The sequence below is a fragment of the Camelus dromedarius genome, chromosome 1 (assembly GCF_036321535.1).
Source record: "Camelus dromedarius isolate mCamDro1 chromosome 1, mCamDro1.pat, whole genome shotgun sequence".
Lineage (NCBI taxonomy): Eukaryota > Metazoa > Chordata > Mammalia > Artiodactyla > Camelidae > Camelus > Camelus dromedarius.
Genome location: NC_087436.1, coordinates 114,248,864 through 114,320,952, shown reverse-complemented (window position 1 = coordinate 114,320,952; position 72,089 = coordinate 114,248,864). Strand labels below are relative to the sequence as shown.

The window sequence follows — 72,089 nt, the reverse complement described above, 5'->3', positions numbered from 1 at the left end:
GATGCCTTTCTTCCATCTTCAAAGCCAGCAACTTTGCATCTCTGGGCATTCTTCTCTCAGGCCCTCCTCTTCTGCCCACCTCCTCCACTTTTAAGGACCCTTGATGACACAGGGCCCACCCAGAGATCCCAGGCTACTCTATGTTAAGGTCAGCTGATTAGAAACCTTAATTCCACCTTCAACCTTATATCTCCTTTGCCAGGTAACCTAACATATTCTCAAAACATAGCAGGTTTTGAGATTAGGATGTGGACATCTTTGAGAAGGAGAATTACTCTGTCTACCAGCTTCAGTCCTTCACCAGTACTTTCACAGTCTTCATCATCCTGCTGACTTAACTGTTTTTCATACACACTAGGATTTAAACTCATGGGAATCTTCAGCCTGTTGACACAGGCAAAATCTGGAGTGGATGAGAATGCGGAAGAGAATGGTTCTCAAGCACGTCTGTCCGTCAGAAGGTGTTCCTTTGTTCACATACTCAACAGTGTTTACTAAGCACCTCCTTAATACCAGACAGACACTGTTCCTGTGGGATGTATCAGTTCCTTTGGGATATAATCCAGTAAAGGTGTTACATCTCCCAGATCTTACATCTTTTGTAGAGCTTTAAATAACACAGATGCCTGGGCCCCCTCAGCCACTCTGGAAACCTAGCCATGTTGATGAAGATGGCTAATCACTAAATGGTAAGTTAGAATTATTTGAATCTATTTTTTTCCCTATATTTTGACCCTCATCCAGAGATAGAATCTTTTTGGAACAGTGCTTCTAAAACCATCTGTGGCGAAGGACAAATTGTTTTCTAATTTCCAATCCATTTGGGATACTTTTGGAAAAATACGAAAAATAAAAATTGATTGCTAGAAAAATGAAAGGTTGCTTGGTTGTCGTGATGTCGAATGTCTGTAAAAGTTTCTGAGTACTCTGGATTTCTACGCTAACGTTGTCATAGGCAGATGACAAACATTTCTCAGAGCATCCCCCACCCTGCGTCTCTGACTTAGTCTCAATCTTTCATCTGTAAAACGGGGAATAATTTTTCATATGGAGAGTTATTGAGGATATGATTGGATAATGTAAATCACCAAGGTCATTGCCTGGCTTAATAAGTGATAGTTTTTAATGCCATAGTTATTCTGCCTTAATATTTCTTAATAATACTATAATATTCAATTTTTGGTGTCATGAAAGCAAATTGGGGGCCTTTATTTCTCTGGCAGAAAGCAGTATCTTGCTAGCTCATTCTGAAAACAATGTAGATTCTGAGAATCTGTGCTTGGGATTTGTTTTTGCCTACAAACAACAATGCAGGGAAAACATGCCACTGAATACTGTTGATGAATAATAATCATTGAGAAACCCCACTTGTTTTTTAAACACCAGCCAGATGTTACCCTTCCCCATTGCAAACCATGCCCACCCTCGGGCCCATTAGACAAAATGCTGGCTGTCACCAGCTGACAAGGTCTGGGGATTGACTCTTTTTAAATAGCCACAAGGTTATGGGGATTAAACGTTCTCCAGGGAGTCACTGGAAAAGTAGAACGTCAGCATTGCCTTTTTCCCTTGAAGATGGCTCAGTGACATTTTCAGAAAGGAGGGACCACTGCAAGCTGTCAGCCTGGAATGGGGAACACAGGGTTAGATGCAAAGTGAGAAGGTTACTCACCACCTGGATATGCAGCTGTAATTTCATTCAGAGAAGCAGCCTTAATGTGAGATCACAGAGAACTCATTTGAAGGCTGGAAAACAGACACAAAGCCTGAAAGAAGAGAGTCAACTTGGCAGAAGACAGACAGCAAGAGCTTTGGCAGTACAGTGTCCTGGATTTGCATCTCAGCCCCAGTGTTTGCTGACTCTGTGCCCTCAGGCACGTGACATAGCCTCTCGGACAATGGAACTTCCCTTCTGGGGTCACCCTGGGTGTTAGTGATACTGCGTGTGGGTGTGGCACTTGGTGAGTGACCCGTGGAGTCTAGCTTTGCTGATCTTGTCTCAGCCACCCAGACAACAAAGTGGACCCAAAATTCCCATAGCCCCCTTTTCCCCTTTGTCACATCTTTTAAATCTTTGTCCACGGATGACTCGAGCTAAAGCTCGTGCATTGTGGATGCCAGTTGTTTCCACAATCACACACACTGACTGTTTCTTCTGAATGTCTATCTAGACACAAAACTTATGTCCTTAACAAGAAATGCACATATGCCAACCATCACGTGGGGGTGTGTGTGTGTATGTGTTTGTGTGTGTGTGTATTTGTGCGCGCGCGTGTGCATATTCTGTGCTTGGTTGTTTTCACTAAAGGTCTGTAGTGTCATTGAGGAAGAGTCTTGTGTTGGGCTCATCATTCTGTTAAAGATACTGTAGTGGAGTTTTGGTTTTCAGAGTCTCTACTAGGCTAAGGTAGATTTAAAAAGCTCAAGTTTCTTCTTTGAGAAGAAAAGTGTGGAATAAAAATCACATAAGTTTCCTTCACTGAATGGGAAGAATGAACAATGAGCCTTGCAGAGAAAGGACACAGCCTAAGTGGACTTAAAAATATTTGCTTATGGAGGTGCAGGGCTCTGAATTTCCTTTCTTTGTGGTGACAAGAAAGTGGAAAGATTCAAAATATTTATGATGCAGTGAGTTAATCAAAGCCCATTGTTAGCTGGCTAATCAGCTTGGGGCAAAGGTGTCAGGTGAAATTAAATTTGCCTCTGCTCTGTGCTTTATCTCCTGTTAGAGCTCAGATAAGAACTCTCCCAAATCCAAGAGGTGTCAACTGAAATGAAAAATTAAGAGAACTTGTTTTTGAGGGCTTAGGATCTGACCCTGTAAACCTGAGGACTGTGATAAAGCCAGTAGTTGTGAAACACAGTTTGGAGAGTTGAAGCTATCGGCACATCGATTGAAGCAACTGCCACATTTAAAAAAAATCTAAGATGCCACTGATGATAAGACTCCCCCATTCTTCTCCTTCCCTCTTAGAAAGAAAGAAAAAAAAAAGAGCAAAACATCGCCAATCAACATGAGCACATCATCAGTTGTAAGATGAATCCTGATCCCAGGGAAATTAAAGTGTGAAAAAATATGTGCATCTTAGAATGGATGCACTACTGTCGTTTATGGATCAACCACTGTAAATTGTTGTTGATCACGTAAACCGTGAAACAAACCTCACTAAACTTATTTTAATTTGGCCCCACTATACATCTTGCAGATCTCACCTCAGTCCCTTATGTCTGCTTTTTTTCATCCTGCCTCAAGCCGAGGGCAGATAGAAGCAGGGAGTCCCTCACTTCATATTTAAATTCCAGAAGAAGTCTCAGCCACTGAAGTCCCATCTCCTCTGGGATTCCCTCCTCTCTCTTCTCCAACCAACGTGAAAGCTTGATTCCTCCTAGGAATTTTCCTCCTAGTTTTTCTCTTGGGAGATCTCCAACTTCTTCATCTCTTTATATTAAGCAGAGCATGTTCTTCCTTCCCAGATCATGTCCCTAGATTTATGGAGCAAAGACAACTAGCAGTTTAACAAAACAACGTTCCCTCAGCCGGAAAAAAATCTATCTTCTTTTAGAAAACAGCAGAATAAGCGTCTATTGCTGGTTGTGCGTGTTCCCTGGGGCCTCACCCCTTAGCTGAAATACCTCGTCTACTATTCATTCTCAAACAAAAATTCAGGGTCTTTCACAAAGGAGAGTCTTGCATTAGCTGCGAAGATAATCTTTCTCCAGTGTCATTGTCTGTGTATCTAACGCTCTGGGTATATGTGTGTAAGATCGGGATTAATGAGAAGCAGTTTATGATCCACCTGGGGCTGGTGAAGCAGGGCTACTTTCCTGTGTGTAGCGGGGACCATTCTGGGGAGTAACATGGTGGTTTGTTTCAGTCTCCTCTCCTAAACTGCAACGCGAGGCTTGTCTGAGAGACAGAAACCACACGCTAGTGGGGGGTCCTTTGCTCAGGCAGTAGATTTGAATTTGGGTAATTTTTGGCTTGATGTCTTACTGTGATTAGTATCGCTAGCAGCAAATAGGACTTGAGTACTTTCTGGGTGTGAGGCCCTGTAATATGGAGGAAGAAGCTATTTTGACTCATATGTTACATACTGGAAAATGGAGGCTCAAGGTTCTAAGTGACTTACTTGTTCAAGGTCACAAAGCATTTTGGAGAAAAATAATGATGATGATGGTGATAATTTTGGTCTTTGAAGACCGTTCTTTTCGTAATAGAGTTTGAGTAACTAAGATGACCTGGGATTCTAGGTAAGTGGTTGTGAAACAAATGTGAACCAATCCTGGAATTTCAAACTGTTCCAGGAGGCTTGGGCCACAAACTGAAGCCTGGTCATGATGAGGGCAGAGTGAAATGGGGGTCTGGACTTTCTCCTTTGTTGAGGATCTCTTGTCTGAGGAGCCGGGGGACCTGAGTGAGGGAGGCTAACATTGACTTCCTCATGAACTCTTTTAACACTTTAAATTTCACTTTCAGATGCACAGCCTAGCACAGAACATGCATAAATCCATCCGTTCCTCTCACAACTATATAGCATATCTCATAATTTAGCCACTGTAAAAATGAGTAAGAACAATTACCAATGCAGAGCAAAAGACAGTGAACTTATAACTGGTTATAAGTCAATGAAATCTCATTATTAAGAAACGTAATGACCCTAATGAATATCCTGGTTTTCTGGTCTCCCCATAAATCAGGAGGCCAGCTCCTGTGCATTCCCGGTTTTAGTGTCAGGGCTGATGCAGGGCTGTTCGGAACCCACTTTTTTCCTTCTTGATCTTTGTTTTCATGCTGAAGTTAGTCAAGGGATTCTGTGGTGTGGCAGATAAAGAGAAGTGGGCTGTGAGGCGTCAGGTCCCCTCCATCCTGGCTGAGTCCCTGTTGTAGACATCCATGTGGACTTGGGGCCGACTTGGGACCTGACAGGGCCTGAAGACCAGGTAGGCTTTGGGAGTAAGAACAAAGAGGAGTGAATGCTGACTCTTACCTTGGAAAGTGGGTTTCAGTGGGTTTTTTGGAGAGGCGACCAAAGGAGGGAGGAGGAAGTTTGGGACCAAAAATCATGGTTTGGGGCATTTGGAACTTGACAGATATCATTTCTTTATGATATTTCTGTGCAAATGGATCGTCAGCACTGGACCTTGGGAAAGAGGTTTGCTAGGGGTCTTGGGGCAGATGAGGGAGAAAAGATGAATGGAAGGCAAGTGGAGAACTCCATGGAGACTCCTGCTTCAGGCTCCTTAAGGTCTTACGATGAAGCCAAATACATCATTTAAATGTCTGAGCAATGTCATCTCCTACTTACACCTTTGTCTGCCAGAAATAATGAAATACACTTCCAGTGTAATGGCCCAAGTCTTGTCCCCAGGGATCTACACTTTGTATTGTCTCCTTTTCTCCTGCCAGGAAAGATAGCCCATTTGCTTAATAAGGAAATTTGTACTATTTTCTCACTTGCCTACAGACATTAGCCTTCAGGTAAGATGTAGGTCTTTCCTTTACTTTCTAAATATGCCCAGCGGTTGGAATGTGTGTGCCTAATGGGAAAAATATGTGTGCTGAGATACGTGAGGGCTATAAAAGGCTAGCTTAGTGTCCAAAATTAGTAAGACAAAGCTGGGGCAGTTGATTCAGGATTTGTCTGAGCGGTGTGTTAGGGGACTTAAGAAAAGCTTCAGATGGCTTAGAGGTGATAGTGCTTCAGAAACGGTCAAGACCGGCCTGCCCCCCTCCAGCGCTGCTGGTCCCGCAGTGGTCTCTGACTGCTTTCCCTTCAGCAGGCAGAGGCTTTATCGTCATCACTAATGTTAACAACTCTTTATACTTGGAAAGCCCTGTATGTGATTTCTGTCATCACGTTCCCCGTGATAGTCCCGAGAAGGAGACCTAGCAGGTAATTATTAATCTCCTCTTCCAGGGGTAGAGGGTGGGGGGTACTGAGACCCCGAGAGGTTAATGGCTTTGCCCAATGACATGCACTGAGTAAGCAGCAAAGCTGAGATTACAGTTGTCATCCCCACGCATTCCCGCATTCAGTGCTGCTCTCCCAGTGTGAGCCTCATCGTTCCTCATTTGGACCATTGTAACAGCCGGCAGTGTGATGGCCCCATGTCTCACCGTCTGCTTCTTTAATTTTTGATTTATGCTGTAGTAGAGTCATGTTCCCCTAACAGGGCTTAAATCATGTCTGTTTTCATCTTTTAAAAAATCTTTAATGTCTCCCCACAGCCTACCAGCAAAGGTCCAACATCCTTGCAAGGTGCTCAAGGCCTTTGACAATCTGGTCCCAGATGACGTACCCTAGATATTCTAACAACACTGGAGTACTCCTTATTTGCCAAATATGCCTTCTACTTACCTCGCTAAGCATTTGTTTGTACTAGTCCTTCAGCCTGGAACACTTTTTTTTCTTTCACCTGTAATTTAAATCCCGCTCATCCTTTAAGGTTCAGTTCAAGTGCCACCTCTTTTATGGAGTACTGTCTGATCACCTCAGTCAAAACCAATATCCCCTTCTTCTCTGTTGTTATAGCACTCACTCTGTGCTATGGTTCATGGTGCCCAAACCTGAACTTCTCTGCACTTTGAGTTATCTGAGGGAGGATAGGAACTACCTTCTTCTTCACTCATGCCATGGTAGATACTTAGTAAACACTCAATGAATACATTTGTTAATAGGACATGCCAGTATCCCAGGAAAGTCAAAAAGCAAGGAGACATACTTTGTGTTGGACTTAGAGAGAATGTTCCTACTAACTGGTCTTTGTTGCAAAAGCTCCTAGATATCCTGGCTCCTCCCTTGCCTCTTCAGAGCAGTCTCAGAGCGATCTGAGAGGCTGCCTCCCGGGTTCGAGTCCTCAGAGTGTCTGCTGAGTAAAACATAACTCTCAGCTTGCAGGTTGTGCACTTTTTTAGTTGATAGATTCATTATTTCTTTCTCCCAAGAGGATGCTGAAACTCTGAGAGGTTGGGTAATTGGCTCAAGGACACTGAGCAGATAAGTAGCAGAAGCTACATGTGATTCTCTGCTGCAAAAACCAGGTCATGCTCTTTTCTCCCTCTTGTGGGAGCCCTTTGAGTGTGAAATGCCTTACCCAGAGCACAGGGTGAGCTGGTGACAGCCCTGTACCTGATCCCAGTGTGGTGACTCCTGATGCTCTGAGCTCTGCGCCTCACACGCCACCCTCCATCCCTCTTCTCTCCCTTCTCTAGGTCTGAAGATGTGAACCAGTCCTTGGAAGATGGTCTGCCAGCTACTGAGTGGAAAAATACCGTTAGAGAAACAAGGAAGGGAAAAAAAAAGCGAAGAGGAGAGGCAAACACCTTATTTACCACTCTTGACTTCATTACAAAAGATCTGCAAAGCTCACAAAAAGAATCAACCTGCAAATCATGTTACGGCTAATAAAACAGTAATTTAAACACCCCTGGCTCTACCTGCAGTGTCCCGAGGTTCTCACAATGCCCTTTCTGTGTTTTATTTTAGGGCCCAGTACAAAAGGTGTTCACCTTAACGTAATTAACTTTTTATCATTAAGATTCTGAAAAATTGAATTGTGTTGGACACAGGTCACTGTAATGAGAATTTAATGGCGACGTATTACAATGTGAGCTAAGCTTTGAATACCTGCTAGAGGCGTCACATTGCTACTGACCTATGCAAATTTCCATCTCAGTGGCCCCCATTCTTCCCACTGTGGCTTTCGGCCCCCTCCCCGCTTTCCTCTCATCTCCTTAAACAATGATTCCCTCATTTTCATATTAATTGCATCACTTAACTGAGATAATGCTCCCTCTGAAATGAGCAAAGGGATGAATCACTGAAACGGGCCATTATTCTTTTTGCTTAACCAATTTCACAGGCCCGCACAAAGCACTGCCTTCATTTGGTTTCCTATAATTGCTTATCATTAGGCCCAGCCGCCCCACGAAGCACCTTTTTATTTATTTAAGTCTCATCTCTGATGGATGCAAAATGAGTCACTTGCGTATCTGAGGAGCCCAGACGGTTCCAGGCAAGGGGGTGGTGGGTTACCCAGGAGAACTCGGAAGGCAGAAATCAAGAAGAAGCACCCCCAGGTGAATGTCCCTGCCCCTTCCCCTTTCCCCATGGGTTTCCCAGGGGGAGGCACAGCTATCAGGTGACCACAGGGCATCCTGCAGCAGTGCCCCCGGCTCCCTATAATCGAGAGAAGAGAGGAGAGAGAGCTTGACCTGCGTGATGGTGGCATCTCGGTACCCGCAGCAGGTGTGTGAGGCTGTCCAAGTGCCCAGTTCCCTGGGAAACACAGTCCCACCTCCATGTCTGAGGCAGGTAAGAGGCTGCAGGCTGGCCTTGATTTTCATATTCTGGTCCCATCAGCACGAGGTGGCTAAAGGAACACTGTGAAAGATTTCTAAGCATTCATTCTCCCTCCCTTCTCTTCCTCTCCTTCAGGAGGTGTGGAATGGTGAAGAAGAGGGGGAGAAGGAAAGGACATTTTCTGGGGAAAATTAGTCTGTTATCAGCCACAGACATATTCAGAACATCACCAGGAGAGAATGGCTGCCTCGCTAGGAAAAGGAAAAACTCCCATTAGCCTGTCAGGAGATCTGGGCCAAAGCGTTCCCTGGAGGGTCCCTGGGAGCACACTGAGCACACCATGTACTTTTGTTGGTGTGGATGAGAGGGCCTGTCTCAGAGCTAGCTGCCAAGGGCCTTGGGATCCCCTGGGTCACAATATTGTTTCTTAGAGATCACTGCCCTGACTCATGTCACCTGTCTGCTTGGTGGCTGCTGTAACTCTGCCTGTAAGTCCCACCCACCTTTGTGCTCAGCCCTCACCAGGGCTTCTCAGTTTGGCAGCCCGCCCTCACATTAACCCATCAGGAGGGTGACAGGGGACAAAGAGCTTCTCTGAGAACGAAACTCATTTCCTTTTGTTTCTTTGTTTGTGATGTTCCTAGGGAGGCTGATAGGGACAGAAATCCATCCCACAGTGTTGTCCTCCTTGTCACACCAGGGAGATGACCGTGTGAGGAGACCTGGGGCCCTTGGTTTAGGGTAGGGGTTTCAGAGACAGTAGTTCCCAAAACGTGGTCCTTGAAACAGCAGCATCAGCTCTCCTGGGGAACTTGCCAGAGCCATTAATTCTCAGTCCCTCTGAGATCACTGAGTCAGAAGATTGGAGGGAGGGCCCCCGTGATCTGGGTTTCACAAGCCCTCTGGGTCACACTGATGGTCACTAGACAGAGGGAGTCATGTTTTGCTTTGGCTGTTTTTTTTTAAATGCTCTCCTATGGAATGCCTCCTGGATTCTCACCACAATTCTGAAAAACTGGCAGGAAAAAGCAAAGCTCACACAGTTACCCCCATTTTGCAGATGAAACAATAAAAATCATAGAGGTTCTATGACTTGCTGAGGGTTCCCCAAACTGTTGGAGTTAGAAAATTGTCTTCCCATTTCTAGGCCACTCCAACACAGTGTGCAAAGACAAAGATGAGTGTTCAAGGGGGAACAAAAGCCCAGAATCAATGGCAGAACATGAAAGGGGAGGGTTTCCATAATCCTCTGGGAATGAATAAAACCATATTAGGAAGCCCATCATCACCTCAGAAAGGGGAGGACCCAAGGGTAGTACTCAGTGTTGCCGTTGGCCCTGAAGACTACGGGCTAGGGTCTAAAGTCAGAGAAACGTGGGGTAAATTTCGGCTCCACTACCTCCTACCACTGCAGGGGCTTGGCCAAGGTCCCAGCCTCTCAGAGCACTGGCTTTCTGATTACGAAATGGGTTAAATAATAGAAGTAGTTATCTTAGAGGTTGTTTTGAGAGTCAGTAAACATGATGCATGAATTCATTAGCTTGTGCTTCTATCATAGCCAGCAATTAATAAATAATTACATTATTATTATGAATTGAAATAAGAGAGGAGTAAAGACTGACATTTATCTCAACTCTTAGCTATTTGAAATGATGAGATTGGTGGACATTTACTGAACTCCTCCTACACATCCTGGTTTGTTTCGTAGGGTCCTCTCACAGGTATAGGACTGGGTAGTGGGCAAAATTTATCAAAGCTGAGAGGGCTGGGACTGGGAGAGGAGCATCATCTGGGATGAATGGGGATGGCAGAGCTGGAGGGAAGAGGCCTTTGCCTGGAGTTAGGGCCACAGAACCCAGCAGGTAAGATCACATGTTGGATAATAACAGAATTGAGCAAGTGGGGGCATAGTTTGCAGAGGTGATTTCTTTAAGTCATTTGGGGCCAGATCAGAGCCATGGGTGATAATGGAGCACCATTTACATGTGGGACTGGTATTTTGGCATGAGGATGGTTTGATGGTTTAAAAAGCTCAGGAGAGCTCTCTGCTGTGCTAGGTGTTACAGCAGGTGAAATCTTAATATTGACTTTTGAAAGGATATTGAGAACAATGGCAAGTGAACTCTTTTCCTTCTCCTGCAATTGTGGGGGAGTAGGGACACAGGAACATCTGAGGTGTCCCTTCACCTTTCCTAGGAGAGAAGACTTGTTCACAGGATTGGAGTTACCTCCTGTGGGCCATGCTTGGGGTCCACCCCATGGAAAGCTCTCTGTCTATCTGGTGGAAAATAAGGTTGAAGGCAAAATAGGGCCAGATTCTGGAGGAGAGTCCTGTAAGCCAGGGTGAAGGACAATTAGGGAGTCTTTAAAAGTCCATGAGTTTGGGAACAAAAGAGTAAGGTGGTGCTTTACAATAACTCAAAGCATAATTGAAAGTGATTTTTGGATAGATCAAGTAGGAGAGACTAGAAACCCTTTGGCAGTTCAAATTACCATTAATTTTTTAAAAAAATATTTTTAGTGGTGCTCCTTTCTCCAGCAATGTTCTGTAAGTGGCAGACAGGCTAAATGGGAAGGATCTCCTTGGTACTGCTAAATCACACCATATTACTTAACTCTCTGGGTCTCATTTACCTGGTCGTAATGGGAATTACCTATCTATAAACTGCCTCTTTCACAGGATGTGACTAGTTCATTCCAAGCTTGGATAATTGGTGTTAGGAACCACTGACTTCCCTTAATTTAGAATTGCCATGGTAAAACCACAGCTTAAGAGAAACTATAGAGTAGCAATATGGATATATTTTCATTACTGTGAACATATTATTAAAATAAACAGGTTGACATATGTCATAAAAATTAAAGTGGTAGAGAGCTGAACTTAGAATAATAATATTGAAGGAAAAGAATCCTTTATAGTTGCAGAGTGCATTATGATTTTTATTAGTTTATATGGGCTAACTCACTGTAAGAAAGAAGCTAAAAAATTAGCAGCTGAAACACAATGAAGGCTTGATTTCTTCTCACTTAAGTGTTGAACAGGGATAGTTCAAGTCAGCAGAGGTGGTTGGTGGTGGGGTGACAATTTCTGCTTCATGAAGTCTTTCAGGGACTCAGGTTGGTTCTGCCACATTCAACACATGGCTTCCATGGCTGTCCTAATGATTATTCTTGGTCCCCGGCCACATGAAGGAGAAGAACACAAAGGAGTGTGGAAGTTTCTGTGGCCCAGATATTGACATGGTGCATGTCACTTCCACTCACATCCCATTGGATCAGACCTAGTTACATGACTAAATTGCAAGAGAGGCTAGAAAATGCAACTTAATTCTGCACTAAAGAAAGGAAGCATAGAATTTAGTGGACAGCTGAAATTCTTCTCCTAGCAAATCTTACAAGTACTCGAATCTCTATTTTACTGAAGAAGTCAGTGAAACTTTGGTTAAGTGAATTCCTTGGGAAAACTTTGGCTACCAATGCATGGATCTGGGAAAAAAATCAAGATCATTTTATTACTTCTCTATTTATACACGAGCCTCAGAGTTAATTATTCATAAAACCAAGGATTCAGAAAACATCTGCAATGTGCCTAGCACACTATCTGTATATACTTGGAATTCAGGGGTGGTCATAGTTCTATTGGTTTTCTGACTGAAGGGTGATTTCTGCATATACTGAATGGACAATAAAACACCCTTTACCTTTGATTTCTGAATACTGTTTGAACCATAGCATATACCTTATTTCCAAGATGGCTTACATTTTCTACATAACATACATCACATATTAAATAGACTTACATGTTCACAATGCTGTATATTTCTCAAGAAAAGGCAAAGTAAAATTTCTTGCTGTTTTGTAAAGTCTTTGTAGCACCTAGCATAGAGCTTTAGAATCAGACAGGAAGAAGTTTTACTCTCAGTTCTGCATAGTTAGACAATTCATCTAACCTCTTAAGTCATGATTTTTACTTCTTGTAAAGAGAAAGAAAATATCTACCCTGTTTGTCTTGCAGGGTGGTTGGAACAAAAAGTGATAATGAATGTGAAAACGATATGAGATTACAAAACTTGTGGAGACACAGAATCATTATTATGATATTCCATCAGTGCTCTGAATTTTATCAGATTACTGAACATACATTTGCTATCATAAAACATTCATAATGTTGTATGTGAGGTAGGGCTTATTATTGTTGCCATTTTGCAGAAGAGAGAATTGAGATTCAAAGAAGTTAGTGGCTAATTCTTTGCCCATAGTTGGTAAGAATGAAATAGACATTCAAACATTAAAGAAAGAGTGCTGACTCTGGAGGACAAAGATCAGGATTTGAGGCCCACTTCTGCTAAATATTAGCTGTGTGCGTTTGGAAAAATCATTTTTCCTGAGTCTAATTTCCTAAACAGAGAGAATAATACCTTTTCCTCCTTATAATCTCACAAGATTCTTATGAAGATCATAGAACCAACGTATTAAAATTATCTCAAGGTTTTTTTAAATGGCCTTGAAAAGAGTCAGGGATTCTTGGCTCCATCTCTCAAGTCGTTCTGTGGCAGCAGGAGCCACATATGTTGAAGTTTATGCTGTTGCAGGTTGCTGATTATTTAACTGAGGTCTGGGGTGAGACTTGAGTACATGAGATCCAAGCTTTCAAAGCTGGACCATTATATTATGGAATACTAACTTTGGAGGCCTTTAAAATTTAATCTTGGACAAGTTGTCATCAAACACAAAATCTTCCCAGAAGGTATCCTTGAAAGATTGTCTTTTAGCTTCAGTTGTAATAATTCTAGCAATGAGAACTAACTTATAATAAGGCACATTCTGTCTGGGTATTAGGTTGACCAATATTTATTGAGGCAGCCACTAAGCTAGTGAGCTAACAAAGAGGATTGGATTGTCAAATCTGACTTACATGAATCAAAAATCTCACCTGGTGCCAAGATTTACTAATAATTTTGGGGATGCAAATAGTCGAGTGGAACAGGTGAAGCAGGTAGAGGTCTGGGATGTTCTGTATGACTCCCCAGGTCTTTCCTTCCTGCATCAGATATGAAGTCTCTGGTTTACCATGATAGGTAAAGCCCTTAAGTAAGGCTTGCAAGCTTCTGCACATAGAAGAGAGTGTTTGGGTTAAGGAACACCTCCATTTTATACCTCAGTTGTACAACTTAGATTATGTGTCCTGAGAAATCATTAAATCCATAGATTCTAGGTTTATTTACCACAAGTGATGGTAAACCAGGGACATCCTGCTAAAGACTGGTCATAAATAATTACCCTCTTCCAGGAACTATCATAACTTTATTTGCCATGAAGTCCAGTTATCAGCATGTTTATAAGAGATCAGATTGGGGTACCTTCCTTTTTTTCCTTTCCCTAGACTGTTCTCTGATAACTGAGAGAAAAATGAATCACATGCCAGCTACTTTAATACCTTCCTCTCCAGAGAAGTAGGGAAATAAAATGGTAAACACAACATACAACGTCTCTGACTTTGATCAATTCGTTTAGGAGAGAAAAGGAAGTAATCAAACAAGTTTAATAGGAACAGAGAGTCTACTGAGTGCTGATCAAGAACATCTCCAACTATGAGAGTAAGGAAAATGCTGTAGGATATCGCTTATATGCAGAATCTTAAAAAAAGGACACAGATGAACTTATCTACAAAACAAAAACAGACACACAGACATAGAGAACAAACTTATGGTTACCAGGGAGGAAAGGGGATGGGAGGGGATAAACTGGGAATTGGAAAATTGCACCTCCTGGGAAGTGATGGAAATGTTAGGTATCCTGATTGTGGTGGTGGTTTCATTGGTGTATCCATCTATCAAAATTCATCAAATTGTACATCTGAAATATGTGTGGTTTACTGCACAGGAACCATGCCACAATAAAGGTGTTAAATAAATAAATAAATAAATAAATAAATAAATAAATAAATAAATAAATAAATAAATAAATTTAAAGAAAAGAATATAGTATTTATCCAGTTGAGGTTCTCTATTTCCAACTGATGAGAACTTAATTAAACGTACTGGTCATGGCAAAGAGATGAGGCGCTTGAAGTGGTCCCAAATAATAATAAAATTGAATCTTGAAGAAATTGATAGACATTGGTAGAGGTGTACTGGTAAATGTTTAACAACCATCTCTCAAACAAAAAAAAAACAGTGCTGCTTTGTAAAATTGGTCAGTTTTTATGATATAAATATGATCACCATGACTATTTTAAGCCACGAATGTCACATCAGTAAATACAGAATTGGGAAGAAATGGGTGGGCACAGTCACTTTTTGTAGGAGGGCTCCAGCACCCCACAGCAGGGACAAAAAAAGAACATTTCTAACTATGGTTAAAAGTTATACCTGTGAAAAGCAGCCCGATTTCCAATCAAATTGCAGTTTGGAGCGTCTAACCTTGTGAGTTTTGATTTGGGGTTCATTGTTTTTCTTTAGCCACAACTAGGCAAACATGTTATATGCACAAGGCACGCCTGCCTCCGTTGGCAGCTCTGTCTGTCCTTCCTTAGCTCTCAGCTTCAGCTGCTCTGGAAGATGACTGTCTGTTTGGGACTGCCACCAAGGGACACCTAAGTGAATTTTGTGCTTGCAGAATAGTCTGTGTTTTATATAGACCATTCCATAAAGAGCCCAAATTAGACACAGATCTGTTTAGCAGTACAGTAACGACACACTCACAAAAATGTGTTTTATTTAGGCACATGCAAAAGGTCAGTAATGAAGACATATAGAATGTCTGGGAGCAGATAAGACAGGCATGCACAGGCTGAGTCCTAAGGCATAAGCAGATTATAGCCAAATCAAGAAGAAGCCAGGAGTTGAAAGAATACACAACTTGGCGTGTGCTGAAACGACAAGCACTTTGGTCTTCCCTAAACATTAAATGCAAGACAGGAGTGGGAGCTATTGCAGCTGGCGCAGCAGGCGGGAACCAGACAGGTCACGAGAGTGCTGTAGCAGCCACAAATGCACTTGGACTTTAACTTGTTGGCATGGAATAAGGTTGAGATACAGTCACTTCAGTGCCAGGCAGCTAAGACTGCTAGAAAGATTTTTTTTCTATTTTTGAGATTAAATCTGTCTGCCTGTTCTGTCAAATTGTTTTTAATCTTTCCCTTAGAGGTAGAAACATCTAATTTCTCTTTAAACTGATGGCCCTCAGTCATCTGAAGACACGTCTTATGCGATGTTCTCAAAGGGTGATGTCTTCATTTTACAAGGATCCAGACTCCTCACCATCCTGGTGTTCCCTTGAGTTCAGCCTGTCCCACATGCCAGGGTTCAGTGATTTGCTCAGGGGTACTAGTTTCAGGGTTGAGGGAAGGGAAGGGTTCAGTCTCAGATGCCAGGAAATTGGATGCTTCTTACCAACTAAGCCTCTGTACAATTTTCCTTTTCCATATGAAATTCAGTTCCTTGCTCCTTTCACATCCAGGTAGGATTTGCTTGGTGCTTCACTGGTTCCAAGGAAATATTCAAAATCCTCCATAAATTTTCTGGAAGAAATTATGGTCTCTGGAATTTGATTTTTCACAGAGGATCTCCTCTGTCTCATGTTTCTGCAGTTATGTGTGTTACCTTTGAATGACTTTGTCAACTTGGTGCCCAGAACAGTGCTTGGCACTTGACAGGTGCTCAAAATGTATTCATTGAATGAGTATTCAGGCAAGACTCGGCATCCTCATTGGTAGCTCTTGAGCTTCAAGCATTTTTTTTAAGTTGAGAAGAACTTGCTGAAGATCGATAGTCACAACAGAGCAAGGCTGCAAGTTTCTGCTCGTTGGTCCTTTTCTCCATCCATGTTCTGAAGTAACTTGTCTCTAGGATCTGCAAGTTCTTTTCTCTCCATCATGTGTAGTAACTCAGATCTGCCTGGCTCCTATCTAAAACATATTGAGACACATCCACTAAGAACAATGGTGTACTGGTGAATGTTTAACAACAATTTAAAAATTCCCACCACGTCTGATTTCAGAGTACCAAGGTGAGGTCACTGAATGTAGAGTTGGGAAGGGACATACGCGGTCAGCTCTTGAGAGCTGGTATAAGCTTGCCCTTCAGGTCACTGTAGGGGGTCACAAAACAAAAGATCCACCCTCTTTAGAGGATGGTTGATATCATAAACAGTTACTTTTTCTCTCTTACTACATTCAAAATATCTGCTTAGCATAAATTAGACTTTCAAAACTAGACTCTCTAGATTTGAAAACTAATGTTCAACCTTTTAAACCAGTGGTACTAAACTGTGAGAAGTGCTGCCCCCCAGAGGGCATTTGGAAATTTGCAGGGCTATTTTTGGCTGTAGTAGTAATGGGAGGCTATAAGTACTTAGCAGAGAACCGTCAGGAATGCTGATTATTCCATGGGAAAGACGATCCTGCACAATAAAGAATTGTCCTGCCCCCAAACTCTATGGCACAATCTTTGGAAAAGTCTGCTTTACACTGTACCTCCCACAGCTTGGCTTTCGGCCAGGTGGTAATCCTTTATATTCTGCTAAACTTTTGTGAGAGAAGTAATCATACCCTGCTGCTTACAGGGAAAGGAAATCCTATGCTTAGTGACAGATGCTTATTTTATTCCTAAATGATTGAAATAAAATGCATTGGAATGAAACTTTTTTCCCTATTAACCTTTAGCAGCATTTATAATGATCATGTTAAATCATACCTCATTACAATGTAATGGGGCCTGACTGAAATACTGCAGGTATGATGCTGAGTAATTTCATAAATTATTAAATGGTAATTGAAAGTAATATGGCAGAATACATTCTACTCCTGAGGGGGAAAATACATAAGACTGTGGATGGAAATAAAACTGGCGAAAATACAGCATGTAGACAAGAGCTGGAAGCAAGGCGAGGGAAGGTGATGGAAGAAATGAACATACCCTTTAATTTTTGGCATTGGGTTAAAATACATAATTTTGATACTGGGGTTACAGTCCCTCCTTGGAACATTGCAGACAACTAGACCCCTCTCTCACTTCCTGTTTTCAGGCATTCTTTGGGGCAAAATAATCAAATTCAAATTATTTTTTATACTAAATCTCTCTAGATATCATAGTTTTATTTCAATTACAGTGATTGCAGTTCACTTCAAGCCCTCACTTACCTAATAGCTTTTCAGAAGCTTAAAAAAAAAAATCCCAATCAGTAAAGTAATGGTGCTTTTCTTGGGGGAAAAAAAAAAACCCAAAAACTAAAGTAATGAAGACTATGGGTTTGGAGTGACGTCTCTTATCACACAGAGCCTTCACCATAGGTAGCGGATTCTTTCAAATTAAAGTGTGTATTAAGCTTTATAAGTTCACTTTTCCAACATGGGCTCAGATGGCAGGGACTGTTCTACAACTTGCTCTTTTCGCTTTATATTATAGCTTGGGCACCTTTCTATGTTGGTACGTGCAGATCCAAACTTAAACATTTATTTATTAATTTAATTATTTTTAGTTGAAGTATAGCTGATTTATAACATGTGTTTCAAGTGTACAACATAGCAATTCAATACTTTTATAGATTATACTCCATTTAAAGTGATTATAAAATAATAGCCATATTTCCCTGTGCTGTGTGATATGTCCTTGTTGCTGATTTATTTCTCACATAGTAGTTTGTACATTTGAATCCCCTGCCTCTATCTTGCCCCTCCTCCCTTCCTGTTCCCCACTGGTAACCACTGGTTTGTTCTTTTTATCTGTGAGTCTGCTTCCTTTTTGTTATGTTCACTAGTTTGTTGTATTTTTTAGATTCTACATATGAATGATATCATACTGTATTTATTTTTCTCTGTCTGACTTATTTCATTAGCATAATTCTTTCCAATTTTATCCATGTTGCTGCAAATGGCAAAATTTTATTCTTTTTTATGGCTAAGTAGTATTCTATTCTATATACATTCTATACAGTATTCTATATATATAATATATACCACATAGAGAATATATACCACATATAAAAAATATATTTATATATATATACCACAACTTTTTTCTCCAGTCATCTATTGATGGACATTTAGGTTGTTTCCCTGTCTTTGCTATTATAAATAGTGCTGCTATGAACATTGGGGCACACATATTTTTTCTAATTAGAGTTTTCTCTGGATGTATGCCTAAGACTGGGATTGCTGGATCATAGGGTAAGTCTTCAGTTTTTCAAGGGTATTCACTCTTCTTAACCTTTTTCATTTCCATACTAATTTTATAATCATCTTACCAACTTCCATGAAATTTTTGTTGGATGCAAATCTATAAATTAATTTGTGTAGAACTGATACCTTTAGACTATTGAATCTTCTAATCCATGAATATGGTATAACCCTCCATTTATTTGATTCTCCAATTTTATTTTAGTAATGTTTGTGTTTTTCTGTGTAGGTATTTTGCCCATTTTAAAAATTAGATTTATTCCTGAATATTGATGTATTTTAAGGGTAGATATTTTTAGTTGTATTTCTGTAAATTTAATTTCTAATTGTTGCTAGGATGTAGAAAAACAATTAATTTTCATATACTTACTTTGTAATCAGAAATCTTACAAAATTCACTTATTTATTTTCATAATTTATTTGTAGATTTTTTTCATTTTCCATTTATATTGTCATATTTTTAAATTTAATTTTTAGTTACTTTTTAATTTTATTTATTTTCTTTTTTATCTTGCACTCATTAAACCTTCTATAGTAATGACACATAGAAGAGGTTGTAGCAGTGTTAGTGAAAAAAATTACTCATGATTTTTGCTGAAATAGTGAGGTAAACTTTATTCAGTATAATCATGATGGGTGTAGGACTACTGTCACAGGATTTTATAATTAAGGAGAGAGATTGGACTTGACTCAGAATATAACAAGGAAAAGTCAGGGTTTATAGTGAAGAAACAAGGGAGTGGGGGTCAATAGGTGAAAATTACTGTAAGGCTAGTGTAATTCTTTGCTAAACTGACTTAGTAGGATTCTTGCTGAAGGCAGGCACTGTGACCAGCTCCCACCTGGGAGATACCGGGAGACGAGGAATTCGGTTGGGATATCAGCATAATCAGATTTTGAGGTTGGGGAATTCTGGCTAAACTGCCTTAGCAAGACTCTTGCTAAACCTGGACTCTACAGGATGGCGATGGAAGCCCAAGCTCTGGGCTAGTGGAGCCGAAGACTCAGGAGCTTGACTCAGTTTGGCCAAGGAGAGGATCTCGGTCAGCAGACGTTCTCGTTTCACTCCCAACCTTAGGGGAAGAGTTTCTACTATTCCATCGCTAATATCATGTTTACTATCGGGTTATTATTTTTCTTCCTTAACCAGATACTCTATCAGATTAGGGAAGTTTCCTTCAATTTTTTGTTTCCTAGAGTACTTTTTTGAAAAATCATGACTGCATGGTGAATTTTATCAAATGCACCCTCAGTACTAATTTAGATATTCATGTGGGGTTCTTATTCATTCTTTTAATATGGTGAGCTACATTAATTAATTTTTTAAAGTGATAAACTAACATGCATTGCTGGAAGAAACCCTACATTGTTATAATACATTCTCATTTTATGTATCACTGCATTTGATTTGCTATTACTTTGTTTCAGACTGTTGTGTGTGTTCATCATAGAGATGGGTCTGTAATGTTTTGTTTGTAATTTCAATGACAGATTTTGAAATTGAGGTTATGTTAATATTATAACAAGAGATACTTCTTTTTTTTTTCTGTTCCTGGGAAGAGTTGATATAAGTTTGGCATGATTTCTTATTTTAATATTCAAAAGAATTCCCTGGCTAAGCTATCTTGGACTGAAGGTTTCTTTGTGGAGGGACTTTTACTTATGGTTTAAATTCTTAATATATATGCAGGAATATTCAGATCTTTTATTTATTCTATGTCAGTTTTGGCAAGCTGTGCTTTTAAGGTATTTGTCTATTTATTTTCAGCTTTTCAGCTTATTGGCAAAAGTTATTAATTTATCTTTCTATTCCTTTAATCACTGTAGAAATTGTGATAATATTATTTTTTTCTTCCTAATATATGTTATTTGTGTCCTTTCATTTTTATTTTTTTTTAGAATTGAGAGGAGTTTATAAATTTTATTAATCTTTAAAAATAACCATATTTTTACTTTGTTGATTTTTTTATATTGTTTTTATTTTACTGAGTTTTCTTTTATGTGTATGATTTTCTTTTTTTCCGAATCTCTGCTTAGACTTTTAACCTCTTAGCCGATGCTTTCCAATATCAATTTCACTATCTATCTCCATGAATGTACAGTTTAGGAATCAAGGAGTAATCTGAGGGACATTGCACGAGTAATTTTGGGCTCACTTTTCTGTGCTGCTCTTTTGTCTCTGATTTGGGCCCCTCAGTCCTGGCTGCCTTAGTTATTCTTAATTTTAATTTTGAGTCGGTCTCATCTTAATACTTTTTCTAATTCTAATCCCTTGATTGTCATTGGCATTGATTTCTCTTTGATGCCTTCAAAAAATGTCATTTTAAAACGTAATTCAGCTTTTAGGTTGTTTTCAGTAGGAGAATTAGTGTGATAAAGCTACTCATAGTAACTGGGACTATGTATTCATTTTGGAGGCTGCATACAATTGTAGGTTTTGGATATACCAATTAATTGTTTAATATTCTTTTAGATTTCTAGGTTCTTTCTAAATTTTTGCTTTTATGAATAATGCTGTATGAACATTCTTGTAATATAATTTCATGCAATTATACAAGCATTTCTTTAGGATAAATTGTTAATAGTGCATAGCTGGACATGGCTTATATCAACTTTGCCCACCTTTTATTGGCCAGGACTCAGTTTCATGGCTTCAACCAAATTTCAGAGTAGATTGGGAAATTCAAATGTGTTGTATGTACAGGGAGAAGAAATGTTGTGGCAAACACAGAATTGTCTTTACTACTAATTACTTCTTAGCTTGTCTGAGTCCCTACATTATCACTGGACTTAATATCCTTAAATATCACTTGGCAAGATACACCACTAAATTAAAATCCATAGGGTCTTCCTTTTGCTTTGAGAATGGATTTGTGACTTCTTACAAATGAATTGAGTGATAGACTTTCAATGAAGGATGGTTTTGCTTTGTATTTCTGAATTTAGTTCTCTTATCATCTTACCCTGATACTTACTTTTTTTCTTTCTATAAATGATGGGAAGGATTCCGGGGGGCTCTGGTTCACAGTGGGTAGAGATGATCACACTTACTGAGTCAAGCTTGAAACCAAGGGCAGTCATCAGTTAGACACCTTAAACTATAACTTGCTTAATAAATATTACCCTCTAACCTGCCTTTACCATCAAGCTTGCCTTAACTCTTCCTGCAAATCCTCCAAGCTTTATGTTGTTTAGACAATATATCACAAGACTCCTTTAACTGCCCCCTATAGATAACTCCTTCGACGTATGAGTCCCTATAATAAAGTTTGCTTACGTTGTTTTTCAGGAACTAGTCTTGCCCAATTCAAACTGGTAAAGACCAGTGACCATTCAGCTGGGCTTGCATGAGTGTCTGATGGATGACCTTTTAACTTCAGAGCACCAAAAACTCTACCCTCAGGTCATGCTATCACCGTCATTTTCTGAACATGTTTCCCATGAAGAAGGATGTAACTCAGATATGCCTGCACATAACACTGATTATTTTGCCTTTTTCTTACCTCTGATGAACTTTCCCCAGGCCTCAGATCACCCACTTCTTTGTCCCGTAAACATCCCAAGACCATTGCCTTTGGGGAGGTGGATTTGAGATTTGTTCTTCCATCTCCTTGCTTGGCTGCCTTGTGAATAAACGTTTCTTCTGCTCAACCTCCAGCATCTCAGTGTTTGGCCTGCTGTGTGGGGGTGCAAATGAACCTGGTTTAGGAACAAGCTCTTCCCACTGTAGTTACCAGGGCAGAGACACGAGACAGCAATGTATGGGATGGACATTGCTTCTACTACATCCAGCAATACGACCTCAGGTGAGCTAGTCAATCTTTCTGTACCTCTGTGTTCCCAGCTGGATTATGCAGTTCTGATGATGGGATGAAACTGAAGCCCCATTATTGTGATGCACTAGTCTCCATTCAAAAAGTCATACGAAAGGACAAGGTTTGCCTCTGGGAAAGACAGGAGTCTGAGCCATAAGGCAGCTCTAGGTGATGTGTGTATGTGTGTGTGTGTGTGTCTGTTGCGCTCACACCCAATGTCTCATGCCTGGGAGCTGAGGACACCTTCATCTCCAGCTCATTGTTGTTTATTCGGAGCCATTTAGATCAATCATCCTAGAAGCAGCAAACACTTCAGGGACATGACGTTAAGTGTCAAGTCCTCCTCAGCTTCCTTGCCAGGAGATCTAGTCTAAGGCTTCACAAGCGGGCTTCTTGAGAGTTATTTGTTTTCAGTCTGCAGTGAGAGGAACAGCCTGGATGGGAGCCCTGCAGCCGTGGTGCTCCAGCTTTCCTCTTTAGGAAACAGGAGTCCTCAAGGTCCATTATCTGGTTCTGGTCCAGCCATTAGGTTGTCCTTTCACAGACAGGGGGTGAATGAGCCCAGTGGTAGAACCCTAGTGTGGGCATAATCCTTGGGTACCTTTTCTGGAATAACATGACATTCAACCACAGTTGAAAAAAAAACAGCACTGATGTTTTCAGCAATCCGACTGTTGCTGATTTGAAAGTAGATCACAAGAAGCAAATTGCCCAGCTAGGATTCCTCTTCTGCTACTTATTAACTCTGTGACCTGAGGAAAGTTGTTTAAACTATTCATGTCTCAGTTTCCTTGTACAGAAACTGAGAAGAATAGTAGTATTATCCTGATAGGTCCTGTGAAAAATTAAAGGAGATAATTTATGAAAAGCAGTTTGAATAGTGCCTGACATATCATAAACCCAATATAAATGTTAGGTGAACTTATTATAAATAAGTATTAATTATCCCATTATTCAGTTATTTAACTTAACGCCCCTTATGATAGATATTTTACTTTATTCCCCTTTTACAGATGAGGAAAGTGAGACGAAATTGTCAAGTAACTCATCCAACCTATCCACGTTTAATAAGCTATAAAATTGGAATTCAAAACCAGGTAGTCTGGAGAAATCAAACCAAACAGTAAGGGGAATGCGACATTTTCCCCAAGGAGAGTTATAAAGTCACGTCACAGCACTTGGGCACTCCAATGTGATGTGACTGTGGTTTCTGCCTACCTTCCTAGCTGCCTCCAAGTAGCAGACATTGATAAGGGCTACATAATTTTGGGGTAAGAACTTAGGACCTCGAGTCAGACAGTTTTGTGTTGTGAAGTAAAATTCATAGCCAATGACAAGACAAGAAAAATTTAAACATGAAAGTTTTTCTCTGCCCTCTGGCCTCTTCCCTCCCCGCTATTGTGCATGGTGTACCTGCATTACGCATTGATCGGGTCTCCTCCATCGACAGAAATACCCGCTCAGCCATAAAGAGCAAATTCTCGTAGCATCAACAAGACAACTCCTTAAAAGATACATCTATCAAAATTCATCGAATTGTACATCTGAAATACGTATGGTTTGCGGTGCAGAAATTGTACCACAATAAAGTTATTTAAAAAATAAAATAAAATAAGTTTAAAAATTAAAAAAAGATAATATTCCTTCTTGATCTTGTAAGGGGTCCCATGATCCATCACGATGATGCTCTGATCTGGATTGTGTAAACTATCATAATGTGCAATTAATGTACAGCCCTCTGTCTCAAAAACCTTATATAACTGTGCCTTGATGTCTAATGGGTGGAACAGTTCTCGGCGCTTCCTGAGATGCTTTCCTGTGTTATAATCCTCAAATTTGGCTTGATAAAAATTTTCAATTTTTTTCTTAGAGTGACTGATAAATTTTTTGTCAACAGAGTAGAAACTTATATTTTGCCTCTCAGTAGCTGTGGGACCTTTAGCAAATTACTTACGTTGTGTAAGCCCACAGAATCCTAATAACATCGTTGTATGTTATGCATATAAATTACTTAGCAAGTATCCTAGTATATTATGAGTCCTCAGAAAGCATTGGTTATTATGGTAGATTCCAAAATGGCCCCAACTCTCCTTTCCTATGCTGACACACTTTTTCCCATGTAATTTTTAAATGCCTTTATTCTGCATCTAGATTCAGCCATAAGACTTGCTTTGACCAATAGAATGGAGTGTGTACCCCAGTTCCAAACCTCCTGTATCCTGATCATCATAATGAGAACATGTGCATCTGGGGAGGGAAGGGACAAATGGGACTGTGTTGAGTTACAGAGTTTGATGTAGAACTGGGATTTGAATCCAGATCTAGCTGACTTGATAACTAGGGCTTTTGTCCACTCTACTAGTCTGCATTGGATTAGTATTGCTACGGCGGAAACTTGGGGACAGATGTAAGGCAGTCTTTTTTTCTTTTTTTCTTTTGTATTAGACCAAATTACCAGGAAAGGTTGCAGAATCAAATCATATATATTAAATTTTTTTTATTGAAGTATAGTCAGTTTACAATATTGTGTCAATTTCTGGAGTACAGCATAATGTTTCAGTCATATATATACACATATATATTCCTTTTCATATTCTTTTTCTTTATAGGTTACTATAAGATATGGAATAAAATATACAGTGGAAACTTGTTGTTTATCTATTTTATATATAGTAGTTAGTGTCTGCAAGTCTTGAACTCCCTATTTATCCCTTCCCACCCCCTTTCTCCCTATTAAGCATAAGTTTGTTTTCTGTCTGTGAGTCTGTTTCTGTTTTGTAAATAAGTTCATTTGTCTCTCTCTCTCTCTCTCTTTTTTTTTTTAGAGTTCACATAGAAGTGTTATCATATGGTATTTTTCTTTCTCATTCTGGCTTACTTCACTTAGAATAATGATTTCCAGTTCTAGCCATGTTGCTGCAAATGGCATTATTTTATTTTTTTTTATGGCTGAGTAGTATTCCATTGTATTAATATACCACAACTTCTTTATCCAGTCATCTGTTGATGGATATTTAGGTTGTTTCCATGTCTTGGCTATTGTAAATAGTGCTGTTATGAATATTGGGGTGCATGTATCTTTTTGAATTAGAGTTCCCTTTAGATATATGCCCAGGAGTGGGATTGAGAATCAACTTATATTTAATCGAAATGTAATTACAACAATGAGTAATAACAAGAAAGAGAGAAAAAGGAAATTTGTACTCATAAAAGCAAAATCGGTTTTCTAATGTGTACACAGGCAATGCAGAACAGCTCCTCTGTAGTCATGTCTAAAGTATAAATTCCTTTTGTAACACATGAGCCTAAATTTAGTAGAATAAGCCTTCTTGATAAGACTGACACTTCATAGATCCACCAGTCAAATGTCTAGGTTCAGTTGTGCTTGTCGCCAGCGGACCAGTATAATAAGGAATATGACTGGACTTTGTTTTAATTTTGGGGAAGGAGACTCTAAATACTTGGAATTTCCTTAGTAATAGGAGCGTCTTTGTTATTCATGAGCCCCTCAGACCATACCTGAGTTTCTGCTAATGAGGTGACTCCAGATGGAAGCTGGTTGTTCTGGAAAGACAAACTCTGCCACTAGAGGGTAGGGGCTTTGAGCTTGGTGATATCAGCTGGATCTCTCCATCCCTGGGTAGGGAAGGGAGGCTGGAGACTGAGTTCGATTATGTGGCCAATGATTCAAGCAATCATGCTTACATAATGAATCCCCACTAAAATCTCCAAATGTGGAAGCTTAGTGGAGCTCCCTGGTTGGGGAAAACGTTGATGTGCCAAAGGGCTGACATACCCTGATGCCACAGGGAGATAGCAGAAAGACTCTGCATTTAGGACCCTGTCAGACTGTGTCCTGTGTCTCCTTACTTGCCTGGTCCTGATTTGTATCCTTTATAATAAACTGTAATCATAGGGAGAATACATTCCTGAGTTCTGTGAGTTGTTCTAGCAAATTATCAAATCTGAGTGGTGATGGGAACCCCTGGAACCCCTAGGCACTTGGTCAGCAGCATGGGTGGCCTTGGGATCCCCAAATTTGTGACTGGCCTCTGCAGTGAGGGCAGTCTTCCTGGAGACTATGTCATTAACCATGGGTGGTTACCAACGGAATTGCACCGCAGTATGGCCTGATGAACTCACATGCTTTCCTTTTAAAAATTAACATTTTACATTACATAATAATAATATATTCTAGTTAAAATGGAAAGTTTTTGAATGTTGAACCTCTTTTGCCCATCTCTTCCTCAATCTAGTTTTTCTTCCTCTCAAAATAAACCACTTTGTTTACTTTGTTATGCAATTTTTCCAGTCCTTATTTACACATTTATACACATACAATTGTTCCCTGGTATCTGGGGGTATTGGTTCCAGGACCCCACCCCCCAACCCAGCCCCACAGATACTAAAATCTGTGGATGCTCAAATCCTGCATCTGTAGATTCCACCAACCACACATCATAAACATGGTACTACTCGATCTGTGATTGGTTGAATCCTCAGATGCGGAACCCACAATCATGGATGGACAACTAGATGTGCTTCCACAGATAATACAAAGTGTTATTTTATGTTTGGGTTTATTTGACATGAAGAGCATCATATCTATCTGACTTTTTTCTTTCAGTAAATGATACATTTTGGAGATCTGATATTTATAGTGTTACCTCATTAAAAACAAACAAGGCACAACACTTCTGCCTAATCATTCACCCATTGATGGGCATGGAGGTTGCTTGTTAACTTTAGCTATTATGTCAAATAATGATGTAATAAACATTCTTGTGCATGACTCCTTGGACCCATGTGGGAGTGTTTCTCTAGGGAGGGTATCTTTGAACAGATCTGCTATGTGCCTTTGAAAATTTCAGTGTGTCTTCAATCATCTGATTTGACGCTCTTAGAAATAGTTTATTTAGTGATGGTTAGCTGATTTAGAACTAATTTCCAAAAGTTATAGCAATTATGCACTAAGTGAAGATTAAGAACAACTTGTTGGTAGGTGGGCTGGCTCTCAAATGACCACCAAGGGGGATAGATGTTTTATTTTTGGCTGAGGAAAACATTCTATTTTTGTTTACCATAAGTTGTAAGATAATTTAGAACGTGAGATTTTTAGGAAGAATGAATAAACAGTTAATGTTGTGATTTTGCAACTTATGGCCAAATTTGTTTGCATGCTTTACATATGAACATGTGTGTGTGTATACACATATGTGTATCTGCTTGCAGGTGTACTTACACACATAAGAAAATAATTTTTATTTGAAGATGAGGCATTATGTTCCCCAATCCTGACAAGTTTTTTCCCAACTCTGGAAGTGCTAATCATGGAGTAAGTATGTATTAGTCTGCTCATGCTGCTGTAACAAAATTCCACAGACAAAGTGACTTCAACAACAGACATTTATTTCTCAAAGTTCTTGAGGCTGGGATGTCCAAGTGCAAGGTGTTGGCTGATTAAGTTCCTGGCAAGGGTCTTCGTGGCTTGCAGATGGCCACTTTCTCACCGTGTCCTCACATGGTGGAGAGAAAATGCTGGTAGATACTTCTTATGAGAGCACTTACAATTTTTTCTTCTTTTAGAGCATTAATACAATCTTGAGTTTCCCACCCTCATAACCTCATCTAAAGCTCATTATTTCCCAAAGACTCTGTCTCCAAATACCATCATATTGGGAGTGGGACTTCAAAATATGAATTTTGGGGAGACACAAATTCAGTCCCTAAGAAGTGGTTACATCATCTTTATCCCAAGCTGTTGGGAGAATGGTACCTCCTCCCATACATGTGCACATAGATTTTCTTGTGCATCGCAAACTTGTAGCCGATGATTTCTTGCTGCAGTTATTCTTTTAAATATTCTCTTCTCTCACCCGTGATAGGTATGGAGCTGTGTTCTACAGCCATCTTGGTATTTCCTTCCAAGATGCCAAAATGATGCTGTCACCAGACGGTTCAGAAATTTTGATTGGATCCCAGGGCATTGATACTCCTATGTCTAAACAGTTAGGTAAGAATCACAGCCTTGGACACCAGGGCATGTTTACTTACTTAATCTTTAGGCTCATCACAGACCATCATCTTTTTACACAGGGTCCATTCTCAGGAGACGAAGCCCGGAGCAATCCTGACCCCTTATTCTTTATCTTGCTCAATTTCTTGCCTTCAGGTAATTATTTCTGCAGGCAGTTTTCTAATCTTGTATCTATGAGAAAAATGATCAGATTAAGTCCAGGGAAGATGCTGTATGTGGTTAGCATTCTTTCCTGAATTAGAGAAAGGGGGTGGGTTCTAGGTGCCCTATATTTGTTACCCTGCAAAGTTATTTTCTTTCTCCTCTTCTTGATTCTCTTGCCACATCTTCCCTCTTCCATATATTCATCACAGTTCTTCTGTCTCTTCTTTCTTTCTTCTTAAGCCAGTTTCACAGTATCATTACTCAGGAATCATGGTACCTCGATGACAATTATTTATCTTGATAGCTAACATTTGCCAAGTGACTCCTTGGTTATAGGACCTACATGTTTATACTTAATTCCCACACCAATCCTAAGAGATTGGCCCTAAAATTCCTTATTCAATAGGCTCAGAAAAGATATATAAGTTTCCCAAAGACTCACAGCTAGAAGTGGCAATGCCAGGATTTGTACCCAAGCAGTCTGATGCCATTCTTTTAATTGCTACCCTGTTCTGCATAAACTGGGAATTTCACTTTACATCAATATTATTTAATTCTCATAATAATACTTTAAAGTTGGGATGATAAATTCATTTTTTAGATGAAATTACCAACCTCAGCAAAGTTAGTTTACTCAAGGTCATCAAAAAGTGGAGAAACCAGCAGAAACTTTTCCTCTTCTTCAGACTGTCTCAATTTAATTCCTCTTTGTTGCGTTGAGTTGAATCAAAGTCTTAAGGTTTTCTGTGCCAAACCAGGAAAGGAACTGTGAAGTTCAGAATATGTCTGTTTCATTGACTTTCTCTTGTTCTTTTCTTACTTTTGTGACCTTGCAGGTCCTGTTACCTTCACCCCTTAATAAAATGTGGTTCATGTTGCCCCCTGGTCTCCCCGTGCCCTGCTTCTGCCACCAAGCTATAGCCAGACCAATCACATTTTAAAGTTGTCTGAAGTTAAGTTCAAACCTCCAGAGTCCTTTCAGCTTTAAAGAGCCCTGAATCTAATTTTAAAATGATTTATCGTTGCAATTTGTGCTAATATCATTATAAATCATCAATTTACATAGACTGAAGATCTGATTAATTCAAATGTATTCATTTATTTTAGATTAATATTGCACCCACTGACTAACCTCTGTATTCATTTACACACAAGATTAGAGACAGATTATTACATCCAAACAAGTGCCTATGCCAAGCAGCTTGAGTAGAATTGTCCATTTCCAGTACTGGCAGGGTAGCTCGAGGACTGCTTTTGCAGAACATCTGGCCCGTCGCCCTAGCAATAGAGCTTCGGCTTCTGACTCTCACATCGTTGCTGTTGCCTGCACTTTCCCTGTCTCCGGGCACACTGCCACTTTGTCAGGCTTGCCTTGCCTGTCTACAGAGACACGTGAATATTCAAAGACTGTTTACTACAAGCTTAGTCATGACATAGGACTTTATGGTTCGAACTCATTTAATCCTTACAACAGCCCTATGGAATAGGTACGAATATCCCATTTTACAGAGGGAGGAAAGAGGCTTAGAAGAAATTAGTAACTTGCCCAAGGTCAGGCTAGTAAGTGTTATAGCTAACACGTATTGTAGGCAGAATTTGAACCCCCCAAATGTGGCTCCTGGGTCCATGCTGTTATCCACTCCTGCTCTGTGGCTTTAGGATCAACTGGAATCATGCAAGATTGAAAGGGTCCTTAGAGATTTCTTCAAAACATCTCTAACGCTAATTGTTGATATAGACACTCCGAGGGGCTGAAATCACGTGCAATAGCTCCTACGAAACCCCAAGACAGTCTAGTTTTGGACAGAAGACATTTGCTCAATAGACTTAAGTATCAATTAGCTGTTGATTATTCCCTGCTATAATGGAATTATATCTTTAGGGTGAAGATTAACTGATTAATGCTCTAGAATTTTGGAGTTGTACGATGTGAGTCGTGGTTTCTACTTCCATCAATTCTTAGTTCAGTCACCATGCGCACAGCCCCTGGGGAGCCTTGATTTCCTGCTCTGTAAAGTGGTTGTCCTGCCTCCCTGACGGGATCCACGAGCTTCCATGACACGTCAGCCTAGTGCACAGTGCCGTCTCATGGGCAGTCCAGGACCTCATTAGCCTGGACCTGAGTTGCTAACTCACTGCAATTTTCCCCGAGGGCTTCACTACTGACGGAGAGCCCAAGAAGCCAGTCACCTGTTTCCAATCTGTTAGAAGTTTACAGGCAAAGGCAGTGGGTTGACTTGAAGCGCAAAACATGATTAATGATTTGAAGTACTAATGAAAGGTTGGCCCTGCAAAAATGCCTTTCATATATATTTCCAAAAAGGTCTTTCTTACCTAAGACCTTGAATTTTAAATTACTTTCCTAGGTCCACTTTTTATAGCCTAAACATATCTGTCGGCAACCTATTGCGTGAAAAACGTTTTGCCTGGTGGGAGAGGAAGGATGTTAACAATAATAAATGTATCATAAACTTGTAGAGCATATTTTTTTTTTCCAAAGTACTTTCGTGTACTGCATTGTTTCATTGAAAGAGCGGTGAAATGAGAGACCAAGGTTCGAATCCAGGCTTTGTTAATGAAGTGATCTCAGATAAGCCATTGTCCCTCCTTGGGTACTGATTTCCCTATCCGATTTGGGACCTGGATCAGTTGATTTGAACTCTACTTTTCTATTATTCTTGATACTTTGTTTATTTAAAGTGGAAGGTGTAGTCCCTCACACATTGAAAGGCACATGCTTGGAGTTTAATAAAGATTTGATGGACTGAAATAAATCACGGGGTCTGGCACCAGGCTGCTGGTGTTCAAATTCTGACTTAACTATTTACTACATAGCAAGTTGCTTGATCTGTTTCCCCATCTGTAAAATGCGGATGATAATAGCATCCATCTCACAGGGTCAGGCAAGGAGTAAATTTAAGTTAATAAATGTAAAATGCTAGAGCAGTGACTGACTCATAGTAGGCACTCAATAGATGTTAAGTGCATCTGTCCGGTTAAGAAGTTTGGAACATACTCACACACAGCATGTACCTACCCATGGTTTCAGTAAATCCAAACCAGACACGAAGGTCTGAAGTAGAACGGAGCAGAGGACAGGACCGGATTCAGGAGTCAAAAAAGGAGGTCTCTGGAACACTAGACGAGGTTGCAACTTTCCCCGGGAGATGAGCATTTTCAAAGGGCAGAGGGAAGGTGAACAAGTGAAAAATAGCTCAAGGTGTTGGAGCTTGGGGACCAGGCTTCAGGGAAGAATGTTCTCCACGCTACTCATTCTGATTATCCCAATGGTCAAATTTATTTTCATGAAACTGATTGTCCTTTTTAAAAACAAGTTAGAGACAATTTTTTGGGAGCACTTTTAGATTTACCACAAAACTGAGAGGAAGGTACAGAGATTTCCCATATACCCGCTGCCCTCACACAAGCATAGCTTCCCTGTTGTCAACATCACTCACCAGCTTGGTGCTTCTTTTTTTTTTTTTTAACCAAGATGAACCTACATTGACACATCATAATAACCCAAAGTTCATAATCTACCTTAAGGTTCATTCTTGGTGCCATACATTCTATGGGTTTGGACAAATATATAATGACATATCCATCATTATAATATCATGCATAACATTTTCACTTTCCTAAAAGTGCGCTATGTTCTGCCTATTCATTTTCCCTTCTCTCCTTCCCCCCTTGCCTCCTGCAACCACTGATCTTTTAATTTTCTCTATGGTTTTGCCTTTTCCAGAGTACCATATAGTTGGAATCATAAATATGTACCTTTTTCAGTAATATACATTTAAGATTCACTTAGTGATAGGCATTTAAGATTCCTCTATGTCTTTTTTATGTTTTTATAGCTCATTTCTTTTTAGCACTGAATAATACTCCATAATAATATGAATGTATCACAGTTTATTTATCCATTCACTTACTAACGGACGTCTTGGTTGCTTCCAAGTTTTGGTAATTATGAATTAAGTTGCTATAAAGCTCTGTGTGCAAGTTTTTGTGTGAACATATGTCTTCAGCTCTTTTGGGTAAATGTCAAAGAGCGTGATTGCTGGATCGTATGGTAAGAGTATGCTTAGTTTTGTCTCCTTTCTTTTTAAAAGCATTTGAGTTTTCTTGTCCAGTAGCTTCCTTCTCCTGCATTTGGCAAATTTGTAGGGATCTTACTGTTACCCCAATGGACACTGGCCTTGCTATCCATCCACTATTCCCACCCTAAGAGAAGGGTCCACCATCTTCATCCATCAAGCCTCAAGTTCTGTGAATCTTAGACGTTCCAAAGTATTTCCATCCATCTGATTCGCTCTTTCTCAACTTTCAGGTCAAGGTCACTTTGTCTCTCACTGAGATTACCATGCAGTCATCTCTTGCCAGTCTCTCTGCTTTTGGGATGGGAGCCCCTCCTGGCTGGCTTCAGAGCTTGTACTGTTAACATCTCTCTCCTGTGCAATAGGAAGGAGCAGAGAGCTTAATTAATCTGGTTTGTCCCAAATAATTTCTAGCTTCACCTATATACTCTTGGGGAAGTTACTTAACCTGTATGGCTCCATTTCCTTATCTGTAGATTTTTGTGAAGATGAAATGCAATTACCTATGCCAAGTACGTCACATAGTACCTGACTCATGGTCATCCTCAAAAATCAATACTCTCCCTATTCCTCATAATACAATCACCACCACCACCACCACCACCACCATCATCATCATCACAGAAGTGAGGATGGAGTGAAGGACGAGTTCTAGGTGTCACTCATGCTGCAGTTCTTGGCGTCAGCCAGTCACCAGCACATCCATCCGTGCCTGCTGAATTATTAAGACCACGAGGCCCTTGAAACTGTAGCACATAAGAGATTCCGAAGGAAATAATGTAGCTGAGCCGAGTGAGAGGAGGTGGCATATATCCGTACCTTTTCAAGTAGGTGGAAAAGGAACTAGGAATATTAGTAAAAATAATGTCATGACAGTAGTCGTGCAACAACTTTTACTGATACTGCTGTTACTCCTGTGAGTACAGGCACGGTGAAAAGTTAACAACCTTCAGCTTTCTTCTATAGCTGGAGAGCCAGTGGGAGGAGGCGGAAGGGCACACACCACAATGCACGTCTATCTAGCTTCTTCCCAACAACCCTACTCTCCTGTTTTAATGTCCCCCTTTCATGTCTGGAAATTCTGAGGCTTAAAGAGTTGAAGATGGCAGAGCCCAAGACTCTTCTAAGGCACAACGTTCCTTCTCTGGGTTTTGGTTCACCACGGGAAGCCCTTGTTAACAGTGTCATATGTATGTCTAACAATGCCGTGATTGCCTTAGGACACAGGGAGACCTCCACCACAGGAGCTCTTCAAGGTGAAGCTCATGCATTTGGAAGATTTAAGCATTTAAAGGGGGCTGGGATGAGATGATTGTTAAGGTTCTTCTGAAGCCGAAGGTGAAATGCTGCCCATGGCTGACAACCGTGGAACATTACGGTTTTGTTTTTATTCAGGACTGTATGAAAAGAGCTCTCCTCTGCCCACTGGAGGAAGCCTACACCTTGAACAGGACCTCCAGTTTGTAAGAGTATGTTTAAAGATGCACTTGTGTAGTTAGTTAGTAACCTTTATCTGTAAATCTCCTCAATGAAATTCTGCAGCTTTAATCGGCCGTGAAACCCACAAAGGGGCATTTTCTTTAGCTAAAGTCAGCATTTCCAAGCTTCCTGTAAATAATCACTCACATGAAGCAGTTAATAGATTTCCTCATGCAGAACAGTGTTGGCCACCAATGGAAAAATTCGCTAAAAGATAGATTGCTTTCCTGTGGCCTTAGAACAACTGCTGGTTGGAATCTTTATGCTATCTGACACCCCTAGTTAACGTCAAGACTGGAAGCACTGATTCCAGGGCTGAATGAAGACAGATCCATGAGGGGTCCCACTCTCTTGCCTTACCAAGCCTTGCCTCCATGCTGGGCAGTTTTTGGGGATTTCCATGCATTATAACTTACGATCCTCAAAGCAACCTTGCTTAGAATGGACTTTATGGATGTCATTTTACAGATGCAGGAGCTGGGGCTCAAAAAGGCTAGATCTGAGCTGCAGCTATTTAGATTTACGTTTATATTAATTAAAATTAAATAAACTTTAAAATTCAGTTTCCCAGTCTCTCCAGCCACATTTCAAGCACTCATCAGTCACATATGGCTGGTGGCTACCATACTGGACAGTGCATATTAGTATATTCCCATTATCCAGGAAGTTCTTTTGGGTAGTGCTGGCCTGGAAGGTTGGTTAAATGGTAGAGCTGGGATTGGAAAACCAGACCTTTGTGTTTGTACAGTGTTGCACTTCAGAGAAAGTAGTGTGTGATCTATATAGCTCCTTAAGTTGGATGAATGAAGTCAGCAGGAGCATCACAGTAGATATGTGACGGTTGTGGGATGGCGGAGAGTGAGCACTTAAAATAGGCTTCTTGGATATCACCAGATGTTGACCAAGTTCACACAGTTAAACAGTGTCAGGGCTCAGACTTGACTCTAACTCTGTAGATAGCCCTTCCCTTCAAAAACCTACTCTGCTTCTCTGTGTGACTTAAAAACCCAGTGTATTTCTTTTTTTTTAAAATATTTTTTATTGAGTTATAGTCAGTTTAGGATGTTGTGTCAATTTCCAGTGCAGAGCACAATTTTTCAGTTATACATGAACATACACATATTCATTGTCATGTTCTTTTTCACTGTGAGCTACCACAAGATCTTGTATATATTTCCTTGTGCTATGCAGTATGATCTTGTTTATCTATTCTACATATGCATATCAATATCTACAAATTTTGAACTCTCAGTCTGTTCCTTCCCATCCCTCTCCCCTTGGCAACCACAAGTTTTTATTCTATGTCTATGAGTCTGTTCTGTTTTGTATTTATGTTTTTGTTTTTGTTTTTGTTTTTTAGATTCCACATATGAGCAAGCTCATATGGTATTTTTCTTTCTCTTTATGGCTTACTTCACTTAGAATGACATTCTCTAGGGACATTCATGTTGCTGCAAATGGTGTTACATTGTCATTTTTATGGCTGAATAGTATTCCACTGTATATATACAATGATGTGTGTATATATACCAAATCTTCTTTATCCAGTCATCTGTTGATGGACATTTAAGCTGTTTCCATGTCTTGGCTATTGTAAATAGTGCTGATATGAACATTGGGGTGCAGGTGTCTTTGTGAAGTAGGGTTCCTTCTGGATATATGCCCAGGAGTGGGATTACTGGGTCATATGTTTAAGTCTATTTCTAGTCTTTTGAGGAATCTTCATACTGTTTTCCACAGTGGCTGCACCAAACTGCATTCCCACCAGCAGTGTAGGAGGATTCCCTTTCTCCACAGCCTCTCCAGCATTTGTCATTTGTGGACTTTTGAGTGTTGGCCATTCTGACTAGTGTATTTCAAAATCATCTCAGCCTGGTCATTACAGATAGCTTACCTCCTGACTGATGGATTTTAGGCTACATCCTGGATGCTGTGAACTGATGGGTGACTGTGTAAAGCCCCAGCAGGGACACCTCCTGGGGACAGTTCACAGAGCCTCTTTTCTACCCAGCGCCTCCTCCTGCGGCAGCAGCTCATGGTTCTGCTGGAATCTTCCTCATAACACTTCCGAAGTTCACAGCTGTCTCCAAACTGCATAAGAAAAGCAGACGGAATATTTAGTGCAGTTGTTGGAGCCATAAAAGAAAAAAATTAACCAAGCTTATTAGGCTCCCTGTTTCTTCTCTCCCATAAAGGGAGCAATTGGCAATAAATGCCATTCTGCTTTTTAATAGATGAATGGCCCAGTTGTGATAAATCCACTAGCATTTTCAGGGGGAAATATATTTTACTCCCGACAGTTTTAGTAGTGGGATCATATTTTTTAAAGGAGTGGTGAGGGCACTTTAGTGACGGTTAAACTTTTCAAACCAATACAGAGGCTGGGCCATGAGAGATCCAGCATCTCTGGGGTTGGATTCCAAAGTCAGGGAGAGGTCCATTTGTTCATGGTTCCTTCCCTGTCTTGCCAGCTTGCTGGCAGACCCTCCATTTTTCATCACCTCTATGTTTTTATTTGATTTACATTTCTTTCTGGAATTAGGGAGTTTATGTATGTTTTTTAGGTAAGGGAAGTAAGGCTCAGAGAGAGCAACTGATTTACATGAAGTCATATACCTAGTGAGTCAGGAATCCAAGATTTGGACTCTAGTATTTTGTCTACCTATTCATTTAATTCAATTTATCTTTTGTCCAGCAGAGGATGAAGAAAGTGCCTGGAACTTAGGAAATCTGGGTTCCAGCCATGGTTTTGCAACCAACCAGTGAAATGATCCTGGTAAAATCATCTCCTTTATCTGTTACTTCTTTTCCTGTACCTACATAGTGAGTTTTAACTTGCCTGGGACTGAAGAGTTTTCTGTAATGTGGGACTTTTGGTTCTAAAACCCAGAAAATCCCAAGCACAGTGGGATGAGTTGGCCACCCCAGTTCTGGTGCTGATCCATTTTTATCCTCTGCAATCTCTCCTTAGGCAATCTCATGTATTCCACTGACTTCAAACATCAGCAAGCTCTTAGTCACCCATTCTGTGTGATCTTTCCAACCTCTTCAGTCCATCTGCTGATGGACGTACTCACTGAGGTGTACCACGGTTCTCTCTCCCTCAGCATGTCCCAGGCTGCTCTCATCTCACCCCCTCTGCCATCCATCCCCATACCCACCTCCCCAACTGCATTTTCCGCTATTGTCAGAGCCACTGCTACCAACCTCATTACCCAAATAGCAACTAGGGAGCGGTCTGGGGAGTGTCTACTTCTTCCCCCCTATCCTAGTAGTCTGCAGGTATTACCAGTGTCCTTCTAAATTTCCTGAGTCTGTCCATTTACTGTTCCTCAGTAACACCTGCTCTAGTTCAGACCCTCGTCATCTCTTACCTGCACTGTCACACCAGGTCCTTAAGTTTCTGGTATTGTTCCTTCTCCCTTTAGTTCCACCCTGCACCCTATTTGATCAAGTAACTCCAGGTTTCTTTAAGAGCCTATTTTTGGATATGTAGCTCCAAGCCTGGTTCTCCAGTGCTCTCAAAAATTCTGTTAGTTGTCAATATCCTTTCATACATTCGTTTTCTGTCTAAAGCAGTCAGTGTCTGTTTCTGTTGCTGGCATCTAGGAATTCTGACGAATACATTATGCAGTGATGAGCGGTAAGGTCATCTCAAAGACAGCTCAAAGAAGGATAAAGCGTGATGTAGGAGACTAAGGCAGGAGTTTGTCATCTAAATGAACATCTTGAAACTGGGATGCGATATTTACTCGGCATAGCATTTTCTCCAAAATGGTAAGAGCACTTTGTTGAGTTGAGAAGAGCTCTTTAAGCATTTTTAGGCACACCCAGCTGGAGTGCTGCTGAGTCATCAGACTAGGGCTCTAATCTAGGTGGGCCACTCACCTGAGCTTTGCCCTAGGTAGGCTGATACTTCACATTGGTTCAATTGACGGCTCTTTGGCAAATCAACCAACCTCTCTATCCTTAGTGTCCCAATCTGTGCACGAGAAACTGGTATGTATTAAGAATCTACTCTCTGTAGTGTGAAGGAAGACTTTCCATACAAAATCAGGCTGCAGTCGTTTCTACCTTCTGGAGTTTGGGGAAAGTGGCAGAATTTGTGCTTTTCTTTATTATTATTCAGTGAGTCCTTTGTCTGTAAAAGATAAGACCCCTGAGCCTACTTTAGAATGGAGAGTGGAGAGATGGTCAAGGGATCTAAAACTGTCCCGTATAGTGCAGTAATAGGGTTTTCAAGTTCTTCTTTGGGATCTTAGAGACTTGGAGGGTGGGAGTCAGTGAACAGGATGGTGGTTGTCTCCTGGTTACTGGGTAGTAGGGGCAGGTGATGGGAGAGATGATTTGTTGGGAGAATGCAGGTCCAAGTAACAGGGCAGGAGGTGTATACCCAGGAAAGAGATGGCCTGCGAGGGCTTGACTGATGAACTTTAGAAGCAGTGATGACTGAGAGAATATTTCTTTCCTATCTCATGCTGTAATTCCTGAAGCTTTCAGGAAAATCTGTTTCACAGAGCAGCACTGTGCTTGAGTGCTTTGGGACATTGAGAGGAAAAGGTTGTGTCCATGCTGGAGGTGAAGACATACAGAGAGAGAACAGCAGTTGGCCAGCAGGAGCAGACATGGGATGGCCACAAGGCTGGAGGCACTTGGAATGGGAGGTGAGAAGCCACAACCAGGAGGCCACACACATCAGGAATTCCTTCTCCCCAGTCCAGTAGTCCAGTCCACAGACGTGTTCAGGAGGGGCTGTGTTTCCTCCAGAAACATGTGGGCTGGGGATGTGAGTCACTTCATCCAAATATTAAAGGAAACTGTGAATCTGGAAGGAGAGACGTGACATTGTGACAGGTTGTTCACTGACTTACAAAAGATTTATTGAATGTCCGCTACTTCAGACTTCTACCTGCCTGCTCTCTCTGACACCACAGGTGCCCATATGCTGTATATTCCCGTCTTGTTGCATAGATTCACCTCATTTTTGCATCTTCTACTTTCTTCACCATTTGGAATTGCCCTCTTCTTCCAGTACGTTATTTGACAGGGTCCCAGCCTAGCAAGTGAGGATTAATACTACAGTAACTCCTGACAGATGAGGAAACTGAGCTTTGTGAAACGGGGTGATGGTCCTGGTCTGGCCCCTTCACGGATTAGTGGGCAGCTTACATTTGACGTTGCACGAGGAGGCGCTCAGTCACTGCAAGGCCCTGGGAAAATGCAAAGGCTTACTGTCACTTTTTATTTTCTGGATGAGCAGCCAGAGCAGAGAGAATGGTGAAGGACTGGTGGCCTCCCCTTGGGCCAGACGGCTGCAGTGTCAGGACCACAGAACCCGTGGCACTGGCGCTGCTCCCACGCCGCAGCTGGCTCCCGTCGTACCGAGTGCTTTCCAGCCACTCTTATTGGGGGCTTTGGCTGGTGTGGCTTCCGCTTGGAGCTGAACTGCTTCAGGCTTTGAAAAGTCAGCACCTTCTACCTATTATGGGCTGAATTATGTCAAAAGGATGTGTTGAAGCCCTAGCTCCCAATATCTGTAACTGTGACCTTATTTGGAAATAGGGTCTTCGCAGATGTAATCATGTTAAGATAAGGTCAGACACAGGCATACAGTTTCTAGGGGAAAAAGAAGATATATGGGATAAATTGGGAGTTTGGGATTTGCCAATATTAACTATTATATATAAAATGCTCAGTATCACTAATTATCAGAGAAATGCAAATCAAAACTACAGTGGGGTATCGCCTCACACCAGTCAGAATGCCTATCATTAAAAAATTCACAAACAATAAATGCTGGAGAGGGTGTGGAGAGAAGGAAACCCTCCTACAGTGTTGGTAGGAAAGTAGTTTGGTGCAGCCATTATGGAAAATAGTATGGAAATTCCTCAAAAAACTAAAAATAGGCTTACCATATGATCCAGTAATCCCACTCCTGGGCATATACCTGAAGGAAACTCTAATTCAAAAAGATATATGCACACTAATGTCCATAGCAGTGCTATTTACAATAGCCAAGGCATGGAAGCAACCTAAATGTCCATTGACAGATGACTGGATAAAGAAGTTGTGGTATATTTATACAATGGAATATTACTCAGCCATAAAAAAGAATAAAATAATGCCATTTGCAGTGACATGGATGGAACTGGGTATCATCATTTTAAGTGGAGTAAGCCATAAAGAGAAAGAAAAATACCATATGATATCACTCATATGTGGAATCTAAAAAAAAAGAGAAAAATGAACTTATTCACAAAACAGGAACAGACACAGACACAGAAAACAAACTTATGGTTACCAGGGTGGAAAGGGAGTAGGAAGGGATACACTGGCAGTTGAAGATTTGCAGATACTAACTACTATATATAAAATAGATAAACAACAAGGACCTATTGCATAGCACAGGGAACTATATTCAATATCTTGTAGAAACCTATGATGAAAAAGAATATGAAAAGGAATATATGTATGACTGAAGCATTATGCTGTACCCTGGAAATTGACACAACATTGTAAACTGACTATACTTAAATAAAAAATAATAAAAATAAGGTCCTACTATATAGCACAGGGACTATATTCAATATCTTGTGGTGACCTATAATGAAACAGAATATGAAAAAGAATATATATATATATGTATATATATATACACACACACATACACTATGCTGTATACCAGAAACTAACACAGCAAGGTAAATCAACGATACTTCAATAAAAAAAAGTCACGGTCATTAGGGTGGGCCCTAATCCAATATAACTGGTGTCTTTATAAGAATAAGAGATAGAGACACACAGGGAGAAGACATGTGACAACAGTGGCAGAGACTGGAGTGATGGCAGCTGCAAGCCAAGGACCACCAGCCACCTCCAGAAGCTGGAAGAGGCAAGAAAAGATGCCACCAGAGTCCCCTAGGAAACATGGGCTTGCTGACATCTTGGTTTTTGGACTTCTGCCCTTCAGCACTATGGGACAATTCATTTCTGTTGCTCTAAGTCACCCATGTTGTGGCACTTTGTTACAGCAGCCACAAGAAACTAATACATTAACCTAAGTCACCTTCAGGCTGGCAGAGGTCAGCTCCTGAGCTGCTCATTCGTGCTCTGCAATGATCATTTACTCCCATTCATTCACTCATTCATTCATGTGCATGGCTGTGGTGGGCATTTATGAGAAATATAAACCCAAGCTGTGTCCTCAATTTGGGGAAACAAGAAATTCACATCAAGAGATGGATTAAATGAGATGAGATAGTGAATGGATTGTGCCTCTGGGCCCATCCTTCGCCCCTGAGGCACAGGGTCAGAGGGTGTTATTGTGAAAACCCCCGAGAGGGGTAGTGGATGTACCAGGGACACAAACCAGACTGGTGGAGTTGGAATCATAGCTTCTCCAGTCCCCAAGCACTGTCTGTCTAGAGCAGCCTTCTTTCTGTCTCACTGAATTCCCCATCACATTTTCCTATTGCTTTTCTTTAAGGCCCTTAGCAGCTCCTGAAATTATTTTACATATTTAATACTGTTTAGGGCTGGCTTTCTCGATCTTGGCACTGTTGACATTTTGGGCCCAATCACTCTTTGTTATGGGGCTGTCCTGTGAGTTGTAGGATGTTTAGCAGAATCCCTGGACTCCACCCACCAGAGGCCAGTAGCATCCTCCCAGTATGAAAATGAGTATGTTTCCAGACACTGACAAATGTTCCCTGGGGAAAAAAGTCTCCTCTAGTTGACAAGCTCTGTCTCTTAAAGCAGGAACATGGTCTTTCTTATTTTCTATTGTTTCTGCAACCCCTCCCTAGAACAGTGTACTTACATAGTGGGTGCTTTGTAAACTCAGGTTGACAAGCTGGCTGGAGAGTGGCTACAGAGTAAGGTTTGCTGTTTTGTGGGAACTCAGAGGAAAAGGACCCCATCTCTGATTGGAAAACACCTCTGGGGAGGCAGTTCCGATGAGTCGGCATGTGATTGGAAACTTGTAGCATCAGTAAGCTTTATCTTGTCCAGGGGCAGACAGCCGGTGGGCATTCCTGGGAGAGTGAGTGGCCCTGGAAAAGAGGAGGAGGTGGGGTGGGGCATGGGATGTTGGTGTGATGCTGGAGGTGAGGCTGGGGGGTAGAATGAGCAGCTAAGAGGCACTGCAGGGGCACACGGGCGAAATCGTGAGGGCCTGGGCTCAGGCAGTGGCAAAGGATCAAGTTCCACTCAAAGATGCCTGATGAGTAAGAAAAGCTTACTCCGAAGTCATTAATATACCTGATTACTCCCCGGATTTGTGCTCCTTGCTGATGGATTAGTGCTTCATGAAATGCTCTTACCCTTCTAGCTCATATTTCTCTATTTTTATTTTTACTCAGCACCTATCACTTCTGATCATTTTTACATTAATTGTACGTAACACTGCTTTGCTTTAAACACATTATTTTAAAACATTCTGTTTTACAGATCATGTCACAGCTTGAAACTCTGTAGACAGTGGTCATAAATCTCTCTGGAAAGAAAATGGAAGTTGTCTGTTTTAATTTCAAATCAATTCCCGACTGCCTGGGAAGAGGGATGGGAGAGACCCATAAAAAAACTTCTCTCCGCACTTGCAGTTAGTGGTCCAGGTTTTACCGGTGGGTGGCTGTTTTTAAGCAGAATAGATTACTTTCAAAAGGTATCTGTTTGAGGTTAAGATTTGAAGCCACGTTTTGAGCTGAGGTGCAAGACTGTAAATAGAAACAGCCATCTAACTTTGGCATGTGGACAAAACGTGGAAGCAAAGAGACTGAAGACGCAGCACAGTTTCTGGGCTGCTGAGATCTCGCTTGGATTCTGGCTGCTCTTCTCCCCAGTGCTGTGATCCTGGGAAGGTTACATCAATCTCTGTCAGTCTCCATCTCTTCATCTACACAGTGGTGGTGGTGGGGAGAACCAATCCCTCCAAATTTAGTGCTATAAAAGATCAACGATAACCAGTTATTTTGCTCAATCAGTTATGTTTTTCTTTTGGGTCAGGCTCAGTAGGGATGACCCGTTTCTGAGTCTCATGGCTGCAGTGTGCTGACCAGACGGGAGCTGGAGGGTGCATTTCCAAGGTGGCCACTCACCTGGCTGGTCCGTTGGCATTGGCTGTTGGTCAGGAGCTAAGGCAACTAAGTCTGACAACGAGAGTGCCTGTGTGTGGCCTTCCCGGCATGGTGGGCTCAGAAGAGCCGGCCCACTTACATGGTCTGACTTCCTCCAGAAGGAGTTGCGCGAGAGAATCAGTGAGGGCTGTGTGGCTTTTTTTTAATGACTTAACCTAAGGAATCAAATAGTGTTACTTCTGACATATTCTGTTGTTTGAAGCAGTTACAAGCCTTTCAAGGTTGAAGCCAACGTTAAGGTGGGGACATAGACACCACCTCTTTTTAAAATTTCATTTCTCTATTGAAGTACAGTTGATTTACAATGTTGCATTAGTTGCAAGTGTACAGCAAAGTGAGTCAGTTGTGCATACATATATCTCTATCTGTATCTATTATTTTTCAGATCCTTTCCACTATAGGCTGTTACAAGGTATTGAATAGAGTTCCCCATGCTCTACAATTGGCCCTTGTTGTTTATCTATTTTATATATAGTGGTGTGTATTTGTTAATCCCAAACTCCTAATTTATCCCTCTCCTCACTTTTCCCATAGCGCTAATTATCAGAGAAATGCAAATCAAACTACAATGAAGTATCATCTCACACCAGTCAGAAGGGCCATCAATATAAATTCCACAAACAATAAATGCTGGAGAGGGTGTGGAGAAAAGGGAACTCTCCTACACTGCTGGTGGGAATGTAGTTTGGGGCAGCCATTATGGAAAACAGTATGGAGATTCCTCAAAAAGCTAAAAATAGACTTACCCTATGATCCAGCAATCCCACTCCAGGGCATATATCTGGAGGGAATTCTAATTTGAAAAGATACACACACCCCAATGTTCATAGCAGCACTATTTGCAATAGCCAGGACATGGAAGCAACCTAAATGTCCATTGACAGATGACTGGATAAAGAAGATGTGGTATATTATACAATGGAATACTACTCAGCCATAGAAAAGAATAAAATAACGCCATTTATAGTGGCATGGATGGAACTGGATGTCATCATTTTAAGAGAAGTAAGCCGGAATGAGAAAGAAAAATACCATATCACTCATATATGGAATCTAAAAAAAAAAAAAAAAAAAGGAAAAGAAGGGGGACACTAATGAACTCATCTACAAAACAGAAACAGACTTGAAGACATAGTGAACAATCTTATGGGTACTGGGGGAAGAGGGGTAGGAAGGGATAAATTTGGGAGTTTGAGATTTGCAAATGTTAGCCACTAGATGTAAAAATAGATAAAAACAAATATTTCTGTATAGCACAGGGAACTGTATTCAATATCTTGTAATAACCTTTAATGAAAAATAATATGAAAACAAATGTACGTATGTATATGCATGACTAGGACATTGTGCTGTACACCAGAAATTGACACAATGTAACTGACTATACTTCAGCAAAAATTTGTTTTCTAATTGTGGCAAAATACACATAAAAGGAAATTTACATCTTAATTATTTTTAAGTGTACGTGTCAGCAGCATTGGGTCCATTCACACTGCTGTGACCATCACCACTGACATCCAGCCACAGAACTCTGCATCTTGCAAAACTGAAACCCTGCATCTGTTGAACAATAGGTCCCCATTTTCCCCTGTCCCAGCCCCTCACAACCACGGCACTACTTTTGATCTCTGTGAACTTGACTGTTTAAGATCCTTCATATAAGTAGACTCCTATAGTAGTTGTCCTTTTGTGACTGGCTTATTTCACTTATTGTCACATTCTCAAGATTAACCCATGTTGTAGCATGTGCCAGAATGTCCCTTTTTAAGATGGAATAATATTCCATTGTATGTATTTGCCACATTTTGTTCACACATTCATTTATCAGACACTTGGGTTGCTTCTACCTTTTGGCAGCTGAGAATAACACTGCTCTAAACTTAGGTTGTCATTTACGGGTGTCTGTAGGTGTCCCTGATGTGTGCTCTGCTTCCCCCGGTCGCCCCATGCCGTGCCCTCCCCCAGGCAAAAGCTGCATGTTTGTTTTGTTTTTTTTTTTTACCCTCTCAGCACTCTCCTAGAACCCTGGACAATGTTCAGTGGAGAAGAGGCACTCCAATAATTGTTGACTAAGTGAATGGACAAATTTAACCTGAAATATGTTAAAAATTATCTTACTTCTCTATGGTCACATTTTATTTTTTTAAGAAAAACCTCATAATGGTGTGAAAGTATATGTGATTGTGTAACTGGGGAAACATACCTGGGGAGAGGAAAAAAAGAAGCTTTGCTAAGTCAAAATACTCTAGGGCTTTTAACCTGCTTTTGGTTATTTGGGGCAATCATACATTGATTTTTGTGGTAAAAAATGATCATACAGTTTAGGTATTTAAAATAAAATCTGAAGATATCTTTTAAACTCAGAACTTTGTGAAGATGATACAAGGAAATGCTACAAGGAAATTTCTTGCATGGAAATGATACATTATGTTACTTTCTACATAAGGATCTTCTGGTTCTGACATCAACTGCACATTCTCCTCACCAGGGCACTGGGGAGAAATCTCAGTCAGTTCCGTGAGGGAAATGAGTGACTCAGAGAGGCTTCTTGACTTTGGGTGAAGTCCAATGGTCCTCTTGTCTAAAGCTATTCATTCTGAGGCTGGTTAGTATGTTAAAAGTTATTATGGAAAAGTTCAAACATATAACAAAGTAGAGAGCCTAGTATAATAAATTACTCGCACATACCCATGATGCAATTTCAGCAATTATTAACTCGTGGCCAATATTATTTTGTCCATGCCTCCATCCACTTCCCCCTCCCTCCTGAATTACTTTGGAGCAAATCCCAGACATTATATAATTTCATCTGTACAGATTTCAGCGTGTATTCAATAGGTAAGTACTTTAAGGAAACATAATGACAATAAAATTTTTACATCTAAATGATTAAAAATAATTACTCATAGTAATGAAACATTGAGTCAGTGTTCAGATTTTTCCAATAATTTTATATTCTTTTAACAGTTTTTTCTGTCAGTAGTTTAAATCAGTTTCATACATTGCGATTGCTAGATATGCCTCAAGTCTTTTTAAATCTCTTCTCTCTCTAGTCTTTTTTCTGCCTTGTAATTTATTTGTTGAAAAACCGTCTATTTGGTCTGTAACCTTTCTTGTGTTCTGGATTCTGCTGATTGACTCCCCATGGCTTCATTTCACATGTTCCCCTGCCCCTCTTTTTCCTGTAAATTGGTAGTTAGATCTTGATGCTTGATAGATTCAGGTTGGAGTTTTTGGCAGGAATACCGTTATCTTTAGATCATGATGTGTTTTTCCATCGTGTCTAATGGACTTTCTTTCTGTGATGTTAGCAGCCATTCATAATTGTTGTCTAGATCCATTATCTCTTCAGGGTTCAGAAGATGTGAGTTTCTAATTTTACCATTCTTCATTCTTCTTTTGTCTGGAATGTTGCTTTAAAGAGAATCCCCTCATTGAGACTGAATACTCTGAGATATGCTTTGTACAGAAAAGGCTTGATTACTTTCACTTCTACTTACCAAATTTTCAAAACAACAGGTGATCAATGAGCTTTTCCACTTACCTTTTACCCTTCATCCATTCATTTTTTCCTTCACCTTCCTTTTTCTCCCTTCCTTCCTCTCTTTTCCATTATTAACTCATTTAAACATATTGTTAACTGTATTTATAACTAAAACATCTTAATTAACTTTAACAATTCGATGGATTTCAATAGGATTTATTACTTCTAAATTTTAGAGTTTTTATTTCTATTTGAAGTAAATATATTCATATACTTGATTTGTATACTTTCTTGAAATGTCAATTCTTTGTCAATTGATTATTATCCATATTCTCCTTGTGATATGCCAATGAAGATCCATAAGCAGATATCTACTAGATGAGGCTTCCAAATAAGCTAATATTTTCCTGATTAAAAATAGACAGATTTAGTTAGTACATCATTTCTGGCCTTCTCCCTACCTGCTCTTCATACCTGGGATGTGGATGTAATGGCTGGAGGAGTAGCAGTGATCATACCACAAAGAGAATGAACAAATATATACATACACAGATAGGAGCAGAAATTGAATTGGAACCCAGTTCTTTGATGATTTTTTTAAAGGAATGGCTCCATTCTGAGATTATTGTATCTGACTTCTTTTTATATGAGAAACCCCCCAGTTTTTTAAGCCACTATTTATTGGCATTTTTGATGTTTGCAGCTATGTGTCTTCCATGATGCATTTGTCTAAGGTCATGTACATAATAAGTTGGAGAGCTGGGTTTTAAATCCAGGTTTGTTAATATCTGAAGCTTGTGTTCTCTTATGAAATGATGTGTATAACCATGGACAAGGAATACAGCTGAATACTTCTATGAAGAGAACACCCTCATTAGCTCTTCGATTCCTCTCAGATATGCTTTGTACAGAAAAGGCAAGATGTATGCTTGATTTTAAACCAGCCTCCTCCTGTCTAAGGCTGTGCAGTTCTCTGAAGAAAAGCCCAGGATTAACACATATTTTCAGCATCTCCTCAGGAAGGGAATGAAGTGCTTCTGGCCTCATGTAACGAGCTGATGAAATATACAAGCTTTTTCTTGTTTCTTGTCAAATGATTTCCAACCTTTTTATACCAACGAGGCCTCTTTTATTAACTCCCTGCAAAGTATAACATATTTTGAAAGATTTTTGTCAAGCAAACTGCACTTAATAATAAATATTTAATTCACTTCCCCATTTGAATTTAATCAACCTCACATATAACCTTTAATCATAATTTCTGATCTACGTGTCTACTGCTAGCACATTGAGTTGGTTTTAATTTCAGTGAAAAACAAGGATATTTTGGTTAATCTGTACAGCCTTAAATTCAGTTAGGATTTTAAGGGTAATAGATATGCCTTGCGAATCCCCTGGTCACCTCTGCAGACTCCTGTGGGTTGGGGGTCCCTGCTCTAGAGTCTGGCGGTCTGCATTCCAGTAAGCTGGCTGGTTCCCACTACAGCCAAAGGTGCAGGAGAGGCTTCAGTCGGAAGGAAGATGGGTTTTCTTCTGTTTCAGGCTCCTCCTGATGCCTCACATGGCTTCTGATCCAGCGTGAGCCCTGGTGGTCCTGGGCCTACTCAGCCCCTGATGTTGATCACTTCCCACCTGTAGTCTCAGCCAGGCTGAAAGCCAAATTCTGGGGTATTTTAGGAGCCCCATCCACAAGGGTAGGTGGCACCTAGAATCAGTCTTGCTTAGATCCCTGCCTGGTGCCCTGTAGATCGCTTTCTTCTGAGCCCTTGTCGTGCTCTTCTGCCCACCATGAATGAGTTCTGTCTGAAAAGCATTTACTGAGCACCTGCCATGAGCTAGCATAGTGTTAGATGCAACTGCCTTGATTTCTGATTGATAATCTCTTTGTTTTTTTGAGAGCTTAACCTGAACCTCACCAGGGTTTTTGAGACCCTCTGTAGCTAATGCTGGTCTCCCCAGCATGTTACCCTTTTACTGGAGTTGGACTCCTCTGAGGGGGTCTGCCAGTAGGTTCCTGCTACAGCCCAGATGGGTCATCCACCGTCTCAACACCGTAGGTCCTGCCGTTTTGCTGAGAGGGGCCCTGTTGCTGTGTCCTTCCTACCAGATCCAGTTCCTATGTGTCCTTCTCTTATGTGACTCTCTCTCCTGTTACACTATAAGCTGCCTGAAGGCAAGGGCTATGTTCACTTCAGTATCCTCAGTACCATGTCCAATGCACAGTGAGTGGTAAATGCTGGTTACTCTTTGTTGAATGGTGAATGGAAGTGAGTGCTGCTTGGAGAGGGGAGGGGAGACTTTGAGATGAAGGAGCCATGGACCTGAGAAGTCTGGCGATCATAGAGGCTGATTGTTGTGAATGTTGAAGTCACCTGGGGTGATGTGGGATGAAGGGGAGTCTGTGGGCTGGATACCACTGTCACCATTAGAGCATCATTTGGACCACTGGCCAAATGAGTAGTGTCCACGTGTTGTTTAGGGACAGCATGGTGGGGGCACAGGCTAGAGTAGCTAGAGGGCCTGAGCTTCAAGAGGAGGGGAGCTTTGGCATCACAGCATAGGCAGCTGGTGTTGGCCAGCATGCTGACCACAACTCTGGGGAATGTGGAGGTGTTAGGCAGTTTAGACAGAAATGAACACTAGGCAGGCAGAGAGGATGGGGAAAGGAACAACCCAGAAAATAACAGTACATCCTCACTCAGGATAAGGGACTCCAGAAACTCTTACTTTCTCTAAATGAGGGCCAGCAAAAGAAGCCAGTTAAAATCCAAGTGCTGCAGCTGTGCATGGGAGGGGGGCCTGCCCAAAAGGGGATGGGCGTGCCAGAGTGCAGGCAACCTGAGTTGTCAGTCAATCAATCACTCAATCACAAAACCAGGATATAAAAACAGGAAAAACAAAGGAACGGCACCGTTTTCCCTCCCTTAGACAGGCCTGCTCCCGATTCTCGGGAGGGTACTATCTTTTACTATATTTTTTACTTTACTAATAAAAATCTTGCTTATATCACACTTTCTGCCTCTCGTCAAAAATTCTTTTTTTTTTTCCGGGTGACTAAGAACCGAGGTAATTCTTATTTTCGTTTTCCCGGTAACAGAGGGACATGTTGAGAATGGGCAGATTCCACTTGAGATGAGTGCAAGAGAATCAGTGTTACCAGGGAAAGTCAATTCTCAGCTAAGATAAGGAAGTGATGGGGTACTCAGGGAAGAGGTTGTGGGTGTGTGTCGGTTGTTTAACCACATCGCAAAGACTGCACAGATCAGCAGCTTAGCCGGCCCAGTCCCCAGGATGGCTACCTGCCTCATCTCATCCACTGAGCTCCCTCCACCACCAAGGTCCCCACGTGCCTCATGGGAGTCCTGCCAGCTTTGGCTTCACCCCAACTTCCTGCACCTCCTCAGATTGCCGTGTGGCCAGCTTGAGTCCTGGAGCTTTGTGCTTGACAGTTGCCTCATCTCTCTGGTCTCAGCCTCCTGCCTGTCCTCTCTCCCCCAGGGAAAACCAGATCTGAAAAACCTGTTCCTGCTGCTCTTCACCTCAAGTTATCTCCCCAGCCAGAACTTTTGCTTAATTTGCTTATTGGCATTTCACACTGATATGTGGGGGATTGTCAGTTGAGTTCCCAGTGTATGCATGACTCACATGTTTTTGAAGAATATGTGGAGGAGGGAGGAAAAAAAAATTAAACCAGGGAAAATGAGAAGAGAGAGAGGATTTTAGTCATGTAAGTCCTAAAAGAGCTTACCCGAGGCTCGCTCTGGTAGTGTTTGTTTTAGAAAATGACTGGAGGCCAGAGAGTTTGAACTTTTCCATTGTCAAGTCTGCTGAAAATTCAAGCAGGGCCAGTCACTGGAGACTTCTCTTTCTTCAGTTCCTGAGATGGAAAAAATGAAAATCTGAATCTTATTAAGCAGATCCACAGGGCTTGGATTGAAAGAAATATGAAAGCACAATTTTACATTTAAGCCTGTGAAGGAAAAATAAGTTCAGAGTGAGCCAGATGTACCCTGTGACTCCTTCAGCAGCTACTCAGTGAGTGAGTGAGTGTGTGTGTGTGTGTGTGTGTGTGCGTGTGCGTGTGCGTGTGCGTGTGCGTGTGCGTGTGTGTGTGTGTGTGTGGTCTTCTGGCTGACAAACTGGTTCCAAAATTTTCACAAGACAATGTCTTCGCTACCAAATTGGCCAGAAAGAAGTATCAAGTGACGTTTCCAGATGGAAGTTACTTTTGATGAACTGGGTCATGGTGACACTTTTGCTCACATGGGCCTCTGCCAGGAAAGCCTTCTCTGCCCCCAGCGTCCCAGTCTTACATATTTCAGGATGTAGCCAGGGCATCGTCTTCCTTCATCCCTCCATCACACAGCACAGCTCTCACTGTCTGTACCATCTGAGCAAACACTAACTGTCCTGCCTTCCTGGGGCTTCCAGTATTTTCAGGTTGCCTCTGGCTTACTCAAGTCTGCCTTTCCTTGGAGCTGCAGCTCTCTCAAAATTGCTTTTCCGTAAATGCAAGCTGGGTCTGTCCTTGAATTCTTTAGAGTGTAGTGTCTGAAACATTAATTGAAAGCTTGTGAAATGAGGAAGGCATTACAATGCAGGTGATGTGATAAGGCGTGGCCTTAACCCAAGTACCTCCACAGAGGGGGCCCTACACTGCTGTGTTCTCCTGAGCCCTGAAAGGGGGTGCCCCGAATAAGTGGATTTCTTCTAGCTCAGGTCCAGGTCTCAGCCCTTGGGAGAGCTTGAGGGAGAATCACCAGGGCTCCCTCTAAACACTTGGCCCGGAAACACATCTCATTCTGTTTTCTCATTTTAGGTCTCTCTCTAAAAGAGCTCCCTGAAGAGGATCTCACTTTGTCTTTGTCTAACTTAAAAGCCCTGCGGTTTTTCCCTAAACAAAAGCACCATCTTCCCCATGGACAAATTTGAGCCTCCACCTCCAAAGAAGCAGAAGAATTACTGGCGGCTTTCGAACGTCGACGTCATGCTGCTGGCTGTCAAGGTTTCAAAACATGTATGCGTGCAGTTTCAGCTAGAACATCTCAGAGCACGTTAAGTATCTTTTCCTTCTCCTGCCTCTACACAGTTTCCTCTGTGATTAACATCTTGTATTAGTGAAGCACATTTTTAAACATTAGGGAACCAATATTGATAACTTATTAAGGTCCACAGTTTATAGATTTACTCTTGATGTTGTACATTTTATGGGTTTTGACAAATACATATTGTCATGTATCCACTGCTGCAGTATCACATATAGAATAGTTTCACTGCTCTAAAAATTCTCATTGAAGCCGAACAAAGTTGGCTATTCTCGGTTTTCTGCCTTTCCACGTAAAGTTTACAATCAGTTTGTTGGTACCTATAAAATGACTTGCTGGGATTCTGATTGCATTATGTTGAATCTATAGATCAACATGGGAAGAAGTAACATCTTGACAATATTGAGTCTTTCTATTCATGAACATGGATTAACTCTCCATCTATTTAGATCTTCTTTGATTTCTTTCATCAGTTCTGTAGTTTTCCTAATATATAGATCTTATATGTACTGCGTTAGATGTGTATTTGATAATTCAATATATTTTTGATGTTAATGTAAATGGTGTTGTATTATTTTCAGTTTTAGATTCCAATTGTTCATTGCCAGTATATAGATTTATTTATTTTTATCAGAAAAGAATCTCCAGACAAGCTCAGAACAAGTCTCCAAATCAACTCAGTGCAAATGACATCTCACAAAAGATTGAATGCATTTTCTTATCCAAAGTCTGATTCCTGTGGTCCCATGAGGAGGTCACTTACCCTATGCTTGCATATTGTCTCTGATGGGTAGCTCACTCTCTCTCAAAGCAACCCATTGTCTTCCAGACAACTTTGCTTTCAGACAGTTTTTCCTTATGCTGGATTCCTTGTGGATGAATTGTAGCCTAATTCTAAGATAACAAAGGAATTGTGATCCAAGCTAATGGTTTTGTCTACACTCTCACCTACTCAGGATGAATGTGGAGCCAGGGTTGTCCCATTGTTGGTGAAGGAGAGGAGCCCTGTGTGCTGTGAGATTCTGTGTGCTGATGAGTCACACTCTAACGTAATAAACACCTGACTTCAGGTCCAGATTTGTCACTTATTAGCTGAGTAATCTTTGGCAAACCCCATCATTTTCCAATTTCTTGATTTTTAAAAATGGGAAAATTAGCACCTTCATAAGGCTGTCATAAAAAAAATAATCAAGACAGTGATCATGAAAGCAGTTTTCAACCAAACTGTTCAGTGAGAGCATAATTTTAACTTATTATCCTTCAAGTCATTGTCACCACCCAGATCCATGAATCAACAAATGGACCTGGAAGAAAGGCAGAGAGAGAAGTGGAGTTGAAATGCTCATAGGAAACCTAGGGAAACATGACTTCCAAGCTTTGAATGTCATGGCTAAAGAGGACTTAAATGTAATCCAGTATAACCCCTTCACTTCACAGAATGAGGAAAATGAGTCTTGAAGAGGGAAGTGACTTGCCCAAGTTCGTGAGCCAGGCTGTTTAGCTGCTGAACTAAGAAAGGATCCAGTCTGTCTGAGACCAGTGCTCAGTCTTCTTACTTACTTTACAAAAGAAGCATCTGAAGCTTCCCTTCCAGGCTCTGCCCCATCCATGCTTTCCTGCCTCTTCCCTGGTCATGGAACACATAGCTGTCCAGTGACAGCTCTCATCGTAAGGAATCTGGGGGATGAATTACACAGTGGCGATTTCTTCTCCAAGAAAAACAACTGACTGCCCATCTCTGAGCCGGGGGTGTTTTTAAGGCTCAAACAAGCCAAGAGGAGCCAAGGACCTCAGCTTAAAAGTTAATTTCCACTGATCAAAGGAACAAAGTTCCATTTAGATGTGCAAGTAAGAATGTCTTAGTCATGATGGTGGACCCACTGAAAGAGAAACGAATGTTTTGCAGAAACTGAAGTCCAAATGTCCTCTTGAAAACTGATAAAGGATATTCTGTGAGGGAAGAGCAAGGTAATCATGTAGCAAACATGTGCCAAACATTTTTTTCTATACCAGACATGGTACTGGGTGATGGGTTTACAAAAATGAGTTCAATGTGGCCTTTGGCTTTGAATTTCTCACAGACTGCTGTGTTTCAGAAACATCTGCTGCCAAGAGCCATGCAACCTTGGGCTTGATGCCTCAGTTTACCATGTCTGAAGTGGGGACAATAATTGTGTACACCTCATTGGACTGTGATATGGGTTAAAGGAGAAGATAACTATAAAGTCTGCAGCACAGAGGCTTACAGAATGTAAGGAATAGTGGGAGGGTATATAGCTCCAGTGGTAGAGCGCATGCTCAGCACACACAAGGTCCTGGGTTCGATCCCCAGTACCGCCTTTAAAAATAAATAAGTAAACCTAATTACCTCCCCCTTCAAAAATAAAAAAAATAAATAAATAAAAATGAAAAATAAAACAAACATAAAAAATAAAAGAATGTAAGGTATGATGTGATAGCAGGTGTTCAAATGGAGATTTGAAAGCTCATAGATCTCAGGCTCTGGAATCAGATATTCATGTGGGACCACGGGCAAGTGTAGCAGACACCATTGGGTTATTTTTCCTAGAGACACCAATTTCATCAGTTTTTTTCCTTCCTTAATGACGTTCAAGTATCTACTCTCCTCTTCTAGCAACATATTGCTTTGGGGAGATTGATCCCTTTTCCATACCCTAGGATAAGTCTTGAATGGTCTATGCTGATCACCCCCATTCCCCTTGGTGGTGATTGGCTTAAGCTTGGGAGCACGATGCAGTTCTGAGCAATGAGATATAAGAAGTTGACTAGTGGGCTTTCAGGAAAGGTTTTCTAGCTCTTAATATAAGGCACTGCTGTGAGCTGGATTTTGTCCCAACCCCCACACTTGTGAATGTGACCTTATTTGGAAATAGGGTATCTGCAAATGTAATCATGTTAAGCTGAGGTCATCCTGAGTGAGACAGCCCTAAATCCAACATGACTAGTGTCCTTATAAAAAGAGGAAAAGAGACAGAGGAACACACACACAGGGAAAACCATCTCTCAGAGGCAGAAGGTAGAGTGATAAGCCTGCAAGCCAAGGGACACTGAGGTCTGCTGGCAACCACCGGAAGTCAGGAAAAGGCAAGAAAGTATCCTTTTCCAGAGCCTTCAGGGAGAGCATGGCCCTGCTGACACCTTGATTTCAGACTTTTGACTTCCCAAACTGAAGGAATACATTTGTTTTAAGTCACCTTTTTTGCAGTAATTAGTTATAGCCGCCCTAGGAAACTAACATGGCACTAAGAAAAGATGTGCTCTCGTCTTATCATTGGATTACTGTGTCCGGATGAATCATTGAAATTACTGTAACCTTGTTGCAGCTCTGAGCATAGGTATGAAGTTCCTGAATTCACCAATCCTGGAGCTGCCTCACTCTGTTTTTCCTGTTGTGTTAGGTAATGTGTTTCCCTCAGTGTTTAAGCCACGCTGAGTTGATTTTTCTGTTACTTGCAGGTAAAATTATCCTAAACTGCTTCAGCAAATTATTCACTCGCTCTGTTCCTTGTTTCCTCATTTATAAAGTGGCAATGCTAATAGTCCCTACCCCGTAGGACTTTTGTGAGGATTAAATGAGGTACAGAATGATACAGATTTTGTTTTCTTTTTATCTAATTTTTGTTACAGTGCATCGTAAGTTCAATACATGTCAGTTACTGTTATTATTATTATTCTGTCTCAGCCCTAACACATAGTAAACATTCAATCAATACTTACTTTTGAATAAATGAGTGAATGAATGAAGGCCTTCTAAAGCAAGAGGGAATAAGGGAATGATAATAAAGGACAAAGCAAATTGCTGTAGGAGATGGAGAGTCATTCTGGACCTTGGCTCCAGATCAAGACCTGGGGGCCACATATGGCCTTGGGTAGGTTGGCAAGGGCTTGCATCCTGGAATTCTGGTGTTTTTATGCAGAGAGCTTTGACTTAAAGAATACCTGTAGGGGTTTGCAGATAAGCTGGCGTGCAGGAGCAGCAGGAGGCAGTGAAGCTCAGAGCCTGCCTCCGAAAGCCCCCAAGGTGCAGCCTTACTCCGAGTGCACAAGGATTAAGGCTGAAGTTGGGAGCTTTGTTAGGTCTCAGAGTTAAGGAAAAGGGCTTTCATTTTGCCTGAGGGAGAATAACTGACTGTTTTTCCCAAAGACCTCGTTTGAAATTAAGGTCTCGGAACACTGGATCCAATTAACTACCAGTTTAGGAACCTTGGGGATTTCAACTTGCCATGTGCTTCCTTTTCTCTTACAAATCACCTCCTGTTTTCTCGCCTTCATATTTCTCCCACCTACAGAGAATTCTGTTCTTGGGACTGGGTCAAGACAGCTTCCTTTTCCTGGGTTAAAAGTGGGAAATATTGGGCAGGTTTTGCCATCAAAGTCAATTAGCTGTCAATTTGAGCTAGAATCAGGATTAAGTGTGTGTGTGTATTTGTATACACATACATATGTATGTATACATCTTTATATTTGTGCATGTAAGTAGGTATGCGTCTATCTAAATAGCAGTTGGAAGGGAGCTAATTGTTCGATTTACCTTTTTTAAAACAGACTTTATTTTCATTTCTATTCTGGGACTATGCAGAATCAGAGATGAATCAGACAAAAATCTTTGTTCTGGAGCTCACAGCCTACTGAGGCAGACAGACAAATTGATAAATATCAATATTGGTAGATACTGTAAATAATTGTGGTATTGAGGTCTACATGAAATTTGGAGAACATTGAGAGGAGACTGGAGGGTGGTTAGGGTTGGGTAGAGTTAGGCCAGACCTCCCAGAGAGGCAATGTTTAATCCAGCTAAATCTTGTAGTATGCAGGAATTTGCCAGGTACAAATCTGGATAAAGATACAAGGCAGCTAAGCAAGTCCTAGTCTATGACAGGCACAAAATATCTCTAGAATAAACTGAAATAAGGTATCTGTTGACTTTCATTTCTATATGCAGTGACTGCTGTATTTGGAGGAATGTAACTTGGTCTCCCTATTATTCAATGTATATAATAAAACCCTTATTTTGAATTTGACATATTATAAAACATTAGAATTCCTCTTTACTAGTCATAAACACAATTTTCATCATTAATGTAGCAGGAGTAAGTGCATTTGGCGAGTAGAAGGTGAACAGAGTTCACTGCTCTGCGTTGGAAAGAGAGGGGGCCAGGAGTGCCATTGTAGTGGGAATGGGGACAAGACCAAGAGCTGGGAAAGGACCCAGCCCTGCTATGACTAAGAAAGGATGACTGTACGTCCAGGCTGTAGAATGGTGCTGGTCCTACTGATGTGCTGCATTCTATGTTCTATGTGATATAAATGCCCTCCCCAACCTTCTCCATGAAACATTGAGTAGATTCTCCTTGGTCACTGCTATGCTTACAGGAACAGCATTTTCTTTTAAAGGAGTTTAAAGAAGGTGAATTGGTAAGTGACACATTATTCACTGACCTAAAGAAGAAAGTTCTTAACATTTTCATTAATAGAAAAATATTTTCTCTTCACTGATGCCAATACATATTGAAAATTATTTAAGAATATCAACCTGTAGGAAGGCCAATGGCCTAGTTTAACCCAAGTGGGGAGAGTAAGATGTCTGAAGCCTGAGCAGTTCAGTATTGCATTTAGAGACTAGCGAGGAGTTTGGTAGAGCTGGAAGAGAAGACGTGTGTTTAGAATGGGTGGAAGGTGAGGAAGGAGCTGGATCATGAAGGCAATTGAATGCCTTGTAGAGAGGATTCTGTTTATGCCAGTAGAGTCTTACGGATATGGAGAACTACTCAAGGGGTCTCTGTTTATCCAGCAGGGTATGTATTATAGATCATGGAAAGCTACTAGGAAGGTAGGTCTCTGTTCAATGGCATTTTATGGATTATGAAGAGCTACTGCAATCAATAGTGTAATGCACTCATGTGTACTGTGTGTCAGACCCTATAGGCAAATTTTTCAGTGAAAGAGGAACCTTTCCTCAAATCTCTTGTCTAGACTTGCAGGGCTGTAATCATATCAACAGTTTCCCAAGATGGACAGAAGAACTTAGAAACTCCAAAATAACTGCCTTGCTTGAGTCTGTTAGCTAGTCCTTAAAATGGAATCCTTTCTCATGGATCTTTTGGAGTAGTACCTTATCTATGTTAACATCTGGATATCTCACATCTTGGGGAGGCAATATAGCATATGGTCAAGGGCATGGGTTGTAGGTCAGGATCCTGCATACAAACTGGGGCTATGTACTAACCAGCTATGTTATGTAAGGCAATTCATGGTGTATTGCAGTCACTCAACAAGTGTCCACATGTGCTATTCATATTCTTCATAACACACAGGGCAATACGTGTTATCTGTTCTGTGCTCAGTGAATGTTTATTGAATGAATAAATTAAAAAGCAAATGAAAAGTAGTTCATCGTTGAGTGTTTGTTAAATAAATGAATAATTTACTAGATTTGGAAGAAAATTTGTCAAGCATGCTGCTTCTCACTGAATCAAAAGATATTCTACAAATGTTATGCTCAACTTTCACCTGGGTTTCTCCTCCACTCATTATTCCCTTAAGCACCTTTCCCTTACAGCATCTACCTATAAGATGATGTGGCTTATGCAGTATTTTATTTTTATTTGTTTTAAGAGTGACTGCTTTTGCAGTTTGCAGGAAGAGGATTTCTTTGCTTGTCTATGGAGCAGGCTGGTTTCTCTGTAAGAACTGAGCCCAAGGATCTTCAGTACCATTATAACCATGGATTTTTTGAATAGGCAAGTTTCAAAAGAAATTCAGGAAGGTTTCATAGGCTTTGTGGCTCTCCTTTCAAAATGAACTTTGAGGCTGCTAACTCTGCACGACGTAGGATACAGGACACTCCATCCCCTCCCCTGTTCTCACCAAACAAGAGAAGTTACACAAGCTTGAGGGGCAGCTGGATTGCAGGTTACGCTGCCCCCAGGATACATCTTTCATCTTAATTGTGCTTATTCAGCTGTGAGGATGGACTGGTATCTAGCTGGCTTTTGAAAAAGTACAGAAGCCTGTTTAAAAACACAACCAATTCCTCCTTTTGAGGTAGGGAAGGGAGAGGACGAGGAAAATTTCCATCTTATTTTCTGATGTTCTTTGCTTTGCGTGTGAAGCCTTCCAGTGACGCTGTAGGTAGTTTTCCAAAGCCTTTCTGATCAAAGTTGATAAAGCTCTACTGCTATGTAGGAAGAATGCTCTTTTATTTTTGACTAGCTTCTTAATTTGTGCTTTTTTACAGAGACAAGTTACCTAAAATCATACAACTATACATCCTTATCTGTGAGAGTCTGCCATCATTGCAACAGTACCTGTTAATTCAATTACCATGAATTAAGTGATTTCTACGTGCCAGACACTTGACATAGATACTTTTGTATAATATTAACGAGAAAAATACGAGGTAGAAATGGTGATTTCCATTTTAGAGAAATGTGGAAACTGAAACACTGAGAAGTGAAATCTCTTGCTTTAGATCACTCTATAGCAATAACGTTGGGCTGAGCTTTTTGATACAGACAGCCAGAGAGAGCTGGTGTAAAGGAAGAGAGGCACACTGGGAAGAGAAATCAGTTCCGCAAAAGCAGGGAGGCAGAAAGGCCAGGGCAGGCTCTTTGAAGTGTCATCGTGTGTGTGAAGTGTTCTTTGTGTGTCATTGTCTTAAGGACGAGAGGGAAGTTTGGATTGGGAAGTAGGCTTGATAAGATGAAGGGAGGCTTGGAATATCAAGCTGTGCCAGTGGGGTTCATTCTCAAACATTTGTATTATTGCTGCCACCGGCTGTGATATGGATTAATTATAGGTAGAACTGAATTAATAAGAATAATCAATCAAATAATACATCAGTGATTTTTTTTTATTGTTTTTCTCCATTCTAAGAGAAATATGTGCTCATTATAAACATTTTGGAAAATGCCAAAAACATAGAAAGAAAAAGAATTGACCTTTGAGTTACTTCTCAAAGCAACTACTATGCATAGTTGGGTCTATTTCTTTTCAGTCTTTTTTTTCCTTCCCTTCAAACATAACTGAGATTGAAATTCCTGTGCCACAAGGAAGACTTAAAAATGGCTTGGATTAATTTGTCCTGATGTAAAGGAACTTTGTGGAAAGCAGGGGAGGAAATCCTGTGCATTCTGCTGAGTGACTTCTCACAATGCTATTGACCAAAAGCTCTCCAGCTCTTAATAAGAAGAATGCAGGGTTTCTGCAGAGTATGTCTGCAGCCACCCCCTGCCTGGGGAAATCTGAGAAGCTGGTGCTTGTTTAAGGATTCTGTAGGTGGCTTGAGGCTCTCCCTAGAAGCTTAGGAATGCATGATTTACAATACTTACTGAATGACTAAGCCACCAGCATCACAAGGCTCACAGATGACTAATAATTATTCTCATTCTGCAGAGTGTGGTTTGTGGAACAAAGCAAGCAAGGTTTCTGCCCTTTTGTTCTGTGATTCACTCCTGTGAGATGCTCTTGTGAGTGGTAAGGTCGAGAGAGCTTCAGGACACCAGCTCTTCCTCCTTGCTTGCTTTATCCACTCACCTCTCCCTCAGTGCAGCCCCGCTGGAGCTGCACCTCCATGGTAAAGTCCTGAGGAGAGCTGTGATGGGCACTGGTTAAGCATCAGAATTCGGTTTCTCATCCAGGGTCCATCATCCCCTAGATGTGTGACAACCTTGGGCAAATGACATGGCTTCTCTAAGCTCCAGTGATTCTCATACCTTAGACTGAGAAAAAGAAATAGGTTATAGAGTTGTTATGGGAATGAGTGGAGATGAAGTGCTTAGTGCAATGCCTTGGTGCAGAGTGAGAGCTCAAGAAATGGTGATGGTTATTAAGTTGAGCTACAAGTTTTCACCAGGTCATCTCCCAAGAATAAAATAGAATAATATGATTTGGAGACTTTGACCTTTTATTTATTAATCATAAAAGCTAATTATAGTAATTTCTACCTGGCAGTTTTGTAGAGGAAATAGAACACGATGTTGCAAAGTGTCTGACTCTGTAGCTGCTCAGCACATGTATTTTTTCCTTTCTCTATCCATGGTTGACTGAAGAGCCCCTTGGTATGTCCAACCTCCTGAAACAGCTCTTAAAGGACATCCTCACAGTGGAAAGCTTAAACACTGGCTTATATGCTGGTACTGGGTATTTATTTGAGTTGGAGAAGAAAAGGAGTTTGGGGGCTTCTGAAAGGGCAGAAGCTTGGGCACTGCTTGATGTATTGTCCTTGATGGGATGTGGCCAAGTCTAAGGAGGCTTGACTGTGGGCAGCAGAGTTCAGGGATGACATGGACAGAATGTAGACTAGAGGATCCTGTCCCCAAATGTTCTAGACCAAGATGGATGAGGGGCACATGTACAGTGCTAGAGAAGGGGAGGGGTCCCCAACAATAACTGCTGTTGAGCTTCCCGCCACTCTGTCCGCTGGGGGCTCCAACTGAGACTTGATTTAGACGAGTGAAACGATGTGGAATTTCTCGTGTACTAGTGTAGAGTAAAGCCACGTTTTATACATCTATAAGCACCAAGGAAGGTAGGATGTAATCAACAGGGCTTAATGACTGAGAGCCAGTACTACTTTTGCTTCGACAGTGAGATGGGATTTGAGGCATAAAACACAGCCAAGAGTGTGGGTCCTGGAGTCAGCTCAAGAGCAGGCTCCTCCACTTACCATTTGAGGACTGCTGGGCAAGTCATTCAACTCCCCTAATCTTGTTTCTTCATCTGTGAAGTGCAGATATTAAAAGTACCTCTCCTAAAGTGCTTTGGTCATAAGAGTCCAATAATAGAACCATGGCTAGCTTGAATAATTGCTCGGTCATGAGTACCTTGATTAACGTTGTTAACATTGATCTTGATTGTGCAATAGCTGTTGAAGGACGCTCTGTGCCTCCCCACCATCATTCTTAAAGATCAGTGTAGAAAGGTAAACGGAGGCCATCAATTCTGCTTACATTATGCTTATTAACATTTATTCCAGAGGGTTCTGGGATGGTCTATGGACAACTATATGTAGGCTTAGGAAAAAATCCTTTGAGAATAGTCATGCATCTTCATGTAGCTCTATTTCTAATTTTTTTAGGAAGTTCGATACTGTTTTCCATAATGGCTGCATCAACTGACAATCCCAGTAACAGTGCACGAGGGTTCCCTTTTCTCCACATCCTTGTCAACACTTGTCATTTCTTTTCTTTTTGATAATAGCCATTCTGACAGGTGTGAGGTGATAATTGTAGTTTTGATATTTCCTTGATGGTAAGTGATATTGAGCATCTTTTTGTGTCTGTTGTCCATCTATATGTCATCTTTGGAAAAATGCCTATTCAGATCCTCTGCCTATTATTTTATTTTATTTTATTTTTCACTATTCATTTATTTTTTTTAAACTTTTTTTTTATTGAGTTATAGTCATTTTACAATGTTGTGTCAAATTCCAGTGTAGAGCACAATTTTTCAGTTATACCTGAACATACATACATTCATTGTCTGCCCATTTTAAAATCAGATTATTTGTCTCTTTGTTTTTTGCTATTGAGTTTATGAGTTCTTTATGTAACTTTGGATATTAACACCTTATTGCTTACGTCATTTGCAAATATCTTCTCCCATTCAGTGGACTTTCTTTTCATTTTGCTAATGGTTTCCTTCACTGAGCAAAAGCCTTTTAGTTTGATACAGTCCCATTTATTTATTTTTGCATTTGCTGCCCTTGTCTGAGGAGACATCCAAAAAATATTGCTAAGACCAATATCAAAAAGCATATTGCCTATATTTTTTCCTAGAAGCTTTATGGTTTCAGATCGTACATTTAAGTCCTTAATCCACTTTGAGTTTATTTTTGATGTGGTATGAGAAAGCAGTCCAGTTTCATTCTTTTGTAGCTGTCCAGTCTTCCCAGTTCCATTTGCTGAAGAGACTATTTTCACTCCATTGTATGTTCTTGCCAATATTATTGACTCAATGTCTGTTGGTTTATGTCTGGGCTCTTTATTCTGTTCCACTGATCCATATATCTATTTTTGTACCAATACCATCCTGTTTTGATTACTGCAGCTTTGTAGTAATGTTTGAAATCAGGAATTGTGTTACCTCCAGCTTTGTTCTTTGTTTTTTTTTTTGTTTGTTTTTTTTTCAACATTGCTTCAGCTATTTGGGCTCTTTTGTGGCTCCATACAAATTGTAGGATTACTTTCTTTAGTTTGTGAAAATTGCCATTGGAATTTTGATAGAAATTGTGTTGAATCTGTAGATTGCCTTGGGTAGTATGGACATTTCAACTGTTAATTCTTCCAATCCACGAGGACAGTATCTTTCCGTCTGTGTCATCTTCAGTTTGTTTCATCAACATCTTATAGTTTTCAGAGTTCAAGTCTTTCATCTTCTTGGTTAGCTTTATTCCTGGGTATTCTATTCTTTTTGAAGCAATTATAAAGGATACTGTTTTTCAATTTATCTTTCTGATAGTTATTAGTGTGTAGAAATGCAAAAGATTAATTTTGTATCCTGCAACTTTACTGAATTCATTTATCCTAATTTTTTTTTTTTTTGGTGGGGTCTTTAGGTTTTCTATATAGAGTATCATGTTATCTGCAATCACTGACAGTTTTACTTTTTCCTGTTCAATTTGGATTTCTTTTATTTCTTTTTCTTGTCTGATTGCTATTAGCCTGCTCTTTACTTTCTCCTCCTTTCTTTCTCTGGGAACAATCCTCTTTGCTCCTTCATGTAGGCAATGGGCGGCTGGTGTGTCGGGGAGTGGAGGAGAAAGAGGGCAAGGACAAGCATTGCTTATTGAGCTGGCTGCTGTTGCAGTTCACTCTTAGTTATCATCGTTTCTTTGGTTCACACTCCATGGTGGATTCCCCCTTTCATGGCTCTCTCCTGGTCGGTACATTGTCAATTTTCTCAGGTTGCTCTTCAGGGGCCTCCCAATTGCTGAGGATCTAACTCCAGTTGACAACTTCCAACTTTCCCTTAGCTATTCCCTTGGAATGTCACCCTCAGCCTGCTGCTTCTCGGGTCCTCTTCCTTGGCAACCCACTCTTTTGCATGTGGAGAGCTGGAAAGATGGGTCAAGGCTATCTCTTGCAGTAGCCACTTGACCTTCAGAAAGTTGATGAGTCTTTGCTGTGACAATTCCATGGCTACTCCATGGATGTCCTCTCTCTGCCCTGCTCTGTTACTAATGTTCTGTTTTCCTGGTTTGGCAGGAACAGAGCAAATCAATAAAGCTGCTGTCTCATGAGGTGTCCAACCAAGGAATGTGGTGTTAGGATTCCTTTCATGGAAGTGTTCTCAACATTTATGAGTTATTTCCCTGGAAAGCCCCTTCTATGTCTCATCAACACCCTGTTTAGCTGTTGAATATGCTACAGCCCAGCATTTCCGCTCAACAGACATGCTGCCCCTTTCTCCTCTCCTCAGTCTTTGGTAGGTGGGAAGGGAGGTGCAAATGTGCTGGGTAATGGCTGATGGCAGCAGAGCCAGTTTGGCCACTTCTCGGTAAAGCTTGAGAGGGGTGCTTGGCTCTATTTAGACTGTGTAGCACTTAAGGTCTCTTTGTTCACATTCTTTTGTGCTAATTCTGAAGTAACAGGAAAAGTCCCACCTACATGTTGTATATTTACAACACACATACAGACTCACACAGACACCTGTACCCAACAGGTGAGAGTTGAAGAGAAATTGAGTAAGAGAGCAGTAGGTTCTCTGCTGAAATGTTGACAGCAGCTCCCACGGGGTGAAGGTAAGATTAGAGATTATTGTTTTGTCTGTTTGCTTTTTTTTTCTTTCCTGTATGCTTTACTGCCGTGCTTCCCATTTTCTCCAATGAAATTATACCACCCTTGAAACCATAAACATGCTTTCTAAGGTATTTCTGATCTGGAGCACTGTTCAACTGATGAACCAGATGTGAGGGGCACCGACCTGGGCTTTCCGACCTCCCAGGGCTCCCTGCAGGCTCATGATGTGATAAAACATCAGCTGCTCTGAATTCCTGCAGCACCTGCCACAACAAAAGGAGACCCTTTCCTGAGCATACTGAGGCAGCTGTACATGCCTTTCTAGAACAAAGAAGCCAAAGCAAGGAGGTCATTAAGCCTCGTTTGGACACCGTCCATCCCACCCTAGCTTGAGCCCTCCGGGGGAGGTCTCAGTCCACCTGCACGGGAAGGAGGCCGCATCCAGAGTGAGGTCCCGCCGCCTCCCTTTTGTCCTCTCTGGTGGTCTCCCTCCTTTTTCTGGTTCCCTGCCTCCCACTTGGCTCACATCTCAGCTCCTGCCTCGTTCTAAGAACCATTTAGCATCTGCTTCTCTGATGATGCCTCTGTATTCTCTTGTGGACCCAACTCTGCCTCACCCACCACAGCTGCGCTAAGAGACAGGCCAGCTTCCCAAGAGGCAAAGGCGGCAGTGAACGAGCTGTCCCTCAGTCTTTCTTGCTCCTCTCTGCCTGTGGTCTCACACTCCCTGCTGTTTTGTTTGTTTGTTTGTTTTTTGACTAGTCCTCAGAGTTCGCCTCCCTCTTCTCGGCTTTGTGGAGAGAAGGCATGCTGCTGTCCATTTCTTTATATTGCAATATCTTTTGAAAGATTAGGAGACTTCGGTCCTTTTTCCTTCTTGAGGAACACTAAGGAGGCCCCCTGCCTAATCTCTCAATCGCTCTGCCCCAGGGGAGAGGAATGGCCAGTGTGATTGGTACAAGCTTACCACTCACTGGGACATGTTTACTAGTGGGTGAGGTCACTGTGCGTTAAAGGCAGGGTTTCAATCTCCACTCGTCCCTGTGTTGGGGCATAGCCTGCCCTCTTGCACCTTTTTCTCTAAGGTGGTAAGCACTCCTACTGAGGATTCTCTTTCCTCCCAATGCAAACCGCGCCCACTGAATTCTCAGGTAAAGAGATCAGTGACAAAGGTGGGAGGACACTCAGGACACACTGGACGGTTTCAGGCACACGCATACTTTCTTCCTAAACTTACCAGGGAGCCTTGTTCAGGGCCTAGGCTGGAATTTACCTCGGCAATGCCAGAAAGGACAGTCGACTTTTCTTAGGAGGCTGGTTCCAGACGTAGCTTTTTGCTAATTTGCGGGGTGCCCGTGGCAAATTGCAGTGGTAGCTTCAATTCTTCACTCCTTTAGCTTTGTCCTTTACTATGTGATTTTGCAGATCCTCTCACTAAAGATGGAATCTTTTACACCTTGAATTTGTGCTGGCCTTGTGACTTGTTTTTGCCAACAGAAATAAGTTGGAAGTAATAGTTCTCCAGTTGTAAGCTTAGACCTCAAGAGGCCTGTGAGTTTCTGTTTACCCTCTGTTCTTCCCGCCATGGCAGAGCACATGCTGTAGGTTACTGGACAAAGAGATACACGTAGAGCAGAGCCGAATCACATCTTTTGTCCTAGAAGAGGCTGACCTGGTTAGAGGACAGCCAGCCATCTCCAAACTGTTTGAATGAGCCAAGCAAAGATGAACAGAGCCATCCAGCCTCACATCCTATGTTGTGGTCACACACAGGGTGATGGTGACATGAGGGTTGGTAAACAATTACCAGAGATGGAGAAGAGTTTAGGAAAGTTAATAGGGACACTGCTATAGACAATAGCAAGCCACACAGGTGAGAGGTGCCTGTGTGAACGCCGGGGATGGGCATGCAGCGTCTTTTATTGGGCAGAGGGGGCTGTGCACACAAGGAGTATGGGGCTGCAGGATCAGTTCGTGCACATGCACCTGATTGGCTGTAAGATCTGTCGGGGACTGCTCTGAATTATAGGATTTACAATTCTGATAAGGGCAGGACGTGACACCTGTCCGTCCCCCTAGGTTACTGTGAGATGGGCTATCCCTTGGGGCGATGAGTTTTGTTAGGGTAAACACACATCAAGAGAAGATGTTTTTCATCCTGCAGAAATGCAGGTATGCAGAGGGCCCTGCAGTGGGAAGAGGGGGTTAATGTGTCAGTGGCTCCAGGCACACACAGAGCCCAGGAGTGGGGGTATGATGACTCCAGAGAGTGCCAGCCAGCTCCACATTCTGGAGACATGAGCAAAAAATGCTTATGATTGTATGAAGTTTTGTGTAGTTTTTCCTGTGCAGCATGAGGATGAAGAGAGGTAACTGAGAAGTGACCTTGCAAGATACATGCATTTTATTCCTCTCCTTGGATTCACTCATCATTCAGCAGATACGGAGTATCTGCTTTGTGTCAACCCCGTGCTAAATGCTGCCAGGGAGAATCACACTGGTGGGAGGGTAGAATCACTTCACCAGGAGCACGCTGGCAGAAATAAGAATATGTGCTACGACAGCAGGGGTTCTGTTTAGTTAATTCACCTCTGCATCCCCATCACTTGGAAGAGCAAACCGGCACTTAGTGGATGTTCGATAAACATTGTCTCTTGCAGGCCTGTGAGTGTGAGTGTGTGTATGCATGTGTCTGTATGTTTACCAGAGAAGGAATTGAATATTTCATGAAAGTACAGAGGTCCATGTTTCTTGCTCTCCTTAGTCCGGCAGACTGACTGTTCCCAAGTCTTTCCTCCGCTGTCTTTTATCCCCTCCTCTTCCTGCGATGACAGCCGCAGGAACCGCAGTGTGCTATAAACTTACCTCCATAATAGAATGTAGATGCATAAATCAAAACAGCTCCTAGCGGGCTGTCTGCAGTAATAAATGCTGCGGAGGCGGCCCGACTGGCAGTGTAAGAGAGATTATACAAACCACTGCCTGGAGAAAGCACAGCATCATGAATAAACTCAGCCTTGAATTATTTATATATTTCAGGCGGCATGTTATTTTCTGTCTCCTGTGCTGCAAGGCCTGCAAGTGATTTCACGGAGGGCTGAGAGTGCCTGAATTTGGCTACAAGAGGAAAACAATTGCGGTTTGTCTTGGGCCAAGTTTCAGGGTGACGATTGCATTATGTTCCACGCACAGCAGCCCAGCGGGCAGGACAGAGCTGGGTGGTGGAAGGCATTGCTTAGCATTCAGGGCAGGACGCTTCTAATCTCAGCAAGCTGTGTCCCTAGGGGCTTGCTGGCTTTGTGAACCACCTTGGAGCCACGTGACTGGAGGGTGAGCCTCAGGACCCGCCTTCCCCAACTCCACCAGGGACACGGCTGCATTCTCTTCTATGCAGTAGTTTTCAACCTAAGATTTTGTTGTGGGGGAAAAAAATTTACTGTAAAATTAAATAAAAAGTTTGGAAATCATTAATCTGGCTGATCTTTGAGACTCTGAAGTGATCTCAACTCAAGCTGCCTAAGAGGGTCCCTGGGAGCTTTTAAAAGCTATTCATGCAGGACTTCCAATCTTGATCAGTTAAATCAGAATTTCTGGAGATGGGTCAAGATTTTTAAAGCTATCTAGGTGACTCTGATGGGCAGTCAGGGTTGCGAGCCACTGCTTCAAACCCTTCTTTGACACACCAGGACGGGTACCAAGCACCAGCTGTAAGTCAGGCACTCAGCAAAGAACTGGGAGTGGAGTGATGAATGAGACAGGCTCAGCCTTTGCCTTCATGCAGCTCTCCATTTAGTGGGGGATTCTGACAAATAAATACCCAAGAAATTAGTTTGGTGGGATATGTATTGATGGGGGAAGAGTAAAACACTGTAAGAGTTTTAATAGCAGTGATAATAATTGTGATACTATTTCTTTCCAAGATAATCCTTTAAAAAATTCAGACAATTTACTAAGTGATTTACATGGAATATCTTATTGAATTCTTGTCCCATCATGTAGGTAGGTGCAGTCACCAACTTTGTTTTACAAATAAAGAAACTGAGGCCCAGAGAGGGTAAGTGACTTAGCCAAGGTTGCACAGCCCACACTGATGGTCAGAGGGATAATCAGTTAATGTGTGTTCAGTGCATGCATGGGCACTTGGGTGAAGGCATGCTTGCAGACTTGCTCTCCATCTGGCTCGAGCCTGCTCTTGTAAACTCAAAAACAGAAGACAACACACTAAGAATTTCATGAAAATGTGTTGCTGCTGGGAAAGAAGAAAGCAAAATCCAGGGTCTAATGCCAGTTAGGCCCTGCTTTTCTGATAGCATCACAACACGTGCCCATCTGCAGGCACACACAGAGTGCGACAAATGGAAGCAACTCAGAGATGACACTTTTACCTCACAAGGGAGCAAACAGGCACAGTGACAGTCGCCACAGGCCCATGCTTTGCCGTGCCTGGTACCACAGTCTGCTTCTCCTGGTTCCCCATCGATGGCTTGTCACCTGACCCCGCTGTGACTGAGCTTTCACCGTGCAGGGGCAGTCTTCCTGTTCACACCCCCAAGGCTTGAGGGAGATTCCACCAATGTCACCAAGTCCAGTTTGAAATTGTATAACAAGGTCACCTGACTGTGAGGTGGTTCGCTCTGCAAGAACCTTGGTCCTCCCAGCCCACACCTCAGATTTGTAATGTCCCATTTCCTCCCATAAGCAAGCTTTTTGCCATCAGTAGGCGAGGGGGAATTTGTCATAAGAATTTTATAACCTTTTTACCTGTTAGGAATTGGTGTTTTCAAAGCTCCTTAACAACCACTGTCTTATGTAATCCAGCCAAGTGCCTCTTGGTAGACAGGAAAACTGTCATTATCAACTCATTTTGCAGGTGAATTGCATTAGGTTCAGGTACGGCCTCCTCCAGGATCCTCCTGGGACTGTGATGTGATCATCGTGGGAACAGGATGATGGACACTGCTGCCGAATTCTGGTGACCCTCTCACTTGCCCTCACAAACTGCCTCCACCAGTTCCACCTGCATGTGCTCCAGCTGTGTTCCTCCTTCAGGGCTGCCTTCTTCCCATGTTATTAGACTGACTCCCATCTTCTGGAACCCAGAGATCTGAATAGCCTGGATGCTTAAGCTAGGAAATGTGTTTGTGTGCGTGTGTGTGTGTAGATCTTTATTAACTTTCCATAAGAGCAATTCAGGATATTTGGACCTGCTACCGCTTACCCCTCTCCCTACTTGTATTTAAACTTCCCTTTCCCCGGTAGCTAAAAATGCAGTTCTTAGCTCTTTTCCCAGGCTGATTTGCAAAAACAGCTATTCCTACATGCCCACCCAATTTTTCCTCTTTTTTCTTTTTTTTACTCTGATTATCTTCTTCTAACCATCGCCAAATTTAGCCAAGATAATATAAAACATTTCTCTTGAGCCTGGCCCAGTCTGGTCTCCTCAAGGCTCATATTCCCTTGAAAATCTAAATGATGCATGAAAAGAGACAGTTTTTGAACAGTTCCCTGAGCTTCACTGCTTGCATGGCTAGTCAGACTCCATCCAAGGAGGACCTTTGGAGAACCCATAGGTTAGGGAGAGCTGCCCTTGGGCCTCCTTCCCTCTTAAGTCAAAGCGAAGGTTTCAATTTCGAGCCTCAGGATGGGGGGCGGGGCGGCCCTCCCATGCAGCAGATCTCCTGCTCAGCAGGTTGAGGGCTGAGAGAGCTGATCAGAGGGAGTTTGGGCACTTGGGCTAAATGAGCGCGTCCTCCATTGGAGCCCTGTTGGAAGAAAACACATCGGGCAGTCTAGAGAGTCAGCAAATCCAGAGACCCAAGGTCAATGCTGACAGAGGAGGCTGCAAGGAGTCAGGCTGATTAGCAGCAGCTTTCCCGAAGGCAAGTGGGTTTGAACAATGCTCTGTGTTCATCTTACTTTGTCCCCTTAAACGGGAAGAATTTTTCAGATATGTGGTCTTGGGCCACACAGCTGACTTGATGGAAGCCACATCATTGAATGAATAGAAGATTTTATCCTGAATTAGTGTTAACTGATAAAGAAAATTCGGATAAAAGGTTCTCAGGCATTAACAGACTTTGGTAGGAAGAACATGAAACAGGAGACTTTTGAGGTTTCAGATCCTGCGAATTGGGAGGACCCTTTCCATCTCCATCCTTCCCGTCCCCAGACTTCCTCAGAGAACCTGCAAGATGCCTGGCCTGGTGCTGGACAGCATGGATTTAAAGACACAGAGAGGCTGTTCCTCTCTCTTGAAGCTTTAGGGTCCTTTGTAGGGAGGGCTCTGAGGATAATCCTTTTGGGGGCGTGTTGTCACTGCCTTGTGATGATTTTCCCTTCTCCTGGGAAACAGATGAGATTAACAGACCATGATGATTGTTTATGGTCCTCAAGCACAGGATGAGCCATTTCTGCAACTAGGCAGGAGGCTGCGCAACGTCTGAAGTGACCTGTATTGTTGGGAAATATGCCTGCTTTTTCTAAATATACTTTTACAAAAATGGTAGGGAAAAAACTGCTGCTCAGTGTCCCCACAAGGGAACTGAAGTGTGTCTGTACCTTCCGCTTTCTCCCCTCTCACCTGCTTTTTGGAGCAGAAGCCCCGTGGAGCCTGCAGAGCATAGCTGATGTCACCAGCAACCCCTGCATGGTGTGCCCTTGAATTCTGAGGCCAGAACCATTGCCCGATTGAAAAGTCTTATCTTCAGGCAGAGATCTGGGAGCAGGGCAAATGATAACTGGGTGTTGTCTGGCTCTTTAGGGAAAAAAAAGGGGTATGAAGTCTTCTCTGTGGGTGCCCTGGAAGCTTTATTTCACTGTCCTGGAAAAAGAGTGAAGTGCTGTATTAATTTGCCAGGGCTGCCGTGTCCAATTACCGTAAACTGAATAACTTAAAAGAAATTTATTTTATCATGGTAGCGGAAGCTAGAAGTCTGCCATCAAGGTGCCTGCAGGGCTAGGCTCCCTCCTAAGACTCTAGGGAAGGTTCCTCCTTTGCCATTCTCCCACCTTCTGGTGGCAGCCAGAAATTCTTGGCATAGCTTGGCTTTTAGACATCACTCCAGTCTTTGCCTCTGTAGTCACCTCGTGTTCTCCCATGTGAGTCTGTGTATTTGTGTCTCAATTTTCTTCTTCTGGTAAGGACACCTGTCATTGAGCTAAGCCCCGCCTTAATGCAGGAGGACCTCCTGTTAACTTGATCACATCTGCGAAGACCCTACTTCCACATGAGGTCACATTCACAGGTACTAGGGGTCAAGGATGGAATATACCTCTCTCGGGGGGTACGATTCTACCACAACAAGTAGCCCCTAGTTTGGCAGACCCTAGGCAGCCGTTAGGTGTGTACTCATTCAGCTTTATTCCAAAATGAATGTACCAAGCACCGAATGTTTCCCATGCATGGTCTGGGTACAGGGGCAGGAAATGCTGCCAGTGATTCTCCAGACACCAGCTTGCTTTATTCTGTGTCTGGCTCTTTGTTTGTTTGTTTGTTTGTTTGTTTGCTTTTTGTTTATCTGAGTCAAGCAGCTTCTGTCCACGTCCAGGGGTTGGCCCTGGGCCAGCTGTTACCTTGGGTGCCTCTCACTGGTCAGTGTTTCATGCCAGGAGAA

The 72,089-nt window shown here is 41.6% G+C and overlaps 2 long non-coding RNA genes across 2 annotated transcripts; one reads left to right on the top strand and one right to left on the bottom strand.

Annotated features, from left to right (window-relative positions):
* Positions 1-45,964: 45,964 nt before the first annotated feature.
* On the top strand, positions 45,965-67,943 carry LOC116148406 (uncharacterized). Its single transcript, XR_004131895.2, has 3 exons — positions 45,965-46,024; positions 51,490-51,724; positions 67,516-67,943. It is a non-coding gene; the product is annotated as an uncharacterized LOC116148406 (long non-coding RNA).
* Positions 46,117-53,469, bottom strand: LOC135321817 (uncharacterized). The gene is made up of 3 exons (XR_010381914.1): positions 53,276-53,469; positions 50,419-50,547; positions 46,117-47,810 (listed from the first exon to the last, which is right to left on the bottom strand). It is a non-coding gene; the product is annotated as an uncharacterized LOC135321817 (long non-coding RNA).
* Positions 67,944-72,089: the final 4,146 nt, after the last annotated feature.